This window comes from Molossus molossus, unplaced genomic scaffold (genome assembly GCF_014108415.1).
Source record: "Molossus molossus isolate mMolMol1 unplaced genomic scaffold, mMolMol1.p scaffold_m16_p_20, whole genome shotgun sequence".
NCBI lineage: Eukaryota > Metazoa > Chordata > Mammalia > Chiroptera > Molossidae > Molossus > Molossus molossus.
Window position 1 is genome coordinate 38,622,896 of NW_023425356.1, and position 71,729 is coordinate 38,694,624.

General features: G+C 45.0%; 1 protein-coding gene across 2 annotated transcripts; it reads left to right on the plus strand.

The window, feature by feature from the left end:
- Positions 1 to 6,122: 6,122 nt before the first annotated feature.
- On the plus strand, positions 6,123 to 56,257 carry PROX1 (prospero homeobox 1). 2 transcript variants are annotated; one of them, XM_036273388.1, is made up of 5 exons: positions 6,123 to 6,163; positions 14,307 to 16,098; positions 22,871 to 22,978; positions 28,965 to 29,159; positions 52,212 to 56,257. In XM_036273388.1, exons 2-5 carry the CDS (start codon positions 14,374 to 14,376, stop codon positions 52,395 to 52,397), a joined length of 2,214 nt encoding a protein of 737 aa, XP_036129281.1. In that variant the 5' UTR covers positions 6,123 to 6,163; positions 14,307 to 14,373; the 3' UTR covers positions 52,398 to 56,257. The 2 variants fall into 2 exon arrangements, with proteins under 2 accessions (XP_036129281.1, XP_036129282.1); XM_036273389.1 differs by lacking the exon at positions 6,123 to 6,163 and adding an exon at positions 6,208 to 6,406 and having other exon boundaries at positions 52,212 to 52,978.
- Positions 56,258 to 71,729: the final 15,472 nt, after the last annotated feature.

Here is a 71,729-nt window from a genome sequence, read left to right on the forward strand (position 1 = left end):
AGCCTTCTCCTCGTTGGATAACATATTTAAATAGCAATTTCGAAAAACTATGCAGCATATGGATTTTCCTTTTGATCTCAAAATGATGACAAACAGACACTTAAATACTTCATAAAAGAAATATTACCAGAAAAATTATAGAAATCTGGCTTTCAACTTAGTCTTGCTCTAATTTAAACAAAATGCAACTTTTCAGAGTCACTCTACCCCTGCCCGAATAAATCCAAACGGGGAGCTTCCTTGTCTTTTCCCTCTGTGCCCGGCCTAGGCCTATTTATTTCTAACCTGCTGGCCACTGAATAAAAGACTCGAAATATGGACAGTGGGGATAACTTAAGTCCTATCCCCAAAGGCCCTGAAAATAACGAGAGCATCTCCTGCGAATTCACACCCTTGACTTGAAAGACCAAAGAAAGGGAAGCTGGGAATAACGGCCAAATATTCTTAGACTAATTAACAAAGAAAAGGGATGGGCAGGGGGGAGATGTCCAACCCTTAAAAGGTCCCCTCCCCTCTTTAGGTCCCCAGAGAGCCCCCACTCTCAGGTTGAATGGGTCAACCGGCTGTGGGCGCCACCGCCCCGCAGCAACAGGCGGCGGCGGGGGAGGGGAGGCCGCGGGGCAGCGCGGGCCGGGCCGCAGTGGATGTTCCCCAGCTCCGCGCCGCGCCGGGAGCAGGTGGCTGCCCCCTGCGCCGGGTGTGTGCGGAGCCCAGGACAGCCGAGCAGGGCTGCAGCGCCTGCAGTGGCCCGGGAGGAGGAAGGGGACCGGCGAACGGGACCTCCAGGAGAGGGGGGGCACGGGCAGGAGGGGCGTGCCCTCCACCTCGAGCGCGGCGCCACCGCCGCAGCCCCGCGCGCTCGCCCCCTCTCCGTCCAGAGGCCGCGACACCTAGCGCGGGGCCGCGGCGTGGAAAGAGGGCTGGGAGGGAGGAGGAGACCGGGAGGAAGCCGATGGCAAGGCAGCCCCGCTCCACCAAGGGCCGGGAGAGGAGGCTCCCAGCTTTCCCTCCTACCCCGAAACTTTTCCAACGCACGCAGGCGTATTCCTCACGGGTTTCAGCGGCTCCGAGTCGCCATCAGAGAGGAGGCTCGGCCGACAAACACGTCCCCCAGCACACACGCGGAGGTACACAGGCACACCGGGAGGGACTGGGCCTCCGGGGAGGTGGCTGAGGGCGCGATGGCAGCGGGCGGCCTCACAGCCGAAAGGGACGCCCCGCGCGCGAGAACCAGTGCTTAAAACCTGCGAACGCTCGAAGTGTAGCGGTGCCCCAGGCTGTGCGTAACTTTGCCCACTGCGCCCCCGCGTGCAAAGGCGTCTCCGCACACTCACACCCTCACCCACCCAACCCTCGGCTTCGGCCCGAGCCTGCCATTGTATTTCGGTGACAGTGAAAGATATGCTAATTTAAGCCAAAGAGGGAGGGGTGTAAATCGCGGAAATTCTACTACCTGGCACCCCGTTACTGAGGGAGAAGGTCCCGTTCTCCCCGAAAGCGTCCCCTTCTCTTCCCTCGGCCCTTTGGTCTCCAGCTTCTTCACTACCGTGAACTGAAGAATAAAGCACAACCAGATCGATGTGCATTTTTTTTTCCCCTGAGATCAGGACCTTTCTAAATTCTAGCCCTCAAAGAGGCCAGTGGGGTTAGAGAAAGGCAAGTTATTTCGGGGGCAACAGCACCCCTCGCAAGGCGCGCGCGCGGCCTGGCGGGCGCCTAGCCGGGCTCGGCGCGGCGGGGCAGAGTGGCTGGATTATGTAAGTAACAGCCCTCCATGTGCTCACCACCATCTGTTAATATCTTGATATTGGAAAGTTCGGTGCCTGAGGCAAAGCCAGGGCTGGCGGCGCAGCGCTCTCGGCCCTCTCTTTTCTACTACAGGGCAGGGAACGTGCCTCCCTTTGATGGTTTTTGCCCACTTCCATAAAATCAAGGAGTAGTTTGCCCCTTCACTCTGACAACCAACCCCTCTCCCCGCGGGCAGTGTTTGTCGGAAAAGAGTGATCTGCTTCGAGGTCACTTGATAGTAATGAATCCTTTCAATGAATTAATATTTTTATGACAATTTTGGCTTCTTTTAAGCTTGTTGTGGTGGAGTATTATTGGGGGGGGGGGCTGTATTATTTTTTAAAATTGCTTTTTCTGCCAGCACCCTGACCCAAAATTCTTGTAAGGATTATATTTCAACTTCTTTAGAGTGATCCGCCTCTGTTTACTTTGAAAACTGTTGGTTAAACAAACATCACTCGGGAGGCTTCTAAGCAGTGGGGTTCCCAGGAGAGAAACGCAGCAGCTGCTATTGCTACTGATCTTGTGGCATTTCACTTTCCCCCATTCAGACATTCAGAACAAATTCAGGTTGGGCTTGGCGTCACACTGGGCACAGGGAGAGAGAGAGAGAGAGAGAGAGAGAGAGAGAGAGAGAGAGAATATGAGAATATGGAGGTCAGTCTGCCTCTAGACAGCCTGAGCAGGCCCGCCTGCACCCTGGAGTTGGGTTTTTTCTTTCTTTCTCTTCCCCTCTTCAGGGTTGTGGTGCAGGTGTATGACCTATGGTGTTGTGTGTGTGTCTGGGCAGGATCCCCAGCATCCTTAGCCTGAAATCCACGCCCACGTTCATCTCTCACCTGGATCTGGTTGAAATTGCCAGAATTGGTTTGTTTGGGATCTGGTGACAGTTGTTTGCAAGGTTTTAAATTACTTATATGCGGTCTTCCCTCGGATCCCCACTGAAGAACAGGAGGGGGTAAAAACACCGAGGAAATATCAAGGAGAAGTGTGTTTAACCCAGAGCCAGACGCACAAGTCATTACTGCAAGTTTGACTAAGAATACACAGATCACCCTTCAGATACATAAGCAAACGCAGCCTGTACGGATGGGGTTTGTTGGAAGACCAGTCAGAATTCGGGTTAACTTTTAAGTTATTGGGGTTGTGTTGGAAGTGGGGCGCGGAGGAAGGAATTGACCCCTAGGTTTGGCCGCTGGTTTCTTCGGAGATGGAGCCAATATCTAGGCGACTTGTCGTCTCCGGGCTGACTGATCGCTTCTTCACTATCGGAAAACAAACCGGGAGTCGCTGGAGATAGGGGGCTCCGGCCTCACGCCTTGCTCCAGGGCCGCGCGAGATCCCGGAGAGCGCCGCAGCTCTGGCAGGAGAGGTTGGCCAAGAGCCTGGCTTATACGTCGCCCCGACAGTAGGGGACAGGACAGGGCCCCGCGTACGCAGCTCACGGAGCTGGGCTTCGGACCGAGCTCGCTCGCCCAGCGTCGCGCGCGCTCCTATTTCAACCATCAGCTCCTGCGCCCTAAAGCGGGTGCGAACTGCCGCCGCGGAGCGGAGCGAGCCGCGAGCCTCGGCCGCCTAGGCTGGGGTTGGGGGCGCTTCCTTGTTTGCCAAGCGAGTTACCCCAACTTCGACTCCAGGAGTAATAAAGGACTTACTGGGGCTCGAAGGGAACTTTTCCCCGCCGCCAGTTCACGAGCATAGTGTGTGCAAAAGGTGCATCCGAGCGCTAGGTGCAATCGACATAAACTTGTGGGCCACAGTTCAAGCTATTCCTTCCCGAGTCTGAATCTTTTCTTTCCGCTCCCTTTCGTCCCTCTTCTACCCCTCCTCCTTCCCTGCCCTCCTCCCTTTTAAATGTCAAACTGAGCAGATGGTTTTAAGGTGTGGAGGGCATATATCCGTTACTCCTACCAGTTTATGTATGGGCTGGCTCTAACATATGTACGCCCTGGGATACTTTAAGAAAATAATAGGACGAAAAGAAGAAAGACGCTATCCTTGATCCAAAATTTCCTGCTCAGGACACCCGCTTACCTCGAAAGGACCCAACCAATAGAAACATTATTACATACTGCATCTAATGGGCACGTTGATAGATTACTTCTGTTCCCAGCCTAAATTGTCACATCTCGATTAGAACACTTGCTAGAATAGCCCATCACTGCAAGTGTGAGTGGTGTGTTTGCGCACGTCTGTGTCCTTTCAGTAACGGGGTGCAGGGAATGTCTAGGGGCTGCGAAAGAAAAGAAATGAAGGCTGAGGATGCTCAAGCAAGTCTCTTTTCTTATCCTGGACACCTAACCTAGCCAGCCTGATTTTTTTTTTTTCTTCTTTTCAATGTTTAAATCCCGTGCCAAAAGTTTCCTACAAGGTATAGAGTTGGACATAATATCATTGCTGTTGTATTCAAAGAGAATATTTCCTCAGTTTGATGAATTTGAAGCTGAAATGATAAATGGCCTATGAAAGGGGTGTGTGTGTGTGTGTGTGTGTGTGTGTGCGCGCGTGCATTTGCAGAAGCTGGTGGTAGTGTTCGGCTGTGGCCGAGTGCTTGTAACACACCTCATAAACACCCTGTTGTCAGGATGCAACATGATTCAACCTTTGATCTGATTAAATTTGAGAGACACACACAGAATACTTGCCCTTATCCTACCTAAGAAAATGAGTGTCTAATCGACCAGGTATGAATGTTTCTGTTTTGCAGCCCTTGCAACTTCTAGCTTTTATAGGACCTTTAAGTCATAAACTCAGTCGCTTTATTAAAAGCCATTTACTGTGCGGGGAGAAAGACGTTGTAGTTGCAGGTCTGGAGGCTCCTTCCTTAGCGTTTGTAACTTGCAAACCCCAAGGAGCTCTTTGAGAGCCACGTTATCTAAAGAAAGCTTGCTGGTTATTTTTCATCCAGGATATGTCAAACCAAAGTGAATTTTCTATGACTTTACATTGAAGCCCGATATTTAAGCGTTTGAAATTTCTTACCTAATAAATGTTAAAGTTTGTTACCCAGGCGTCAAAACTGTGTAATCCTGTTTGAAACCTCTCTCTCTCATTATTCTGGGGTGAGTGAGTGAGAGGTAACTGCGAGATAATGTTTGTTAACATTTTCATGAAGGCTCCTGTACCTACCATCCAAATTATGTTGTTAGAGGCAACCAAGGGCAAGGATTCATCTTCTTAATAATTTTGACCAGAGGTTGACTGGGATTCAACCAATGCTGGTCTTCTAATACCAGATGCAGTGGAGCTGGTGTGGAAAACCTCTGGCATCTATTATTTAATCCCAAACCTACCTGTATTTTAGTGTCCACCTCCCCTTCAAAATTCTGCAAAAGTAACATGTATTCTTGATACTACCTATAATCATTTTAAAAGTGGAATGATTTCAGGATCCCACTCCTTCCTGCTATACCATCCCACACCTTAAAAAAAAAAAAAAAGACTTTTTCTCCAGGATACTTTTCCGTGCCTTCCTTCACCCAAGTCCGAGAGACACTCACTCGCTTGGCCACTGGGCGAACTCGATCAGCTGTATCTGGGAAACGAAGGGGGGAGAAAAAGAGGACCTGCGTCCTGGAAGAGCGAGTGCGAGCGGAGCGCCGCCCGAGCTGTCGCCCGTTTTGCACGGTGCCCGCAGATGGCTCGCTCAGGCCCCGGCGCGGTGATCCAGTGGCCCCGAAGCAGTGGCGGGGGGGTGGGGGGTAGGGGCCAGGGATGGAGGCGGGGGAGGAGGAGCGCGGGGCCCCGCTCCCCTCCTCTTTTCCCAGCCCCTTACCCCCACCCCTTTCATATATTTTTTTCCTCCCAAGTTCTCCTGCCTCGCTATCCCCCCTTGAATCCGAAGGCGCCTCGCGATTGGGTGTTGGGGCCGGGTACGTCAGTCAGACTGTGACGTGCAGTCTTCCTGTTTCCTTCAGCTGTGTCTTAAAGTAAATCTTGTTGTGGAGCGCAGCCCTCAGCTGAGGGAGCGCTCTGAAATAATACACCATTGCAGCCGGGGACGCGGAGCGGCGCACAGGAGCTCCGCCGGCCCGCCTGCTCCCGCTCCGCTCGGGTCCGCGCTCCTCCGCGCCGCACGCGCCCCGCTTTTGCTCCCTCCTCGCTTCTCTTCTCTCTTCTTTTCCCTTCTCTCCTCTTTTCCTCTGCTCTCCCTTTCTCTTCTCTCCTCCCCTCTCCCCTCCCCACCTCTTCTCTCTCCCCCTTCTCCCACTCGCCCCGATCGCCGGCTCGCTGTCGTACAGACTCACCGTCCCTTGTCCAATTATTATATTCATCACCCGCAAGCCATCACCGGGTGTGAGAGCGCGCGTGTTTTCCTCTCTGCCGGCAGGGGAAAAAAAAAAAAAAGGCTCGGTCCCCCTGCTCGCTGCACCACGTAAGTATCTTCTGTCCCCTCGCCAGTCCCCTCGCCAGTCCCCTCCCCTTTTCCAGAATCACTTGTACTGGCTTGTTCTTGAATGGGAAGAAAAGAGACTCCCACGACTTCTATCCGTGTAAACATTTTCCCCCCGGGAGAAAGTGGTGTTATTTAAATGAATCATAATAAAATAGCCTCTCAACAGTGTCTGAGCAGGAGTCTCCGTGGAACTCTGCGCTCCGCTCCTCCCAGTTCCTAAGAGTAAGTGATCCGCTTGGCTTTTATTTCTTTCTCTTTCCTGCTGGTGGCTGGGGGTGGTGGTGGCGCTCGGGGGAGGCTGATATTGCTGGACTTGTCGCTGATCTTGTCACCTTTTGTGTACTGTGTCTGGAGTGTGCGGGGGCGTTCGCGTCCCTTCCTTTCTCCCCTGCCCGCTCTTCTCAGGAGAGAGGACCGCGAGGGGGACAGGGTCGCTTTTTGTTCGTCTGGATCCCCGCTTTCCGCCAAGCCTCATCCTTCCCTTCTCCCCCGGTGAAAACTCCGGGGCCAGTCCCCGCGTCCCTTCTCTTTGTCTAGTTTATTATAGCTGCCTTTCTTCCCGGCTCTTCCAATTTGCTTGTCATTTGCATACCTTTCACTTCCCTTTTAACCCCAGCGGAGGGCCGGGGGGAGGGAGCGGGAGAGAGGGGGGCGCTCTGCTACTTTCCTCCGTAAACGCGGTCGTGGCCGAAATGTTGGAATCGGGGTTGGAGCGGTGGAGGGATGGTCCCGGGAAACAAGCGCGGCGCCCCTCTCCTGAGCCCCAGGGAACCCGGGGTAGGTCGAGTGGAGTGGGTGAGGCGGCACCGGGAGCTTCGGAGGGTCGTGGGGCGGAGGGGTTGGTGCCCCGGCGCCGCGGGGGAGCGGACAGATCACAGTCCGGGTGGGGGATGTTCTTGGGCAGCGGACCTGCCAGGCCGAGAGTCTCGCAGGCATCGCTGGCAGTCGGTGGCGTTGGACTGCTTCGACCTCGTCTTGGCTGGGTGGTACCTACAGTTTTGCCCCAGTTTGGAGGCCTGGGGAGGGAGGAAAGGAGAGGTGAGAGTAATTGGTAGTGGGGAGAACAGTGAGGAGGGCGGGGAGGGCTGCTATCTTGCCTGAGCAGACGAGGAGGGGAGCGCGGGGGCAAGGGCGGGGGGGCGGCGGGGTTGGAGGGGAGACATCACCCAAAGTCCAGTTTAGAGAGTTGTTGGTTCCTCTGGTGTGCCAGCCAGTTACTCCTCCTGCTAAAACTGCACGATGCTGGAGAGTGTGGATTTGGTATGGGGGTAGCAGGGAGATAAAGGGAGAGTAGATTTCTAGAGACTGTAGGTCTCCCGCCCCCTTTCAGCTCTTTCGAAGTTGAGTCCTTCAGGCCCGCAGAGAAAAAAACCAGAAGGAGGGGTTGGGCCATAGTCTCCTATAGCCCAAGGAGGCAGGTAGGAGTGTGACTGCTGCTGTTCTTGGCAACCCAGAACCCTACTCCGCCTGGGGGAAGGCTGAGAACTCACCTGCTTGTTTGAATTTTTCCAAGAAGGTCTGTGTTGTCTCCTTGAGCTTATAAAAACAGAGCAAGTACAGGATGGCCTTCTCTCAAAGTCAAGGCTAGAAGTTTCTTCTCTTGTGCGCTGGCTCTCTCTCTCTCTCTCTCTCTCTCTCTCACTCACTCTCTCTCTCTCCCCTCCCACCTATACCCTCTCTTACAAAGAAAAAAAAAAAGCATTTCCTTTCCTAAACTAGGTAGGCAGAGGTCTATTAACAGAATGCGCATGAGCAGGGCCTGACAGGTGTGTTGTGTCAAGAAAGACAGGTGCAAATTTCCTCTGTGTCTGTGTGTGTCTGTACAGTTCCAGACCACAATGCATGCCCTGGGGTTGTAGAGATTTATGAATTTATGGTTGCCCTGGTTAATAGGATTGTCCAGGCTAATGGGAATGGGCTGCTGTTATGTTTTGAGCCCTGCCATGTGAGTTCTTTAGTTGGGGGTAGGAGACAAGTTGGTGTGTGTTTGTTTATTTTTCTTAAGGATGTTGGCAGGCTGCTGCTGAGGCTGTATCTCAGGCTCCTGTCTGCCAGGCGGCTGAAAGTACCCCCACTTCAGGCAGCAGGTGGAGGGAGATTGACTTTCCCTTTGCTTCCGTCCAGTTTATGTCTATCTCCCAGGTCTGGGGGAGGGGGGGGCTGTCTTTTGTGTGTGTGGGTTTTGGACAGCCGTGGGCGGTGTGTGTAACTGCCAAGAATACCAAAGTCAGTTTGAAAGTGTTACTGTTGTTAAAGCTTATCTTTCCAGCGTGCTTTCTCTCTGCCCAGAAAGAATAGGTATGTGCATAAACTCTTTCAAGTCATATGTTAAATATTCTCATAAAGTAGAATGAGCCTGTCATTGTACCAGACATGTGCCAGATGCCCTAGTTATTACTTTGATGGGGAAGGGAAATCTCAAGTACGTGAGAGGTAACTGCTTTTCTGTTTGATGCAAAATGCGGGCAGTCAGTTCTATGAAGAGTTTCTTGCAAGAATTTCTGAGTATTTTCAAAATGAAATGGGCTGTGTGTAGTGAGGAAGCAAAAGAGGACTATTCGGGTTAACCTGTCCATGCAACATAACATGGCTATGTTTATATAATGGTAAAATAGAGGAAGGCTTAATGCATGAGAGAAGATGTTGAGAATTCAATATAAGCACTCTATCTGGATTCTTAATACTTGATCTGTACCTTTTTTTTTCTTTACACACACAGGTTATTTCTTGAGTTGCGTAGAATTAGGTTGGACGGTGAATGGTTTTTGTTGGTTGGTTTTGTTGCTTGGGTGATGATCATTGTTTCATGAAAATGAGATAATATGTGTCATTTATTCTTGAGACATAAACATCAGAGTTTCCCTCCAATACTTTCCTTGGATGCTTTTGAACTTCTTTCATAATTAAAATGTCATCGATGGATATGTTCTTTGGCTTATTTTTAATAGGGGTTTTCTGTGCTTGGCATGTATTGATATTTTTATGTGTCCATTATGCAGAATTCTATTTAGTTTAATCACCACCTTGTGGGAAAAAAAGTCATGCATATATAACATGCATCTTTGTTCCCACTTTATTCATTTCCTAGCATTGGCCCTCTACAAGTGGCACTTGCGATCTTAAAACATAAGCTAGCTGCCAGGTTTGCTGTTTATTTGTTCAAAGTGCAAAATAGGCCTCCTCCCACCCCCAATTTCTTATATCATATCAGGAATCATCTTGCATTTGCAACTGCTAATATAAGAAATGTTTTAGGTTCAGGATTAACCAAAGAAACTATAAAATGTTACTGATTTAATAATATGAAGATGGATTGTGCATGGTATGTTATTATAAGATTCTAATAAGTATCTGTATATAGTGGAAAGGACATATACATACGGAATTTCTCAAACCTTATTGCCTAGTGTATTCTAAAGCTTCAGAGGATATTTAGAATACTTCAAATTTCAACAAAAAGAAAAAAATGTTCGTGTTTTTTCTTGAGATTATTTCTCACTCTGATTTACTAATTTGGTGAATCATTACTCCTTAAATAAGTGGAAATGAATATTTTAGGCATGCCTCAGACAATGTTCTGTGTTCATTTCGCAGGTGAAAAATGTATGAAATTTTCGATAGGACAGAGGAATTTTAAATGCAATGGTTATGATTTGAGAATTCTATTATGATAGGAAATTTTAAAATCTGATTTAAGATTTTGACAATACAATCTTAGTTCATTGAAATATTAACTTAACGTCAAGTGAGTTCTTCAAAATAAACATCACAGGTTTATTTAACCTAATATTAGGCAGAAACACCTCTGAAGGAAAAGTTGCTAATTAGCAAAAATGAACTCTTGAATACAGTGAAGGAAACAGCTTAGTGATTTGGGAGACGGAGGTAGTTACCTAAATCAAATCATCAGATTTTTCCCCCTTGAATTACTGATTTCCAGATTGACTTATTAAGGATATTCCATTTGAAATTTTATAACCAGGTTGATCCAAATAGATGAAAGGCCCATTCAAAGGTTGTTTTCTAAAAGAAGTTATGTGTAAGCTTGAGCAATTTCTTCAAATAATTTTATCAATGAAGACAGATAATCTGAATAATCCAAACAGGAAACCATGCCAACCTTACAATTCCCCTGTCTCATAAAAGATTTGTCTGAACTATCTGGATAATTACTGTAATGAAACACTTCTTTGTCCAGAATCTGGATTCCAGATAGATGCATAAAAGTTGCATCACCCTCCCCCAAATAAGTTATTTATTAAAGCAAGAGTGCTTACCTACTTTCAACTTCACACTGGGGTGTTCAAAATTCTTCACTGAAAAGTCTTCTCTACTAACATTAAGTCATCAGTTTCCTTAGGATTATATCAAATAGAATGTCAGATAATTCCTATTTTAATTAAGAATCTTTTGGAGTAATTAAAATCTGACTTGATTATACCTGCATGTTAGTTCTCATATTTTTCTGGGAGGAATCTGCTATGCTAGGCTATCCATTGCATAGGAATTATTAGAGCATTTGTGTAGTTAGATTTCAAGTGGTGCAACACAAACATTTAATAGTGAAAATATTCTCAATAGATTTTCACCTTAATTAAAAAGGACTTTACAGGAATAGAATATGTGTATCTAATCAATAATACATTTGGGTTCAAATTCAACATCAGTATTTTTCTGCATACTTGCTGATACTGATGTTCTCCCCTGTTGATCAAGAGCTTTCCTATTGCCTGGTTAGACTTAAAATTAATGTGAAAATTAAAATACAAGATAACAGTAATTCTGGGGAAAATAGTAGGTAGCAGGAAAAGAGGAAGACCAAATATGAGATGGATTGACTCCATAAAGGAAGCCCTAGGTGGGAGTCTGCAGGAGCTGAGCAGGGCTGGTGAGGGCTGGGCATTTTGGACATCACTCATTCATAGGGTCGCCAGGAGTCAGAGCTGACTCAGTGGCACACGACACACACACGAGTCAATAATAATTGTAGCTGAAACATTCTGGCTTGATACATATGTTGAGAAATAAAGAACTTTTACACATCTTAATGGACAGGACAACATCAATGATAAAGTCATTCTATAGCATTCTCCAAATTCTGAATTGGGAAATCATCCAGTGCTTTGAAAGTGTTTTCAAGAAATTTTATTTACATTATAGTCACTTAACGGTGTGTTTTCTTATGTGGTGAATGTATTTACAGGTATATCTTGTGTATGAAACATAACGTTGGTAAAATACTGTATCAACCAGATAAATGATTTTATCTTGCCTATGGCCTCTGTGGGTTATAAGCCCAATGTGCACTAGTACTTTTATTTCTAAGTTTAGGTCTAAGCTATATGGGAAGAGATATTTCTTCTATTAATATAATGCTTTGTCTTGCTCGATTACATCCTTTTTCCCATTTGTTTCATCCTATTTATTATGTCTCAGCTGGACATCATACAACAAGACCTAAAAGTAATTAAATTCTCTTAGCCCACAACAGAAACGGATCATTATTTAATCTAAAAATGCTGACTGGTTGAAAGACAATGGCAAAAACAAAAAAAACACAAAAAAAACAAAAAAAAAACAGAGTAGTTTGGTGAATTTGGAGGAAGTTACAGTATATTATGTTCTTAAAAGACCCAACAAGCATGTTTAACACTATTTCCCAGTGAAGATGCGAGTGTCATTTCTTTCCACCTTAGGAAGAGCACAGCCCTCCTCTTGGCTCCCGCATGAGGCAGGGATGTAGCTGTTGATACCTAGACTAGAGGAGAGGAAATGCAATTGACTCAGAGGTAAAAGGCAGTTGGGAAAGGAAGGATGTCTGGGGATGACCTTCTGCTCATCTCTTACACAGCTTGTCATTTCTGCGCCTCTGATGCAGAGGTGCTATTCCCATAGCAGGGATGGGTAGGAGCAAAATCCCTTTTGGGTGTGAAGGTGAACAGGAGGAGAACACTGCAGAAAGTTTGCTCAGTGTTTTGATTGGAGCTCCATGTGCTTTTTAGGTGATACTAAGGAGAAAGGGATTTGTACACAAAAAGAAAAGTGGAAAATTTTTCAAATGAACTCTACTTTTGGAAAAAGTGATATGCATGCGAAGAAAAACCTTTCCCTCAATATGCAAGTCTTTCTGAGCTTTGAAATAATTCCTCTTTTTTCTTGTTTGTCTCACTTTCTTTTTTTTTTTTTCCTCTCACCTGACAGCTACACCTGATTTATCAGATCTAATGTGTTAGTGAAAGATTTGTCATTGCATGTTTCTATTCCTAATATCAATTTTATTACTAATGTATGAGAGGTCGCAATTATTTCGAATTTGATTTTCAACCAAATGTTGAGGTTATTAAGGTCTGTTTCCATTCTAAATTCAGGAAATTTTATCCTGAGGCATGAAAAAAGTATTTTTTCTGGAGTGTGTGTGTGTGTGTTATAAATATATATATAATATATTATATAAAGGTTATATATTATATATATATAATACACACACACATATACAAACTGCTTTCATGATACTCTAAATAGGCTCTTTTAAAATGTTGTATCTTCATATAGAAACTAGGAGCAAGGACTGCATGCATGATGAAATCTTTCTCGCTTAAAAGAAAAAAAATACACACAGCCATCTAAGCATTGAGCGTTTTCTTGATTTTCACAGGTTATTTCATACTGAAATTATGCCTATTTGCATGGATAGTCATTCTTTAAAACTAGCCACAGATGCAGTCCTAGGGAGCACGTAGATGTTTTCACAGGTGAACCGAGAGAGATGGGAGCGGTTCCAACCCTCTGCACGTTGCCTTTGGCCATGGACCCTGTTATTGTGAAGATGTGCTCTGTTAGGCACACGTGAAGTTTAATATTAGATAAACCCTGGGTGAGGAAAAAAAATCTCATTGTCTTCATAAAATGTTAGTTGTAAGCAAAAAAAGATGTGACATTATATTTATGCCAAGTTTGGGGTTAGTATCACTAGTTAATAAGTCATAAAATATGTCAAATGCCTTTTCTAAAATGCAAGGAAAGATATTCTCTTTTTACATTGTGTTCCCAAGAAACAATGGAAGTTCATGTGCTGAGAAGGTGTTTCCCTTTCTCACGTATATTGGAGTAATGTTATTTTTTTTTCCTTTATATATCTTTTTTGTGTGTGTTTTTTCCCCTTAAATCTAGCATATGAAATAAAATTCACAAGTGGTATATATTAATAGTTTTTTAAAATATATGAAGTAGTATTTTGGCAAATTTTAACAGAATAAAACTAGTCCTGAAGATATATGTATTCTTGCCTACCTCAATTTATTGATTTCTAAAATGAAACATCGTTCTTTGGCAGTAAGTTCAACTTTATTTAAGTAATCAGAAGGACATCATGAAATTTATAAATATGCTCATACTTACATTATAAAAGAAACAGATACCATCTTCAAACGTGATTTTACTGGTAAAAATAAATATCTATGCTGAATAGGCAGTCTTGTAATATGAGTGATTTTGCATTTATTTCAATGTTAAATTGATCATTTCTGTTGGAAAGATGCTGATGGAGGTGTTCTCATTTTATTTCATCTATGACAAAAATATTTTTTAAATTCAGTAATAAAGGGTGTGTTTTAAATATTTGCATTTATTGTAGAATTCTTTCCCTAGCCTTAAAATCCCAATAATTTTAATGCAGAAATGGGATTTTGCATCCAAATTTCACACAGCTTAAAAATTTAACCCTATGTCTTAAGGGTAGCCCACTTTCATCTTCTTTTGTAATATGAATCTCAATGCCCAAAATTTAATCAATTGGTTGTCAGAGGCTGTGTACTTATAATCTACTATTTCTTCTGAAGATAAACAGTATCATTTTAGGCATTTGTGAAAGAGAATCATATTACTGGTGCTTAAGCAGTTTTTGCCTTTTTTTTTTTTTTTAATCTTAATCCATCTTAAACCATTGGAGCAGAAATATTTAAAAATGTTTCATTTCAAGCAGAGTGCATAATAAATTGCAATAATTGTAATGTGCCATAAATCCCAGAGCCTATGCATTTTGCATTTGATTCAGGATTGAGGTCAGGAAATTTGGAGAAATTTAAAGAAAATGATTCATCAGTCCTTTTGTTCTGTTGGCCAGGGTCCCGGGATTCTTGAGCTGTGCCCAGCTGACGAGCTTTTGAAGATGGCACAATAACTGTCCAGTGATGCCTGACCATGACAGCACAGCCCTCTTAAGCCGGCAAACCAAGAGGAGAAGAGTTGACATTGGAGTGAAAAGGACGGTAGGGACAGCATCTGCATTTTTTGCTAAGGCAAGAGCAACGTTTTTTAGTGCCATGAATCCCCAAGGTTCCGAGCAGGATGTTGAGTATTCAGTAGTGCAGCATGCAGATGGGGAAAAGTCAAATGTACTCCGCAAGCTGCTGAAGAGGGCGAACTCGTATGAAGATGCCATGATGCCTTTTCCAGGAGCAACCATAATTTCCCAGCTGTTGAAAAATAACATGAACAAAAATGGTGGCACGGAGCCCAGTTTCCAAGCCAGCGGTCTCTCTAGCACAGGCTCCGAAGTACATCAGGAAGATATATGCAGCAACTCTTCAAGAGACAGCCCCCCAGAGTGTCTTTCCCCTTTTGGCAGGCCTACTATGAGCCAGTTTGATATGGATCGCTTATGTGATGAGCACCTGAGAGCAAAGCGCGCCCGGGTTGAGAATATAATTCGGGGTATGAGCCATTCCCCCAGTGTGGCATTAAGGGGCAATGAAAACGAAAGAGAGATGGCCCCGCAGTCTGTGAGCCCCCGAGAAAGTTACAGAGAAAACAAACGCAAGCAAAAGCTGCCGCAGCAGCAGCAACAGAGTTTCCAGCAGCTGGTTTCAGCCCGAAAAGAACAGAAGCGAGAGGAGCGCCGACAGCTGAAACAGCAGCTGGAGGACATGCAGAAACAGCTGCGCCAGCTGCAGGAAAAGTTCTACCAAATCTATGACAGCACTGATTCCGAAAATGATGAAGATGGCAACCTGTCTGAAGACAGCATGCGCTCGGAGATCCTGGATGCCAGGGCCCAGGACTCCGTCGGGAGGTCAGATAATGAGATGTGCGAGCTGGACCCAGGACAGTTCATTGACCGAGCCCGGGCCCTGATCAGGGAGCAGGAAATGGCTGAGAACAAGCCGAAGCGAGAAGGCAACAACAAAGAGAGGGACCACGGGCCAAACTCCTTACAACCAGAAGGCAAACATTTGGCCGAGACCTTGAAACAGGAACTGAACTCTGCCATGTCGCAAGTTGTGGACACTGTGGTCAAAGTCTTTTCGGCCAAACCTTCCCGCCAGGTTCCTCAGGTCTTCCCCCCTCTCCAGATCCCCCAGGCCAGATTTGCAGTCAATGGGGAAAACCACAATTTCCACACCGCCAACCAGCGCCTGCAGTGCTTTGGCGACGTCATCATTCCGAACCCCCTGGACAGCTTTGGCAGCGTACAGATGCCCAGTTCCACAGACCAGACGGAAGCACTGCCCCTGGTGGTCCGCAAAAACTCATCTGACCAGTCTGCCTCCGGCCCCCCCACTGGTGGCCACCACCAGCCCCTGCACCAGTCCCCTCTCTCCGCCACGGCGGGCTTCACCACGTCCACTTTCCGCCATCCCTTCCCCCTTCCCCTGATGGCCTATCCATTTCAGAGTCCGCTAGGTGCTCCCTCCGGCTCCTTCTCGGGAAAAGACCGAGCATCTCCCGAGTCCTTAGACTTAACTAGGGAGACCACAAGTCTGAGGACCAAGATGTCATCCCACCACCTGAGCCACCACCCTTGTTCACCAGCACACCCACCCAGCTCGGCGGAAGGCCTCTCCCTGTCACTCATCAAGTCCGAGTGTGGCGATCTTCAAGACATGTCCGAAATCTCACCTTACTCGGGAAGTGCAATATCCTTTGACTTTTTTCCTCAGAGCAAAACCACACAAAACGGGCTTCCCAGAGGGTCAGGTGTACACCCCATGTAGAAGACTGTAGATTAGTGTCTCCTTGAGAATTCAGTCTCTCCTGTGACTCCAAGTAGTACGTTTTCATCAGCGCCCCTGTGGCATTTCCTATGGCACAAAACCCTCCCGCTAAATCAACCATCTTGGCATCTTGCACAAGCGGTGAATGGCCCCCAGGAGCTGGGACTTAGTTTGTGCTTTTTCAGTTGTGCTGTTTCCTGCTCTTCCTCCTGTATTATCTTATCTTTCTCTCTTTTTTTAAAAAGTAGAATCAGAGATGGAAAAACATCTCATTGTGATATTGAATTCTATCAGATATATTTTTAAGAGCGTGTAAGTTTTAGAATGGAGAGGAAAGTCCGTTTCAGATCCCTAAGATGCCATAAGAATTCTCCCTTTAAGTCGTGTATGGGTCCCCGGGCGGTTTAAAGAAGACCTGGCTCAACCTGCTGAAGAGCACTGTGTTGGTGGGAGGAAGATGGATGTGAGAGGGGAGTTGGAGTCTCTCTTTAGTCTTGAAGTGAGACGTGGTTTTTTTAAAGTAAATACACAGGTACTGATTTATTCAGAAGGCATCGGTCTCTCTCCCTCATTCACCCAAGGTCTGTTCTTTGGGGCTGGTGCAGCTGCCTTCCATGCATGATTAACCTCTGTTCAGCCATACACAGAAATCTTTTGTCCTAACATACACAAAGCAAATTATTTTGGAAAGCAAGAGAGCACAATTAAATATCAAACTCAGCTGTATTCGACTTAAAAAATGGCTCTTTTTATGACTCTTTTATATTTTGAACCTGACTTTGATGTAGAGATGCCAGTTATATTTTTTATTAGACCTGTCCTGAACTCTGGCTATTTTTAATTGATGATTTTTTTTTTTCTCTCTCTCTCTCTGTAAATTGGTTCTTGCAGTAAATTCTTAAAAATCTTGTGGTCATTGGTGTTCTGGGCTAGTAGACTAGTAGCATTTGGGGGCAGGTAGAAACATGTTTCTCTTATAATAAATTGCCAGATGGATATAAAATTTAGCAATTAAGTTGGCTGTTGCTAATTTGAGGATTTTGAGCAATCGTCTTGATGACTAGAAATTGACATTTTAGTATCTAAGCCCACTCCAGAGGCCGCCACGTAAGTGCAGAGCCCCGGCTCTGGCGGAAATGTACATTCTCCGGTAGCAAAAGTCATACTTCCAGCCAAATCTTAGGATACTGGCGAAGATTTCCGATCAGGCAAATGGGAGCAACTAGTATGAGACCCATTTGGGCAGTTTAACACAGAATCTCTTTGCCTGATGAGGAAGGAGAGAATCGTGTCCTGAGAGAAAGATGTTGAGGGCCTAGCTACAGAAACAGAAACTGAGTCTTGAATTGGTTGCCGATTTAACGTCGACCTTTCAAAGACCTAAAATGTAACCCCCCAGTCATGAATCCCATCTGTGCTAAGCACCACGCCTTACCTGTTGTGAGCGGGCAGTAAACAGGTGAAAATGATTGCTCTGTAGCTGTTGGTGATGAGAAAGGCAAAGAAGACACAATGACTTGAATGTTTTTTTTTTTTACCCTTTCCAAGAAGAGCATCTTCTGAGGTTCATATCAGGCTAGACCCCGTCTCTCCTCAGAGATCTTTAGTTCATTTTGAAGCCAATAGTAGTGATGGTGGGTTCTCTCTCTCTCTCTCTCTCTCTCTCTCTCCATGCGTGTGTGTGCGAGCGCGCGCGCACACACACACACCCTGGAAAGGGACATGCCTATTTGGGTGACTATTTGAAGCAAGATTTCATAGTCCTGTAAGTCCATACCAAACTCCTTAACTCAAGATGCCAGTTTATGTTGCCATTTTTTAATTAGACTTTTCATTATAACCAGATAATTGCTTGCTTGTTTTCTTTCTTTCTTTCTTTTTTTTTTTTAAGTAAGCTGGGTCTTCTAGGGAAAAAATCTTTTTGATTGCTTCAAGTGTTGGCCATGCTCATTGTCTCACCCTCTAAATCCCTTGAGGAATTTTAAGGATTTGAATGGAAAGAAGTTCCTTTTATTTCTACACGTATCCAGGACTTTAAAGAGAATATAGTTGCGTTTTCTTCAGACGAATAACTTCTCCTCTCTCTGACCAATATAATATTTGATTACACAGTGATGGTTGAGAAACACCTGTGTTCCCATGAAATGTTAGTTGCTTATACCTGGAGGTGTCTCATGTAGCTAAATAATTTGGACTTCTTGTTGCAATGAACAATTACATGTTCCACCTTCGAACCTTCTGTCTCTTTCCCCTCTACCACATCCCATTTTAACCATGTAGCTCATGGATATGTTATTTCTTAGGCAGAAGGTAGGCTAGCGGTTCTGCAGCCAGGGAGGATCTGAGTGTTTGTGGGGAAACTAGACCCACTTTTCCGCTCTCTCCATCTTTGTGTGGCACTGGGTTCTTCCCTTGATTTAACTGATGATGTGTGGGCAATATTCTCAAGTGTTCAGTTTAAAGAAATCTCTGGGAACGACAGTGAGTGGTATCTTACTTCAGTTTTAAGTATATAAGCCCATATGTGTCCAGTTACTGCTAGAAGAGATCAGAGACACGAGATGAAATGATACGACCATAATCATCGTTATTTTGTTTTCATTTTTTAGTTCATGGCTTTCCAAGGTGTAATGAATAATTTAATCCTTAAGGAACAAGCCTTTCCCACTCCAAAGGGCATCATCTGTTTCCCCGAACAAAGTCGCCAAGACAAGAACTACTGAGAATACCAGCTTATCAGATAAATCCACTTAAGTTCGGCACATGAAACATATATGTGTTCTATAGCACAGAACACACTACCTGGTTATCCCTTCTAATAGAAAGCAAAGAGCGAGTGTGTGCATGATAAAGCTGGATGTCAGTGCATGTTCTGGATATAAAAATATATATATATATGTTCAGTATCTTTGCAAATGCATCTATTTAATCAAATATTAAGTTGTATTCAAATTCCAAAAGAAACAGCCAGCCAATTGTTTTTCTCCGTGATGTTCCTTGTCGTCCATCCTCTTTGCATCTCAAGAAAAATAGCCTTGTGCAGGCCTCAGACATTTGCATGCACCCAATTAAAACACAAGAGGAGGGCTTTAAGCCTTTAAGACAGGCAGGTGAAGACACCGAGGCTTTTCTCTGGGAAGCCAGCTTTTTCTACCGGACTTTTAGGGAGAATGTCAACAGTACTTGAAGAAGTTTAGAAAGGAACCGTGTTTAATAGTTTGACACGCAAACTGAACTGGAAAACATGGCTTAAAAAAAATGAATTTCTGGAATGTGAAATAATCCACAGAAGTTGATCTTTTACATTTTAAAAAGCCTTGTGGGGCCATAGTCGTTATATTAGCTGTAGGGAAACGTATATTCAAGACGGAAGGATTCTAGGTTTCACCATTATGGAGTAAATTACCAAAAAAAATTGCATCCCCCGGTTATTTGGAACTTCTTAGAGGAGCAACAACTTAATTGCTCTATTACTTTCACGAAATGAGATAGTTTAAGCTCTTCTCTCCCCATTTAAGATTTCCCGGGGACCAGCGTCTTAGAAACAGAGCAAATTGGAGCCGAAGGGGGAAAGCTGGAATTCTTTGGGTTTCAAAGCGGTTTAGAAAATGTAAGGAAACAGCCCCAATCTGCTCGGTTAGACACGCAGCTTGAGAGATCTCCAGCCACAATTCAGAGTTCCCCTGGAAAAAGAGAATATTCCTCCTCCTGCCTCCACAACCTATTCTCCCATTCGCCTTTTGCTGCCTCTGCTGCTCCTCCCGCTGCTGTGTGTAGGTAGGTTACATTGTGCTTGGTACACAGACAACACTCCGATTCTCAGGTTGTTTGAACACCGCTTGAGATTCAGCTGTAGCACTCTACTTCTCTGATCTTTTATATTCCTGAGCAGATGTCTTTCATTAATTTATGGATTTATCATCTTTTCTTTTTTCCCCCAGTTTCTTTTTCTTTTTTCTTTCTTTTTTTTTTTTTACACCTGGCAGCTGTCTCAAGTTTCAGCAGTTATTGTCTATTTTGCATTACACATAGAATTGAATGTCATCTGTCTTCACAAAGCTATGGCTAAGAGAATTGAGGCAAAGCCACATGAGCTGCCTGGACAGATCTTGTTTGCGTTCTGCCCCCCCCCCTCACCCCACCCCCCTCTACCTCCTTAATATTTATTTGTGCTCATTTTCTTTCCTGGCCTTGAATGGAGCTTAGCTCGTGTTCAGTACAGCTGTATGTTTACTGAATCTATTCCATCATGAGTCATTGTGCGTGTGTAAGTATCCTGGAAACAGCTAGTGCTTTCTTGGAAGAACAGTTGCTTTTCAGCACAAGCACTTAAAAGGGAAATTAACCAATTGGTCAGTTCAGATTTATTTTGAGGAGGCAAAAAAAGGATTATCTAACTGTTGGCTTTTAAAGATTTCATTAGCTATTTTTAATAGTTTATTAGAAACATATATTTTATGGGAATTTTATCTCAATTACACGATGAGCGAGAGAGAAAGATTTATTCTGTGTTCCATTTCAACTGATCGATTCCAAGTATTACCAACAGGAAGCGTTTCAAAGCAAAACAGACTTGAGAAATCAAATCAGAATAATATTTTCATGAAATGAAAAGCCTCTACATCCCCATCAAAAGAAGATGGATGTTCGCTTGTCTTTTCAATAAAAGGGACAAAACCATTTCAGTCACATTTAAATGTATGGGAGGCTTCAGGAAGTTTCCGCGGCTCTGTGACCATCTGAAAACCACAGCAAAACGATGTGTTTTGTACGAGACCACATTTTAAAAGAGGTGGGACATTGTCCCCCTTAATAGTTAAACGTCCGAGGTCGTTTTAATAGAGCCGTCTGAAAAAAAAAAAAAAAGATTAGAACCCAGATCTGAGAATGTTTGTCAAAGTTTGGACTTGCCTAAAACTCTTATCATGAGGCAATAGGAGACAGCTTGCAACTATTATTTCACTTATCCATTTGGACAGATGGTCCTGAAGTGTGCTGTGTTCCTTTAGTCTTCTGTATCTGTCTAATGGAGGTTACTGGAGGGCCTTTCAGCTCTTTCCTTGGCACAAAAAGTATGTCAGTCATAAATTATCGTCTTTGTAATCATTAAGGATCTCAAACAAAAACACAAGTTCAGTTAAGCTGCTTTGGCTTACAGATAGAAAATCAAAATTTCTTGCTTCAGTGTTTATTTTCAGTGGTGGAAAAACAGTCCAATATTTAACTCTTCTGTTTACAAACCAAGGTGATCTTTCACAAATTTGCATGATATTAGAGGGGATGCTAATCACCTTCTCAGCAGAATATTTGGCCAAACCCCCTGTTGTAAGGAGTCAAGAGCTTATCAATATTAATTTGACGATGCTTCTGCAGTAACTTTCTGGTTTCCCTCTGTTCGCGAAGATTGTTCGCGCTGTGCTTAATGGAGGTCATTTGGAAACCTCTCCTTTTTTCTAAATATCTGTGTTTATTTGACCTTTTTGTATAAGGTGTGAAATTTAGGGGAGAGAGGGCAGTAGAGTACACACACACACACACACACACACACGCACATTTTCTTTTCTTTTTTTTTTTTTTTTTTCCTAATTTTTCCCAGACTCTCTTTTAAGAGAAAATCCTTAGAGAAGCTTCCAGGAAGGACCCTTAATTGACCTTGTGGGGGACCACATTGATTTTCTCCACGTGCATCTTCATTTCTGATAAATTATAAAGCCATTAATTTGCTGAGGAAATGGCAGGGCCAGGCTGCGGCACAGATGTGACCAGGGCCGCCCCAGCTCCGAGGCTGGCGAGGGGTGCCAAGAATCTGAGCGAGAATCAGGAAGCCGGGATTGTTATGGTTAGCCTCACATTCTCTCGGGAACTGTTTTAGTTGCTGCTGTTTACAGATCTAAAAGGTAATGATGTTTCCAGATAAATAGGCCTTCTTATTTGGGGTAAGTGGCCATTTATTGATCTGCTAACCCACCGTTATTGATTTCTTAGCCCCAACCACTGCACTACTCTCCAAGGAGTTAACTATAAATCTGGGAGAGGCAAATTGTATTTGGTTTTGGATCGTTGCTTTAACAAAAGCGACACCCCCTCCCCATTCTCTTTGTGCCAGAACTACCCCTCCCCAAATTTAGCTGTTATTTAAAAGGAAACAATTACAAGGATTTAATCATACGGCAAGAAGAAAGTGAGTCAAGACGCCCCGATACATTAGCACTAAAAGGTGACATGCGAAGCTTGCCTAGCAGTGTTCAAAATAATGCCTTTTGTGTTTTCACACACATTAGTATAATAATTTGATGTAAAATGCAGAGTGTGACGAGAAGAATAAACAGAACTGTAATTGTGAAGAAGAAGAAGAAAAACTCTCATGATAAGAGTTGTGTAGCACGTGATGGGTGCATTTGTCTCCTTAGCAACAAGTGAACCTATAGATAGAGGGGCCCTGTTTTGCCATCCTCGCTACAAAGTAGCCAAGATGCTGCAAGTAAATTGTATGTCCTTACATGGCATCTGGCGATTTCTGACAGGCAGTGGGCACTCCCAGCAAGCAGCAGCAAGTCAGGGATGGGTTCCATGGCTGGGCCACTGACCTTCCAGAACTCCCACGGCTGCTTGGTGGGCCTCCAGACTCCCGGTGAGGGGGAGGTGGTTGGTCCCGTGTTTAAAGAAATGTTTTCCTTAACCGATTGCGTCCTACATGCAGGAAGGATTGTCACCCAATCACTTGAAAAAAGCAAAGCTCATGTTCTTTTATACCCGTTATCCCAGCTCCAATATGCTGAAGACCTACTTCTCCGATGTAAAGGTAGGGACATTTTGTGTTATTTATTATTGCTATTTTTTTCAATTTCTGTGCATGTTGCGATTTGAACTCTTGGGAGCTAATGGAGATGAGTGTGGACTCCGTTCATGGATACACATGGGTTGTATTGATTTAATGCACTTGTCATTCTGTCTAGAGCTGGGCCAGGCAAAGCTGCCCCCTGCCGTACGAAGACCACAGGACTGGTATTAATAAGTCACGTGGTTTCCATGGTAGTCGGGGAAACTTAGCCTCTGTCTTTGTACGTCTTCGTAACTTCTTGGAAGAAATTTCAGCTGGTACTGAACAGATGTGCTTCAGGAGATGTTTTTCCCTCCCCTCAGCAACAGTCAACGGTTTCTGTTTTTATTTCTGTTCCTTTCCCCATATCTGTGCTTATGAAAGCAAACTCCAGCACCTCCTTACCCCCCTGCCGAAAAGGAGCGTGCATTGAAATTCTCTACGCAGTAGCTGCTTCAAAACAAAAGTGATGATTGTCTCTTATTTACAACTTAATTTGTTGTTGATGTAGAGTACACTGAGCATAAGGAGAATGAATAAAGTGACAGATTCAGGACACATTATTCAAATGAGGATATGAAAGCTGTCGGCCCTACAGCTGCAGCCTCCTTCGTTCTGCAGAATATGGGGACCTCCTGGTTCTGTGTGTGTGTATGTGGGGGGGGGGGGGTTAAGTAATTGTTTGCATCGACTTGATGTTGTGTTAATCATCTGTAACTTTTTAAAACATAGATTGGGTTTTGATGACGATAATGACACGCGTGGTATCATTATCCAAGGATCTTGCTAAACATTACATTAGCTGAGATTAGTTTAGTGGGGTTGGTGCGTTCTCCCCCACCCTCCCCTCCCACTCCCCATATGCACAAGTTCTTATTTCTGCCATTGAGAGAATTCACCAGCAGCCACAATATGCTCGTGCCCCCACCGCCCCTCCCCGCAGTGTTCTGTGCCCGGTGCCCACGTTGCGTCTCTGGCCCCCGTTTGCAGGCCAACTCATTTCAGCTTCCTTCACTGATGTTTTATTTGGCCTTCTAAGAAAAGTTCTGTTTTCCCTCCTGTTTGCTTTGAATTGTGTATCAACTTCAGCCTTTTATCTCTCTTCTTCCCTGGCGGAGCTCCTTAAGTGGAAGGCATGTTTTGCCCACACTCAGTGCCAGCACCCTGGGCAGGATGGGGAAGGCAGACCCAGGCAGTCACTTGCATGGCTGGTGCGGAATCCTTCAGCACGGACCAGGCTGAGGGACACAGGAGGCCAGGAAAAGGGTTTGGACTTTGTGGGTGACCATTGAGAGTAGACCAATTAAAGGGAAATGTGTCAACCGGCTGAGGACCAGCCAGCTTCTAGAGCCTAGTGGAACCTGGCAAAGTCCTTCCAGAGAATCCTTTCAACACTTTGGTTCCAGGAGGGCAGGGACAAAAATGTTATTGTGCACACGTGTGTGTGTGTGTGTGTGTGTGTGTGTGTGGCCATGGCACCTCCTTCACTCCTCTTAGCACAATGGTTTGCAGTGTTGTGATATAATAATGACAATACGTTATATTATTTATATAGCACCTTTCATCCAGAAGGAGGCCAAAGAACTATACAAACTGCATGCATAGGGATCACTCACCCACCACTGAAATGCAGCCACCTGGAGGGTGGAAAGCAGCAGCCAGTCTGAGCCAGCAACACTACCCAACAGTAGATGTAAATATTAGAACTATTCATGTTTTCGCGCGTGTGTGCATGTGGTGGGGAAAGGGCAGGGGTGGGGGAGGTGGTCGATCTGTAGCTTTCTAAGTCCTACGCAGTGTAAAGCCACTGACATTGGTTTTCATGCCTTTAGAATGCATCCAGTAATTCAGCTTTTCAGGTAACCACTTGCTCTGTATAAATACCAACTGACTGTTGGGTTATAGATTCCTGTCCATGTTCTCTCCATCCTGGGAGAGAAGGCTCCTAAGGTATACGTGAGCCTGGTGAACTTACAGTTGTCCATGCCGGCAGAGGGAAGTAGGGCATAGCATGCACCGCAGAAAATCACCAGAGGTCATTTCTACTTTTTTGGCATGAATCATACACTTTTAACTTCACTAATGATGTTTTTCCTTTGGCTAGCAATACATGAATTTGTATTCCCTGAGTTTACACTAATGGTAACAGATAGTCATGTATAGAAAGGAAAAATTCAGACAAGGTGTTCCAGAAACTTTCTAGAAAACAATGACAGAGCATTCTTTTTTGTTGGTAATTCTCACCTCACCTGAGGATTTCCTTTGATTTTTAGATAGAGTGGAAGGGAGGGAGGGGGGGGGGAGAGAGAGAGAGAGAGAGAGAGAGAGAGAGAGAGAGAGAGAGAGAAAGAGAAACATCAATGTGAGAGAGACACAGCTATTGGTCACCTCCCACCCGACCCTGACCGGGGCCAGGGATCAGACCTGCCAACCCAGTTACGTGCCCTTGACTGGAATCGAACCCGAGACCCTTCCCTCCTCAGTCTGATGCTCTAACCCTCTAACTGCTGAGCCAAACTGGCCAGGGCTGGCAGAGCATTCTTGAGTTTCTTTACTATTAAAGAAAATACAGAATTTGAATATGGACAATGTGGATACTTATTTGCAAGGCTGAAATAACTAGATGTTTTTCTATATATGAATATAAAATCAAAATCGTGTATCTGTCTGGATTTAAGAAACCACTACAGAATTGAGAGATCTCTAGAAATTGGGGAAAGGCCCGTAGGTTTTATCAGAAATAAAACCCTTCATCATACATTTTGAAAAGGACACATTCATGTGTCTATGGACCAAGTAATACTTGTCACAAAGACACAAGCTTGTACTACCTTGATTGCTAGCCACATTCATCTAAAATTCCTAATTCTAGCGAAATGTACCTTTTCAAATCATAAAGTCATTTTTATCTCAAATAGTAATCAGAAGTTAGTTTTGCGAGTAAAATCCAGGAGAAACAACACTTGAGGGGAATATTTTGTTTCATGAATAAGGTGTAGCCCAGGAATCATCAGAAGACACAGTTGGAAGACGGCGTGAGGCCGAGTTAATCCCCAGACCAGCTCCAGGCCCAGCCAGGGGGATGCACCCTCCTTTGTTATTTCCTTCGGAATGGATATAGTGAGTCGCTCTCCACAAGTGACTTCCATCCGGGAAAGAGGTGAAGGCTTATAAATTACCTTGGAAAGGAAGAGGAAGGGGCAACCCGTCCATGTCCGAGAGGTTGGCTTGGTGAAAGATCTTCCACGGGGAAGATGTGGATGAAGGATGAAACCAGGGCTCCCTTAGTTGAACGCCTGGAGCAAGAATCTAAACAGAGCCCCGTGTTCTCACAGAGAGTCCAACTACATTCCCTCGCCATGACACTTCAGCCAGACAAAAAGCTCAGCTCCTGGGGGCTTCAGGTCCTTTGAGAAGGGCAACGGGGCGAATGGAAGGGAGATGCCAAGGACTGATGGGTGCTGATTTTAATGTATAAACTAATAACTCTTAGACCACTAAGTACAACAGAGTCGGTGTCATTTTAGCTTTGAAGAACAGACGAGCACAGCTTTTCAAGTCGGCAGTGTTAAATGATGTATCTCATTCCCTCCACCCCTTGAGTCAACTGCTGCCTCACCAGATTAAGGTGTCAGATTGATTTGTTTTATACATCTTTTGACCATGCTCATTGAATATTTAGGAAGTTTCTTCAGCCCATATTGAGGCTGAGATGTCCCGTGGGAAGCATTAATCAAAGTCACAGGGACTCGTACACTGAAAACACAGCCTCTTTATTGTAGCGATTAGTTTTTGCAGTAATACATTAACACACTACAGAGCTTTCCTTTAGAGAACAATTGATCCTTTGCTTGTCAGCCACTACCGAACGGGGGAAAATGAATTCTTTAAAGTTTAACACTTTTTCTTCCCCCAAAGTGAGTGTCTGGAGAAGAAGGAGCCTGACTTTGCGTTCAGCCAGCCCCCGAAAGCGAACACAGTTTGCTCTGGAGGAGGGGGACCCTGTTCTCCAAGCCGCTGTGCCAGTCCCTTCACTTGTCTCCTGTTTGGGGAGGCTGTTGTTTTTGCCCATTCTCTCTCTGTGTTATTTCCATTCTGTAACAATAAGCTTTAAATCTCCCTTTATGTCCCATTCCTAAACAATGGCAAGTGCACTTACTTTTTTGTCCTCCCCATTAGGTCATTCATGACCATTCTAGAAAAAAAAAAAAAAAAATACCCTTCTATTTTTTTCCTCTACAGTACTCTTGTCCATATGAGACAATGTCTTGTAACAATGCAGAAGCCTAATCTCCATGTCAAAGCAATTTTCATTCCCCAGTGCACAGCCTGCTATCATTTTGTAATGTTTTGTTTCTTATTCTAAAAGAATTAAAAAGGAACAGTAAGCTGTCACGGGGGCCTGTAGCCTTATCTCAGTGTCTGGAAATTTGGACAGTGTATTTTACTGCTGAGATAAAATGGAAAGAACTCCAAGTTCAGCAAATCGTAATGGGTTTAAGTTCTATTGAAATCGGCAACCAGAAGATCAGATAACGGGGGTCCTTCAGTTGTCTTTTTAATCGGGTTCCCCACAAGGCTGAATAGAGACAGAGCAGACACACAGAGTAAAAATATAATTCTTGGATAGGTTAAGTACATGTTTGAACTCTTGCAAGCAGAAGCGATTTGCTGATGACTTAATCATTTTCTGGTCAATTATCAGTAAGGGCCCTTGCAACTCCATGGCAATTATGATGCAAGTTGGCCTTTTGGGAGAAACAGCAGTCTCCCTGCTTCTGTTTCCTTGTTACTTTCATTCTCTGCCATAAATTTTCATTCATTTATTATCTTTGCTAGGGTAGGAACAACTTTCTGTGTAGTAATTACAGCCCCAATACACACTTTAGCTGTCATCTTCCTGGAGTCTGGATGTTCTCATGGCCAGTGTTTGATAAGTGGTCTTTGTTGATTTTTGATGAATGTGTATCTTTTTCTGGGGGCCCTGGGAAGGGAATGCCTGGGAGGACAAAAGGCAGGGGCTGTCTGTCAGCCCGCCTGATATAAAGCTATGGATTTATTGGCTTTGACTTGGCAAGTTGAGAGGCATCTTTCCTTTACGGGGACAGGGGACTGTCAATAAGAAGGGTGTCATTTGTAGCAAAGCCAGGGCGACATCTTCATTTAAAAGGTCATCAAGAAGCCTTGGTAAACAAAGTTTTAAAGCTGAATCATGTTATGGAAACTTGGCATTTAAAACAAAAACAAAAACGTGAGACAGATTCTGTCGGTGCCGCCTGTGAGCGTGGCCTCCGAGGGACGGTCTCCGATGCTGACCACGGGATGTGTAAGAGCAGGTGAGGTGGTCTGACCCGCCGGCACCAGACACGAGTACCATGTGCCAACATGAAGTGCAGTCCCAGGAGGATGGCCATGGGGATCACCCATTACCAAAAAAAGAAGCCAATGGCAGCTTCCTCCCCCTTTCTGTGAAAGCCATTTTCCAGCATCGAACGAGGCTGTCCTGGGGTGACACGATCTCTCATTTTTTTAAAAAAAAAAAATCAAGCTAATGGTGAAGTCATTGGCTCATCATCTCTGGTACTTGAAAGTAATAACTCTTCCCAGGGTTTCATTTCTTGAATGAATTTCCATAAAAAGTGTACAAATGCAAGTTGTTTTACTGAAAGGTGAACCATGTTGCAAGGAAGACACTGGGCCGGAGGAAAATCAGATTTAGGACGTGAGTTTTCTAATCTGGAATGTGGAGGGTTGTGATGAGATTTCCGTTGTTCGTAGGTTTTATAATATCCTGTAAGTATATCGTTGTGCACGCCTCCCTTTGCCATCGTTCTGGTGGAATTAAAAACATTCCCTTCCAAGTGAGGAGGGTGGGGGGGAGGGGAACTTTAAAAATGCTTTGAATGCTTAAAGAATAAATGAAGAAAATGGCAGAGTTCTTATCCCTTTCAATATTTAAATTTAACAGTTCAACAGATGCATTACCTCTCAGCTCATCAAGTGGTTTAGCAATTTCCGTGAGTTTTACTACATTCAGATGGAGAAGTACGCGCGGCAGGCCATCAACGACGGAGTCACCAGCACGGAAGAGCTGTCTATAACCAGAGACTGTGAGCTGTACAGGGCTCTGAACATGCACTACAATAAAGCCAATGACTTTGAGGTAGGAACTCATCTTTACCTTTTTGCTCATCTCCCGTTTCTTCTTTTTAAATATTATTTTCCTTGGAAATGTCCTTCCATCTGTGTATTGGTATTTGACAAGTCACCCCCCAGCAGGTAAAAGGCAGAGCAACAGCGAGGGTCCGCCCCCCAACCTGTGGTTCCCATCAGAGCCCGGGGGACCCGACCCACTTCTACTTCCTCCTCACTGCCCGGGCTCTGCTGCTTCCCATTGGGCCACAGGAGCAGGGAACTGGAGAATCCAGAGAAAATGGCAGTGGGGACCACACACAGGGTGTTCCCTTTCCAGAGAAGAGGTCCCTGCCCCAACGGGCCCTTTTCACGGTCAGGTTCCGCCACGTCGATTGAGCTGAACATACGCGACGTGCGATGGTGGCGGTGAACGTCGATTGTCTGAGGAAGTCTAGAAAGGTGGGTGGGGGAGCGATTCCACGTTCTTAACTTGAATCAGCCCTTCTATCCTCTACGGAATAAACGGTATGGCATTTACTAAGTACATATTCTAGGAGATCCATCGACACGGTTTGTGGTTTTGTTTCTCGGTCGCTTGTTTGGGGAGGAGGAATGAGTATGTTCATTTTGCATATGGCTGGTTTCCCAAGCACGTGGCTCTGGGTTCATACACTCTTATACACGCTTAGGCATCTACCACGTACATATTGTGGCTACACACAAAGCAGGGTGGACAATTCCCAGAAAGCAAAATCCAGGCAGTAACAGATGCGTGGCCACAAGGAAGACGCTCCTTGACTGGCCAGTGTGGCGCCTCGGCAGACGTGTTCGTTGCAACATGATGGCTCTGTGGGAGAGCAGGAACGAACCCCCAGTCCTCACAAGGGCCTGTCCCTGAGCCCTGTGGGGTGCCGCGACCACCCCTGGAGGAAATGCATGAGGCGAGAGTTCCGCAGGCCGAGCCCGGTGATGAGCCTAGCGGGGCCGTGGCTTGACCAAGTTGCTCCTTTTCTGCAATTATCTCAAGGGCAGGAATGTCCTCTCCCCCACCTGCTCATGCGGGGACCTTATGCTAACAGTCTTGCTCTCCTCACATAGCCGGGTACCCAGAAATGCCCAGGAAGTTTGCAACTTCAAAGGCGAGAGGGGCACCTCGGGCTGGCCTTGCCCGTAAGGGAACCTGACCGCCACCGCCCACACTGCTTGCCACTCCGTTCCGGGCCTTTCCCCGGCTGTTCTCACAGGGCGGGTCAATCCTGGTGGCCTTGGAAGAGCCGACTCTGGAAGCTTAGCAGAGGGAAAGTCATGGTTTTGCCTTGAAAGTTTGCATGGTTATGCTACAAGCTACCGATTCCTCTTTGCCTTCCAAGACCAATGGCGGTGGCTTGCCACCTGTGCTATCAACAACCTGGTTTCTTGGGCTGAGCCCGTTAAAAGCGGGCATCCTTGTACTGCTTCAGAATTTTAAAGTCTGTTGTAACAGAGCACTGGTTTATGTATTGACAAAGAGATTTCTCCTGAAGCTAAACATTTTTTTTTAAATCCCCAGAACTTCATCCTGCCCGCCCCTGCTTCTGGTGAGTCTGTTGCTCTGTGCTTTAAGCCAAGAGAACTTGACTGCGTGCTAGTGGACTCTTTACAGTTTATTAGGACAAATGTCCGTTTGGGAGCATGCATCAAGCTTCTTGAGGGAATCGCCCAAAATGCACGGGAGGGTGCTGCATCTTTGCTGTGTAACTCGCTCGAGAGAACAAATCTTCACAACGCACATCAGGATTTTCAGTGTTGTTTAAACCTTACCTGGAAGGTTGGAAAGCAAGCCCCTCCTCGTAGCGTAAAGGGCCAGAACGACAAACAGGGCCGGGCAGCATCAAGGGATACCCAACAGGCTGCTCCATTTAGCATCATCTAAATCCTCCTTTAATATGATTAACATCTGATATTTCTCTCTTTCTGAATCATACCCACTTCCAGCCAGGCCACCTCTCCTTTATCTGCAGTGTCTATTTTAAGACCGCTTCAGTGCAAGGAGTATGGGGCCCGGGGAGTCGTTTTGTCACTTCTCATGTGACTTTGGACAAGTTATTGGTCTATTTTGGGTCTTCTTCTTTCTTCCGGAAAACCAGGCTCTTTCTGGAAATGTGGTGACAAGTAGGAGCCTGGATTCTACACCCACCCCCACCCCCCCAGCTCACACGTGCACACCCAGGCTCACGCCCAGCGCCACACAGGCGCCTACTCTCCCTCAGTGGTTTTTCACTTAGTCTCTCAGTGGGCACATGTACTCACACAAATAAAAAAGTCATTTAAGAAAAGTTTCAGATAAGACCATCCTTTTTGTCAGTGCCCATGTGCATGGAGGCATGGAGGTCAGCGCTTAAGTGAGATGCTTAAGAAGCCAGTGGCCTTCTTACTGTGGCTCTACTGGCGTGGGGGCTGGCTGCAGCCAGAGGCGGGCCTGAAACGTTGAGCCAGATCCCTCCCCCGACAGGGCGAGCACTGCGTGGCCCGGCACCGACGTTTCTCCTGTCAGGGCGAGTGAAATGAATCTGCGGTCTAATGGGAGCCGGAGAAGAGAACAGCAAAGTAGAGAACTGGACATCTTGTTCCTTCCTTAATTTTTTAAAAGATGTTTTCATTGATTTTTTTTTTTTTTGAGAGAGGAAGGGAGAGAGAGACAGAAACATCGATGTGAGAGAGAGACACCCGTCGGCTGCCTCCCACACGCCCCCTACTGGGGATCGAGTCTGAAATCCAGGCATGTGCCCTGAATGGAAATTGAACCGGGACCTTTCAGTCCATGGGATGATGCTCAGTCCACTGAGCCACACTGGGTGGGCTTCTTTCTTAATTTTTAAGCATGGTAGAGGGACTCTGAAGTTATATCCGCGTGATGCCCAAAGATCCTGTCAATTCAAAGGAATACATGAACCCAACTGAGTATTAGCTGGTCCAATAATAAAACATCTGACTGACTGCATTTTAAATTCCCCAATCAGTTGGTAGCACTAATAGCTGACATTTATCGATCGTCTGCTATGCCCTGGGCACTCTTCTAAGTGTTTTACTGATATTAACTAACTTAATGTGAACAGTGATAATAGTGTGGATATTCTGACAAGAAAAACTTCAGTTTGCCCAAAGAGGGATGCTGTTTTGAAGTAATTCTACGTGGGAAGGGACAGGTCTAGGCAGGGGTGGAGAGGGGTCTGAGATGAGAGAAAATGAGGCTCCTGTTTTCCCTCCTTCGCTAGACTTTCTCCCTCCTCCTTCTGTTCTCCTTCTCTTGTCTTTTTTCCAGCTTCCTGCTCCCTCTCTGCCTCCGTCACTACTTACGCCACCCCCTCCGGCCCCAGGGCCCCGGCTCTCTGAGCAGACGGGACGTTTATCACTAGCGAAGAGGGAGTGACTTGAATCTCTCTCCCCTTCTCGACCCTGCATTTCCTGGCCTTTATGAGTCAGGACCTTCTGAGTGACAGGAGAGCGGCTCTGCCTTTTGTATCAATTTGCACAATGGCCAAGATTCTTGGCACAGCACCCAGACGTAGGGTGGTGAGAGCTTGAGAAGACTCAGGGGTGTGGAAGAAGACACCGGGGGAGGGGAACAAGAACTCCACTTTTGGTTTGTGCGAAAGGCCAGTAAGCTGGCTGCATGGCGTGGAGTCGGACATCTCGCTGGGAACGTGGGTTCCCGGAGGGGTGCGGGAGGGGCGTTGGGTTACAGGCTGCACCCTTTGCTCCTGCTTCTCACAGTTAACGAGATTGGCAGCAATACATGTGTCTCTCCAGGTGTTATGATATATATTGCCATGCTCCGTGTTCACTTCGCTTTGAAGGGCTTCCAGTTTGGGGGGATTTTTGTTTGTTTGTTTGTTTTTTTAATGGGAAGGGAAAGGGGGTTTGGGATTCTGTTCCAGTTTTTAAATCATACTGACACTTTTGACTTTAGGGGCACACGAGTTGGATTTGATTGCTTTTTTTGTTGCCCTCACCACCACGGCGGGAAAGAAGGCCCTGATCACGATCAATTTCTGAGGCTGGTTTACAGGTTTTGGCAAAGAACCCAACTGAGCCACCGACCTGTGTAAGTCACCGAGGTGAACTGCACTAACCTAAGAGGCCAAGAGACCTACCTCCCACCCCAGTTTGACTCCGTTACCTAGACTGGCCGCATGGTGTGGGGCACCTGAGCAAGGCAGAATGATGCAGAGATGGGGAGGCTGGGGGTGGTCTTGTGTCTAAGTTGACAGACATCTTTGTCCAGACGGATACTTCTGATTTCAGGGGCGTGCGAGTTGGGTGTTTTTACTTCTTTGTTTCCCTCACAACTGTGGCAGGAAAGAAGGTAGTGGTCACTGTTAGTTTCCAAGGCTGCGTGGAGCACTCTTTCTCATTCCCCAGGACCATGAGGTAGCTCTGCCCCCACCGTGGTCAACCAGGCATCCCTCCCAGGACCCTCAGCAGCTAGCCCTTATCTGCAGGCAGGGTCAGACTCCCAGTAGGAGTGAGTCAGCTCCCTTGCCTTCGCTGAACACCCAGGGTTTGGGATGGAAGGTTTAGAAATAAATAGAATGGGGAATTTGACTCATTGATTAGCGGGCTTATAAATGCCATTTTCTGAGATACTAACATCTCACTGGGTGGATGATCCGTCATTGAGCCTGTGGTTTGGCATTTTCGAGGTGTCATAGGACAGGCGAGAAGAAGACCTCTGCAGACCCCTTTCTGTGTTTCCCGATGTGACTCTTAGAGAAAAGAAAGCAGCACCCCCAGCCCACCCCCGCACACCCAGCGCAGGCACGCTTACATGCACACGCCGCATAAATTTTCTCCACCGTGCCTGCCCCATCCCAACCCACTCCGCTCTCCACGCAACGCACGTGTGAGGAGATTGAGTACATTTGGAAGCCTTTCATTCACAGCACCATCTCTTTAAAGAAAAATGAGGACAGGTGGATTAGGAAGCACTTCCCTCTGCTCCAAATAGATACTTAAATATGAGGATCGTTTGGAGCGCTGGTGCACCAGCGAGAACCTCTTACTGCTCTTGCAGTCTTTTGGCCTCAAAGCCGCTGAGCTGTTTAAATGATCGCGCAACACACTCTTGGTGGGTGGCAGGGAGGCAAAGAAACCCTTACCACCTCTTCCTTTGCCAGCCCCGCCACTGACAAGCCAAATTGATCTCTTCAGAGACGAAATGAATGTTCTGCAAATATATGTACACACATGGCTGTCTGGGAACACGCTCCTTGTACAGAATGATCGCCTGGAATGGGGAGGAGAGAGCAGTGGAGAGACATCAGGGGAAGTGGGGTGCAGGGTGGGGGTGGGGCAGAGGCGGGGTCGTGTGCGCCCCGGGCTCCGTTTCTGCCCCCGCCGTCCCTCTGGAATTCAAGGTGTTGATCAGTATAATGAAGCGGGCCCGTTGATTCTTCATCTATTTGGGAATGTCATTGCATTTTTAGCTCCCCGTGTCTTTTTTTGTCATTGGGTTACATCCGAGCACAGTAAGATCAACTTTCAAGCCTCCTTACTCAACAGCTTTATTAGTTATAGCATTCCGTGACCTTTCTCAACATTCTTCAAGAAAAAGAGACAGTGGAATGTCGCTTTACTTTGCGTATTGTCCTTTGTTGTGGCGAACAAAGCATCTTCTACAGTGGTTATAGCACATAATTATACAGCTTTCAATGGCAGTGTCTTGGCACCTATCAAAGTTCAGAAGAGCCTTTAGAAAAAAAAAAAAAAAAAGATGTTTTGTGGCAGCCTAGGGAGGGTCTCATCTTTCCTTCAGAAAATAGTTCAAGGCTCTTCTGTCAGGCTTCCCTACTTAGAGCTTTTTCTCCTCCTGCTTCATAAAGTTTAAAGCGGATTCAGTGGAGTTCTGTGATCTGTTTCCTTTGAAAGATGGCTCCTCAGCACAGAGCAGGCCTTTGACTTCAAGAGTTCACAGATTCATGTCTTTAGGTATCATATGTCTGACCTTATCAGTTACTCCATTTAATGTCGGAGAAAAAGTCTCAACTCTTTGTGTTTGTCTGTTTTGCCTCTGTGAAATGATTTGGTGAAAAGACCATCCTTTTTAACACACCACTGAGAGGCCGTTTCGGCTGCAACCTGCCCTGTGGCTTTTCTCTCTTTTAAAAAAAAAAAAAAAATGTCCTTGTGTTTTGTGTATGGATGAGTTCACAGTGAGAATAGAATTATACAAGGGCAGGCGCACACACAAAAAAAAAATCTTTTGCTCTCCTCCCTTCCCTCCCCCCTCCCATGATCTATTGGCTCTCTTGGTGGCTGTACCCCAACAGGCGGAGCCATTTAGCAAACACAGAGGCCGGCAGCGAGGCGCTGGGGTAGCCGTGGGTTTTCCCTGGCTTCGACCTACCCCTAAGGTCTTCGTAATTAATTGTCCTTCAGAGATGAGGGAAGTTCAGAGACAGTGTGTGGAGTGATGCCTATTGTCTGACATTCAGATCTCCTTGCCTGGGCGCTTTCTCGTGGTCCCACAAAGGGGGATCCGTGGGAGAAAAGGGGCAAGTCCTCTGCCGAGAGCCGCTGCTGTGGTTGGAGCGTTCAGTGGGGTGTTATGACCGTGCACAGCCCATCCCGGACTGAATGTCTGAAGAAGCCCCAACAACCTTGGGAAAACAGGCCTGTGATATTTCGTCTCAAGGAAGCAAACTCATTTAGCAGCCCCAAGCTTGTTCCAAAGTTGGCGATGCGTGTTCACACCGCTGATAACATTTACATCAAATTTCCTCATCTCCCCCCCCCCCCCAGTTGATTTCACTTTAACTGCGTGGTTCCCTTCCAGCCACGGGGCAGACATTTTCACCATCATTCACTCACTTCTGTTAACTACCTCTGTATAAATGTGCAGGGATAAGTATTTTTGCAGACGTTCTGTTTGGTGATGCAGAGGACTTCGGTTCTTGAAAGTAGATTGTTCCAGTTTAAAAATATCATTTCACCTCCAGGGATTGCCTTAAGCCAATCTTCAGTGCTGTTTGGTAACACGACATAAAACAAATGCAAGCTGGTCCCCTCCCCCGTGTTGGCTGAGACGCAGAATGAAGACGCAGTGTGGAGACAGCTATTTGAGAAGTGAAGGAAAAGGAGAACCATTAATGATTATTATACTCCTGTTCCTGGTAAATAGAGTGAAGCCAAGAAAAACAAATATAATCATTTTTCCAAGGAGCAGCTGAACTAGCACGCGAGAAAGGATTAAGATCACTTCGCTGTGGCGTCCACAGTGACATCCAGGGAACCCCCTTTGGAGGAAATCTCTGTGTCCCCCTGAGCAGTCTGTCCTGGAGGAGGGGACCCACGGGACGGCCAGAACCTGTCCCCGGGGCTCTTTGAAAACACTTTCACGGCAGACCTTTTGGTATTTAAAGAGAACCCATCTATGGACCTTGACACACGCATATAGTCATACCAAAAAGGGGGGGGGTCATAAAAAATTAAAGTTATTCTTATGAATCTTTCATTAGAAGCAATGAAAAGGGCGCTACTATGGTCTCTGTCCATTGTGCTCCGAGCGAGCCCTTCTTCCGGGCTCTGGGCTATTGTTCTTCCAGCTCCTCAAACAGACTTTCACTTTCAAAATGACCAAAGTCACTTAAAAGCTAGACAGCTGTACCAACACGCCCACCTCGGGCACCGGGAGCCAGGGCAGGTGGCGAGGCCTCCCGAGACTCCCTGTCTGAAGCGGCCTGTGCTTTCTGTGCTCACCTGGACAGGACCATGTCTTGCTCGTTTGTGTCCTCGATCACCCCGCACCCCCAAGGTTCCCCAAGATATCTCTGGCATTTTCTTTATAGCCTGAAACGTGGACGTCCCGATCATATTTATACCTCGAGGTGCATGGCCTGTGTCCGGTTCGTGAAAGTTTGAGCCCAGGGCTTAGCGAAGGACAGAGGGGGTTTGACTCAAAACTCCCTCCTTGGATTTCTCCCTGGCTTCTCTCTCGTCGGCCTTTTCTGGCCATCCCTCTTAAGCTTTTCATATTTCTGCTGCCTCATCAGGAGAAGCTGGGATGGCGTGAAAAACACGCAGCCTCACCTGAGGATTTAAGAGGCGGTTAGAGACAGGCAGGTCACCCTGCCTGCACCCCAGGCCTCAGGGCCGCCGCCGCCACGGACCATGGAGAGTCCTCCCCGTGTGTGTATCACAGGCCTTCCCTCCCCCGTCACCTTGTGTACAGTCTGGTCTGTGACACTGATGGTGATTATGTCATTATTTTGCTCTGGGGGCCCTGGCACATCTGCAGAGCCCGAGCACATCTTCTTTGTTCCGCTGGCAGACGGCCCACACCACAAATGCTTCATTAGCCCTGCTGCTGGCCTCCTTGCCAGACACGAGTGCCCAAACGCAGGCTTCTCTTTGCTCCGTTCTTTTGTGTGGCTGATGATCATGTATTCATCTTCCTGGTTCTTCCCCATTTTCCTCGACTTCTGAACCCCAGCTGTCCCCGCTTTCTTGCCCAAATCACTCCAGAGTCTACAGGAGAATCAAGGTGACTCCTTCCTGCCCCCCCCCCGCTTTTCCATTCACCAGGTGAGTAGTGACTTTGAAGAGCTCCCCAAGGTGAGGCCTGATGCACCTTGCAATTGGAAAAGATACCAAGTGAGTGCCCCCGTATGAGGACTTACTAGATACTGCTCAGTCCGCCTGTGCCCTTCCTCCTCCGCCCTTTCTCTCTTCCCCATTCCTTCACCGGGTTTTCCCGATTTCCAGAAAGCGTCTAACCTGGGAATACAGGGAAGGTTCTTTACGCCTCACCGTGCATGTTATCATGCACTGAAGGTTCCCCTCCTCCGAATGGGATCTCCGTCTTCCCTCTGCCCCCCAGCAAAGTCCCTTCCCTCTCCTGCTGTCATCAGCTCCTCAGCCCCCAACAATGACCTATTATTAGATATCGAAAGCGACTATCACTTGGCTGTTTTGGGAACGCGCTGAGACGCTTCTCTGGAGTTTGATCCTGTGTCTCTCACAGCCGAGGCCCGGGGTAGGTGTGCTGGTTTCGGCACGGACTGCAGCGAGTTCTGGAGCCGAACCTCTCAGGCCGTGGTGGGCACTCCGTAATTGGTATGTTTAATTTCCCCTTAAAATGGAATTAATTGATCTGTGTTAGCACATTACGAGCAGCTTTCCCCACAGAGAGTTGAAGCAGTTTTCATCCCCCGACCACGCCAGCATGTGATGTTTCAATGTTTCTCTGTCTTTGAGTCACACAGAGGTTTTAGTGCTAAGATATACCCACAGGAGTCGGTTCGTGTTTTTATGTCAATCCTGGTCAGACCATTGTCCTGAGTTCTACTTCGAAATCCTAGGACAAAGACGCTGGTTAATATGAAAAAACATTCTTCCAAGGAATGAGCTGCCATATTGTACAGGTTCCTGGGTTTCCCTGTCACTGAATATTGGGGACAGCCCGGGCCGGTTTGGCTCAGCAGTTAGAGTGTTGGTCCGCGGACCAGAGAGTCCCGGGTTCGGGTCCCACTAAGGGCACGTACCTCGGTTGCAGTTTGTCCCCGGCCCCAGTTGAGGTCGTGTGGGTGGCAACCAGTCGATGTGTCTCTCTCACATCAATGTTTCTCTCTCTCTCTCTCTCTTCCTCCCCATCTCCCTCCTGCTCTGTCTGAAGATAAATGCAAAAATGTCCTCGGGTGAGGATAAAAAAAAAAGAAGATTGGGAACAGTTCAGCTGACAAAGAGGAAAGAGGTGGCCAGGCCACCAGCTCTGGGCAGGGAGCATGTCGGGAGAGGCTGGTACCTGCCATTGGCTGAATCATTTTCAAAAGACTCAGGATGTCCCCAGAACATTCCCAACTTCCCATTATTAGATCATTATGGTTTTATTACCCATGGGTTTATTCAAACCTTTTCAAACCTAGCCCCATTCTCTGAACATAGCACTCCTCAAGATAATAATTCTCTAAATTTATTACCTGCTGTGAAAATAGTATCTTCTTTTTATGGCTCTTAAGTGATTTCCCTGGAACTCCAAAGGGATATCCCTCGTTATCATATCCTGGGATTTGTGAACAGGGCCGTGGCCATATTCTCCTATCCTTTCTGATTTTATAGACTTGGATCATTACTGCCTCTTAATCTCCATCTCTGCAGATTAAGGATCTCTAATCCTTTTTAAAAGTCTAATCTCGTACAGTTAGGGAGCTGCCCCTGGTCATCATAGCTACCCTTCTGTAATGTATTTCCGGCATGACTGTGTTTTTAGGGACAGTTACAGTTCGGAGACAGGGAGCAGAATTCCAGGCATGGGATTGTAGTTCATGAGTCTTCCCAGTGAGACTTTTTTGATTGCCCCCAAAATTTATCCGCAGAAGTTGGATTTCTTGAGTAGCTTCTCGGTTGCACTTATTGGTGAAAAGAGCCGATAGACCAATTTATGGGGCTCTTGGCAAGTGTCCTGGCAAATCGGATCGTCTGTAGGACAGATTCAGCCTGATGGAAGGTGGGCAGGTCCCCCATGCTGTCCAGGTGTGTGCAGTGTTTGTGTAGATAAAGTGTAGGAGCATTTGGTATCATGAACACACAGCCTCATTCTTCAGCTCAAGTCTATAAAAATGACAACCTAAGGAAAAAGAAAGCTCTGGTCTCTAACTCCTATGCTCAGGAAGGAAACCAAATGTTTACTTACAAGTAGATGTTGTTTTATATAAAACATCACCTTGAAATATTAAAAAGGAAATCCTTTGGAGAGTCGAAGGTCAGTGGTCCTGGGCCAATGATAGTGTGGAACGTAAAAGCGCATGGATTCTGGAAGCGGTTTTCTGGTTCCAGTCCCAGCCCTGCCACTTTCCAGCAGTGAGCCCTTGGCAAGTGTCTTACCCTCTCTGTGCCTCGGTCTCCTCATCTTTAAAACGGGCAAACGGTAGTGCCTACCTCACCGAGCGGTCCTAGAATTAAATGACTACGCATGATTGTATTCGTGCAGAGGAAGTGCTGTGTGGGCACTTGCTTTTATTAGAGACACATGCAAGTTCCCTTGTCCAATTATTGCATCATTTCCTGCTGCCCGAAACAGGAAAACAAACGAATGAGCAAACTGAGAGTTCGCATCGGAATTGGGGCAAAGAGTCAATGCAAAGCTGGTTTTAAAAAGAGAAAGGGATCCCCCCCTGTCTCACGTGTGGCCGTGAAGGGGACGCCAGCCTGGAACGTCTCTGGGGTCATAGGTCCCAGATGAGAAGGACAGCAATTTGAAGACAGGGTACGGTGAAAGGAGCACCAGGGTGGAGGGTCTGCCTTGGGCAACACCTGCCTCAGGAGGCTCTACTTGGCTCATCTGCAAAGTAATAAGGTTGAACACAGAGCTTTGTGCTAGGTCTGAAATTCTGAGATGCGAGAAGAGAAGACATTCCGCATTCTCTACATACATCCTGGGCGTGATGCGATGCTTTAAGCGGTGATTGTGGATCCCCTGGGAACCCAGACGCATCCTCCCAGGCCAGTTCCACCCTGTGGCTCTCCTGCAGCTCAATTATCTCGGGGGAAGTCTCCAGGGTGCCCGTTTTGGTGTTCCCCCAAGGCCCGCTTTGCAGATCTCTCAACAGTACCTTTGGAGACGTGGCAACTCTCTTGCTGGGATTATAGAGGCTAATTTTTCAAATTCATAAGCAGTTTATTGACTGAATTAGCACTGATCTTGATACTTGCTGCTCACTTTATGTGTCATGTTGGCTAGAGCAGCCGAACAGTAAGGAGCTCACCTGTGAAGCCCTCCTGCCTGCGGGTTTTCCAGAAGATGGCACAGACCCGAACAATAGGGATTGTGTACACCCGCCCCCACAGCCTGCCCGGGCCCCTCCCCAGCTCAGTCCATCAGCATTCACTGTATGTCATTAACTTCTGTATAATATACAACATCTCTCCTCTTTCCAGACACGACTGGTTGTTCTAGGTGGTATAACTACCTTCACTACTAGGCTTGGTTAGTAACTTTTACAAAAGCAAAACCATTCCTTCCTCTAAGTAGTCCCCAAATGATAGTAACCTAGATCACAAAAGCTTCCCCACTGGGCTTTTGTGGGTGTGTGTGAGGACGGGAGCAAACCCTCCCGAGTCATTTAGATACATACTTTTCACTTTTCTTGTGGTTATTGCACCCGACTTCCATTTTAAAAAGACTGCCGTAGCATTTTAAATTCAGAGTTGGCACGGAGAGCGACCTCGAGGGGAAGGTGAGCAGGCACTGAGCGAGTGTGGGGTGAGGGGGACGGCAGGGCAATGGCGGGAGCAGAAACAGGCCACATCCAGGCCACCCCACTTGCTTTCAGACAGCGATTCTTGCAGATTTCTCGTTTTGCGTGACCATCGTAGGTGTGCCGAGCACAGCACCTCCAGGCCTGCTGGTGTCAGTCAGGGACATGCAAAGGCTCCTGGGGCGCTTCTGCCGTCTGTTTCTCTGCCTCCCCAAACTGTTTACCTTTCTTGAAAAAAAGCAATTTCAAAGCCCTTCATGAGCTCTTAGGTTGCTTTTGAAATACAGCTCATCCTTCTTTTTTTTTGTCAAGGGTCATCGTGGAGGGGGACCCAACAGAATTCTCTAGAAACACAAAATGGAATTTCTCTGACAGCACAAAGACCTTTCAGTCAAAATCAAACGATAGGACTGAGGCCTTTACTCCCGGGCCTTCCCCAAGGCAGCCCGGATATTGTGTGGGATGCACGAGCTGTTGTCAGCGAGTGGCCGCACGTCCCAGACCTCTGAGGCTGTTCACCGTCAGCTGTACCTCCGGGTACCTCCTGTGCTGCTCACTCTGAGCAACGCCGTTCTCACGGTCCTGCCTGAACCCCACTTCCTAACTGTTCCCCCCAGGCTCCTCCCTCACATGGCCCCCTCCACGTGCACACAGGGCACGCAGACGAGTTTTAATGTTAGCCTAGGCAGAGCCCAGCGAGGGAGGTACATCTCCTGCAGAAAACAGTCACGTAATGCGTTCTCCAACGAAACGGGAGCGACCGGATTACCTGTGCCCGGCTTCCCTTCGCGCGGTGTTGCAGAGTTCACGCCCAGTCGTCTTTGGATAACCTCCCCTCCAGGAACGGCACCAAGCTTGGCCCTATGTATCTGAACACCTCCCCCAGGAATTGTAGCAAAAGGGAGACGCCAAGCACTGTGGGCCTGTCTCGATCCCAGACACCAGTGGCACGTCGTTCGTGGGGCTGGCTGGGAGAGAAGTCAGCTCTCTCTGCGGAGTGGCTGGCATACTGCGTGTTTTTCCACCTGAGCTGACTCGTTAGCTGTGCTGTGGAGAAGGAACAGGTTCCTCCGTTTAGTCCATTTAAATATTTACTGGCAGGAAAGCTGGTGAAAATCTCCTAATCAATGCAGGGCGAGACTGAAGTCTTCCTGGTTCTTGACCATCCCTCTGTGCAGTCCGTTAACTCTGCCCCGCAGACATGGGCAGCCTTAGATGCAGCGGAAGGATGGGGTGACCTTGCAGGCTGAATCCGGGGGAGGCGATCCCAGCTCTCCTGCAAGAACCATCGGCGTGCTGAGCCAGCGAGCAGGCAGGCCCAGTGAAGATCGAAAGAACATCAGGCCTCAGAGGAGCTGTGAGCCCCCAAGTTTGGCTAAGAGCAGGTGTTGGCAAACCACAACCTGTAGGCCAGGTCGGGTCCTCAGTCTGGTGTTTATGACCTCAGGTTAAGAATGGTTTTTATATTTCTAAAGGGTTGTAAAGAAGAAGAATATGGAACAGAGACTGAATGTGACCACAAAGCCCATGCATGGGCTATTTAGCCTTTTGTGAAAAAGTCTGCTGACCCCTGGCTCAGGTTGTTTCTCTCTTTAGAATCCTTCTAGTTCTGAAGTCCCAGAACCACGATTCTCTGACAGCAGAGCCTTGGTCCAGCTCTAACCTCAACAGCCTCCCAGATAGTAACCCCAGCAGGGAGCGTCCAATTTTCAAGATCTGAAAGTACCTTTGTAGTGTCTCAGGGGTGGAAGGATGGGAGGGAAGGATTAGCTTTTAGTTGTGGATGCTTTTTCTCTGATTTTGTTTTTGTTTCATTTTGTTGAAACGTGGAGTCACTCTTTCAAATGTGCAGAGTTTGATAATATTGGAAAATCGACTCTATTGCAACAAGTAACATGACAATTGTTGAGTTTCCTTACGTGTGTAACACCAAGGCTTCCGAGCACGAGCAAATAAACTGGCCACTTTAAGCACATTCAGTGAACCACACAGTAATTCTGACAGTCTCAGAGAGTTTATTATGAAGATTGTCATTCTGTTCCCTGAATGCTAGTTCCTTCTTTTCTGGGGCTCTGGGGAGATGGTTTTATTTCTATTGGTGTCTATATGCAGAGCTGCCAATGGGGTATTTACAGAGTTTAAAATGTATGTACACAGATTCTTAACAGGTAGAGGAGAAGATGTTAAGATATTTTTTTCATGACCTGAAAGTCACCATTCAAAGTGCTCAGTTCTTAGCACCTTGTGGATAATCTGTGGTGTTTTTATTGAGAGATGTATGTTATCAACATTTTAAAGGTGTAGATATTTTTTGTGTGGATTCTGTGTTTTCTAAATAGCCACTCCTAATAGATAAAAATGCAAATTCAGGCAAGGAAACAAAGAAAATACTCAGGGCCCAGTGGCGAGGGCCAGGCACGGCCCCACTGCCCACACTGGAGACCAAAGTCCACTTCCCGGGATCCTTTCTCATGGAGTCTGCTGTCCATTCAAGTAGATCCTTACCCTCCCTCTTCGCAGTGTTCATGTGACTGTTCATTCTTTTTGTTACGTTTCCTCCAGTGGGCCGTTTATAAGGGCTCCTGTGGCACTGAGGGTGTCAGGCGGGCTAACCTGGAAGTGGACTGTCCTAAGCTCCATGTAGGTCCCTGCCGTGGCGACAGACGGAGGGACCTGCTTTCCTGTTGCCTCTTTTTCTAATTATCCCTGCAGCTCTTTCGGTCTGGTTGAGAGAAATGTGGGGCTGTTGTGTGGGTCTCACTCACCGTCCTTCCCGGCCTTTCCTGGGTCGGCTTCCCCGCCCCCACCCCCTCGCACATTAACATGACATTGCTTGGTGAGCACAGACCCCAGCAGCTTCCACCAGCTGAAACCTCTGATCCCAAACCCACGAGAGAGTTTGGCTTTTGGATTTTGGCAAGAAGGCCTGTTGCCCATCAGGTCAGCATGAATAAAGATTTCTTTCTTCCTTTCTTTTTTAAAGTCAGGCATCAACTGACTGCCCCCAGAGCTCCCTTTCTTAAGACAGTTTTAACCCCTTCCTTCTCCCAAGTACGTGTTCTGTTCCGAATGCACGGTTTTTGTTTTATTCTTTTCCTGTGAGACAACCAAGAAATCTATCTGTAAAAATTGAAAGGCGAATCAATTCTGAGCCATCTTATCATTTTTAAAGTATGTTTATCCAGCTTTGTAGTAGGAACAAGCAGACTGTTTGAAGGCCACATACTTCTCGAACCTTGGTTGCAACACGTTTGCGCCGTTTTGAAACTGTCTTTATCTAGCTGAGAAAACGAAAATCTATTTGATAAAGTGGCACTCTGGCCAGTTTATCTTGCAATATGGCTTTAGCTCACTGAGTCTATTGATTTCCTTAAATTAATGTTTACAGAATGCTACTGAATTTTGCTCAACAGAACATTGTTCTTTTGAAGGTTTATAAAAAAAAAATGATACAGACTGTTATTGCCATGTGTTCTTTTGCTTAGACGGAAGAAACATGGGTTTTTGGATGGTTCTTTTTTGTTGTTTTTTTAAGGACAGCCTTGAACTGGAGCTACTTCCTAAAAGCATTGCTCTTCACATATTTAAGTAGCAACCATGTAACCAGGAAGCCAGCCCACTATAGGCCTAATGTAATGCAGGGGCATTACATTAATCTGATCCTGTAAAGTCCCCGAAAGCTGAATGTCGCTTGAAGCATCAGAATGAAAGAGAACTTAGTCCGAAGCTCAGTTGCTGGTGTAACCCAGCCGGCAGGCATCTGCGGGCAGATTCGCAGCCAGTGCTCCTGGACCATGACACCAGTCCTTCCAGACATACCTGCCAGCATCCTGATAAAACAGAAGTGCTGTGTAGCCATTGGGTGGGCACCCTAAATATAACACCTGCTCTTTGCCTGTGGTGCTCAGCATTGATTTGAAAACTGGTCTTCCCAGGGAAGCTCCCACGCCCATTCCGGTCTTAGGGATTCAAGTCACAATCCTGAAATGACCGAAATAAAACTTGGGAAACACAAAGTAACTTTCCTCTACTTGTTGACTGAGCCAATAATATCAACAAAGTGAAACGTCCTCAAAGCACCTTTCAGAACCCTGCTCTGCTCACATTTATGAACCACAGTGACCCCCTTCCCAGGCACCAGACTCATCCATAAAGGCTCCAGCCGCCACCCTACGTTCAGATGGTACTCTCTGCTTTCTAAAGCACGTTCCTCTTGCTTTCCCGTGGAGCCTTCCGTAATGAGAGGGCGTGGGGACACCATCCTCCCGATTCGCCCTGATAGCATCCTGCCCCATCCCTCCCCTTCTGAAGGGCCAGTTGGTCCCCAGTGGTACACGCGGAGTAAATGCCCGCATGGCTGCAGGGGGAGGCCCTGAGGAACAGCCCCGCGGAACCATGCTTCATGGCTCCATGATTTCTCTCTTCTGCCTCCGGCCGGCGAATTCGGTGAGAGTGAGAGAGGAAAGAGGAGCCGCAATGACATATCTGTTCTCTCCTGTCCACCTGGTGGTCTCTAGGAGGACTTACTACAGCATGGCAGTTTATCCACTTACGTCCACTGTCTGCAGTGCAGGTCCCCAGCTTGTGCCATCGGGAGAGATGTCTCTCCCCGATCAATATTTACTTAACAAACAGCAGGGATGGGAGCGTTTGTTTAGCGGAATCAGGTGCCCACCAGGGTGAACGCATGCGCGGGGAAGCACTTCGACGCGGCTCCTCTGGAAGGATCCCCTGTGCGCGTGCGCACAGCTCCCCGCGCACATGCCCGGCTCCTCTTAGCTTCTCCAAGACGCTCCGCGGTCACCTAGGACAACGCCGCCTTGGGCGGGATTGCGGCATTGCTTGTGCTGTAAGAGAAGTCATGGTGGAGACTCGGGTTTGAAACACCCAGCCCCGAGTTTGATTTCCCCTCTGTGCTCCTGTGCAGGTTAGACCTTTGGAAGGACTTGGAACTCCAGGCTCAAGCATCTGCCTCTGACCCTCGCAGAGGAGAGACGGGGAAGCAAATGCACGTGGCAACAATACAGGCAGCCTGGCAAGGCAGCTCGAACTATATATTTCTGATGGCATTACATTATTATCCCCCCCGCCCCCGAAAGCCCAGGGAGAAAAGGAGCTCTCCAGACTGTCAAAGCTGCCTCCCCAGTTTTCCGAGTTAGTCGTGTTGAACTCTCAGAATAAATGTGAATAGCGGGATGTTGAGTGTAGAGAGCCCTGCCCTTTCGACTTCCCTGAAACAATCGCTTGAAGGCTCAAGCCAGTGCCTTCAGTGCAGTGGACTGGGAGGCATCTGGGTCTAGTTGGAGGGGTTTTGTTTCCGTGTGTGGGTCGGGCCGGGAGGGGGGCTGTGGGAGTTATTTATTTATTTGATTTTGTGAATCGGAGTTGTAAAGCCATCTGAAATATTCATGCAGAATTGTCTGAGAAGCCCGTTTCTGTTTTATTTACTGCACAGTAGAACAGCCACAGCGGATTAGTTCTACAATACCCGTAACAAAAGCCCAACAGCTGATGCATGTGATGTTAGGAGGTGACAAAACAGTTAAAGTATGCTGCTGGCTACAGGCAAGCAGTCAGCAGATGCAGACAAAAGGGTTTGTGACAAGAATAACTCTCTCTCCAAGGCGAGCAGTGAAGAGTATCCAAAATACCAGTACCCTTTTCTCCTTGACATTGTCTTCTTACAGTCAGCATTTTATTGCCCTTTTATAGTATTAAAAAAAAAAAAGGAGGAGGAAGAAGAAAGCAAATCCACACACGAACTAATTCACCCCAATACGAGGCAGCAGCTTACTTTTCCATCAGTTAGCCGCTCCTGCCCACACGGAGGCTTCCTTTGCCATTTCCCTAGTCAAGTAAGTTTGAAAAAACAAAACAATAGTTGAAAAGATGAACTGAAAAGATGATCTTTGTTGATAAAGGCGGTAACGTATTGATAAGCTTATCAAGCCCTTTGGTGATTGGGTAGGGGCTGAGGAGAGAGCTCTATGCCTGGTTTGTTTTTTGTCCGTTTCAGCCAAGACCGTTTCACTGATGAAATTAGGCCAGTGGACCATTTCTTAAGGGGATCAAGGAGGGAAAGATGTGCATGGGGAAGGCTTAGGTCTCCTCTGAGAGGTCGATGGATGAGCTTGTGGAGGTTTCCAAGGTATGAAAAATCAGCTTCTCTGTCCAGAAAAATAGGAGAAGCTGTCTTCTTTTTAACCTTTCTAATTCCCCTTCTATTCTCTGTGACATTCATTCAGCTGCCAAGAGCGTCTGGCAAGGTTTGGGCCAGCGAGCACACTTTCAGTGACCGCTAACCTTGGTATGTCCTGACACTTATGATGAGTGTCTGCAGGACACAGAAGGCAGGCAGCCTGCTATGTCAGGCTTTTATTATGTACTGCAGAGGCTAGGGACAGTCAGTTTAATAAAACAAATCATCCTTGAAGGTAAAGCAACTGGGAAGAGGAGGAAGACAGGGGGAAAATGTGTCTTTGCCACTCATTCTGATTTAAAAAAAAAAAAAAAGAAAGAAAATCAGGAAGAAGAGCAAAACAAGCGCCCACCCAACACACTGTGTACGTGTGCGTGTGCGCGCTTCTGCACATAACCAAGCCACCGGCTGAGCAGACTTGAAAACATCCACCTATTCCCCTTTTTCATCAAAGACCACAGGGCTCACTTGGGCTGTGAGGAGACTCAAGTACAAATGATTGTGATGAAATTGGTAGATGCTGCTAGCCAGCCCCTTCAAATTTTTGAGTGTCTTCAAGTACCTCATGGCAATATTATTCTCCTCCGAATATCAAGGCAAGGAGAGGCAAGACCATGTAGGGTGAGGCTCCTATATTGGGATGCCTTTTATCAGAGCAGAGTTTCCACTCTCCTCTCCTGAAGAACACTCAGCACAGCAGCTCCCACAATAGCCTCCGAGTCCCAGCCAGAGACTTTGGAAGCCTTTTGTTTTTCCCCTGTGGCATGTCCAAAGGCATGGCCCTCCCTCCCCCTCCCGGCAGCCTGCATTGTCTTGCATTCCAGGGGCTTGATTGACTGTTGCCACCTGATGCTGAGGAGATGCTCTAGGGTTCATTCTGCACATTGTTGGGTTCTATTAAAAGAAACCTAGATAAGGGATTACTTGTCACTAAGGGATTTTCTGCAGATGTTTATTAGTGATTGGAAATCCATTAGGTGTGAAGAGGTACAGAAAAATATGGGCAGTATCATTCTCTGAATTCTAAGACACCCCCCAAAACATCAGAAAATACCCTCCCCCAACTTACTGTGTTAAATGGAGTTGGGGGAATTGGCTAGCAGAGGTAAGGATCTCTTTTAACATGGGTGATATTTCTACCTGAGGATGGAATTCCTTGGCAGTCTCTCAGAAGATCAGTTGCTACCCATCCATTTACTTCTCTAGAGCCACCAAAAAAGATTAATTGCTCTAGTATTAATGGATCTCATTATAACTTTATTTTATCTAGCCCAATTTGTTGCATGAGTATTGCCTCAAAGTAAGCACTAAATCAGCAAACCATTTCATTTGTTTGCAAAGAATCCATCCCTTCCCAAACATAAGCCCCAAACGAAAGTCTCCCCCTGGGATCCTTTGTACTATCCCCATTAATTTTGAAGTTACTAACTCTTTTGTGGCTTTTCTCAGTCACAGATCCACAGCTTGTCCAGGTTTTGATGCCTCAGATAACTAGGAATAACACAAATGCGTTAAAAAGGAGCCAGCATGATTTCATGGAAAGGCACCTGCACGACACTTTTTTTGCACAAACTTTTCAATCTCATAATTTCTTCATCTCGTAGAATCTCATAGTTTCTTCATCTGTGAAATGAGGATTTCTGAGATCGGGTCCAACTCTTGAAATTCCACCTGATTTTAAAATCCCTTTGTGCTCAGTGTTGAGGGAGAAGATGTGCTGCTGAAGGAATGTGGAGTCAAGCAGAAAGCAAGATCTCATTATGAACTATCGATCAAAGGCTATTTAGCAGAACACTGTTAAGCATTGTGGAGGGTGTGCAGAATAGAAACCATGGCTCTTTATCTAAAGACATCTCATGATCAATTCATTACAACTAGATATAAGTAGGTGAAAAGTTAAGTAACATCAAGACAGACACAGGCCTGGCCAGTGTAGCTCCGTTGGTTGGGCATCATCGCATGCATGGAAAGGTCGCTGGTTCATTTCCAGGTCAGGGCACATGCCCAGGTTATGGGCTCCATCCCCAGTATGGGGCATGCAGGAGGCAACCTATCGATGTTTCGCTCTCACATCAATGTTTCCCTCTCTCCCTCTCCCTTCCTCTCTCTCTAAAAATCAATTTAAAAATTAAAAAAAGAGAAAGAGAGATACAAAAGGTGTTAAAGGACAGCCCAAGAGTACTACCAAAAGAAATGAATGTTTAACACAGGATAAAACCCACTGAAAACCATCAACAAGCATAGCAAGTGATAAGAATGGTAAGGTGGAGACGGCACAACCCCCTAGAGAAGTTACTTTGATTTGTTCTCAGGCAAACCCTAGAACTATTCCTTTCTCCCCCTCTAGCGCTGAGGCTGTTGTAGATGTAGAATTGCTCCTGTTGCTCCACCCCTGGCTCCCAGACCTCCTGTGGGGTCCTGGGAGTGGGCGGGGCTCCCAGCCCTCTGGCTTGCTCTGGAGCGCTGGCTGACCTTCTGGCTCGCAGCTCTCTCTGTGCCCTGCCTGTTGCAGAGCATTCAAGAAACAGAGATGCTCCTCGTGGCTCTGTTGCCAATGGCCAGTAAAACCACACTTCTTAAAATGTTTATTTTAGTAAATGCCTATGATTATGTTTCTGTAGCATTTGGCTAACAGCTCCCAAACCAAGTAGTTAGAGTGGGTAGCTGTGCTGCCTAACTGTTCTCCAGCCAGATTTCCTCTCAATAATGCCCATCTGATCAAACGGGAAGGATTATCTATGGGGGAAGAGGGGAAGAGTACTGGGCAAAACTGCTTAACGACTTTTTATTGAGTAGAAGGTGAGTGGGAGTGCTAAGCTCTCCTCCAGGCCCCTCCCATCCCACAAGTAGTCACGGATATGAAGAAAATTTAGGGGAAATCACCAAAATTCTGTAGAAAATCCAGAGGACTTCTCAGCAGGGAACGGCCATTGGGGTAGACGGGCTTGTACATTGATGGGGACAAGGCTGGGTTTTGATGGTTTTCCAGGCAGCATTGGGAACACACTGAGGAACTGGCCAGTGTGTATGTCTTTGGGAGGGGCTACTCAGATTTCTCGCTTTTTCTAGAATCTGATCAGCCTTATCTGGGACCCTTTTTTTTTTTCTTTCTGGGGAGTTTTTAGACTTCTTTCAAAGGACAAGTGACTTGCCATGGGAAGCACTGAATTTCTTTATCTGCCTTGAAATGTTTAAAACAGTCTGTGTAAAAATGGCGATCGTTCTAGCTTTCTGTAATGGTTACTATCATTCTAGAAAGGTCCACTGCACAAATTGAGAAAAGGTGGGGGAAAAGGATCTAATATGTTCAACAGGACAGTACCTCCCTTTAGTTGGATAAGTGGCATCTCTGAACTGAGATGAAAATCTTCCACCTCTTACATGCGTAGACAGATCTGTCTATATGTACGACCATAGGGCATTGACTTCTTCATACATCTTCTCTTACTGTGAAAATAAACCATTATGAATGCAGAAGTGCCCCCACTAGAAGAGATCTACTGAGTGTCAATGGGTACTTGGAAAATTATGAGTTCATGGAATGTTCTGTGACTCCATTATCTTGGTGTAGGGAGAGATAGGCCATGCTTGAGAATACTAAATAGGTACATCAATAGCTACTCCTTTCCCTCGACAAGAGAGCAGGCTATTATGTAAACAATTAAGCTCACAAACAACACACACACACACACAAACTACACATCTATACTAATTGCTGTGGAAGAAAGGATTAAAAATTAGAGATTCAAAAGAATACTTGGAGAATGTTTACCTTGGAATAGAATGACTTTGAACAATTCCCTTGATCTTTGTGAGTCTCAGTTTTCTCACCATCAAGTGGGGACAATAGCACCACATAAAGATGTTGGGGAATCGAATGACATAACTCGCATTCAGTTTGTAACACGGTGGGCCTGACACATAACCAGCACTCCCCAAAAATGCTAGTTTTTATTATGGTTATCAGCTGCATAGAATTGTCTCTTACGGAGTGATTCTAATCTCAAGGCAACGTGTTTTGTGATATAGGATTTCAGGATTCAGTACAAACTTTATATTTAGGGACTCAGCAAATGTTACTATCTACTCCTTTCTGTGTTTAGAGGACTTGACAGGACAGATCACTTTAATAGAGAATTTATCGCTTGAGTCCATCCTCTGACATAGGCAACAGAGATTTCGATTTTCTTGGGCTCGGTTTCTATCAAAGGCCAATTATTTATCATCCTACTGTTGAGAAGACAGTTTGTTTTCATAACGGAAATCAGAAGGAAAACACGATTCACATTCTGAAAGATTGGTTGGAGACACGTTTCTGGAACACGGAGGTTTAATGAAGTGAGGAATGCCAACAGTGTGTCCCCTCCCTCTACCCTAACCTTCACGACGGAATCTTGGCTTTTCAACAGGTCTGCCCGCATCCCTGGCACGGTGTCTTTCTGAAACTCTCCAAAGCTGTCCGCCCCCCATTACAGTGCTACTAAATATAACGACTTCGCATGAGAGGAGAGAGGCCGGCCATTTTTAGAAAATGCAGGTGCCATGTAAGCCCCTTTCTGAAAGGAAGAACGTAGCTCCGTTGCCTTTGAAGAACTGAAGACCTGCAACTGAAAACTTTATTAATGCCATTGTCTCCTTGTATCAGCAGGTTCCAGAGAGATTCCTGGAAGTTGCGCAGATCACATTACGGGAGTTTTTCAATGCCATCATCGCAGGCAAAGATGTTGATCCTTCTTGGAAGAAGGCCATATACAAGGTCATCTGCAAGCTGGACAGCGAAGTCCCTGAGATTTTCAAATCCCCGAACTGCCTACAAGAGCTGCTTCATGAGTAGAAATTTTAACAACTCTTTTCGAATGTATGAATAGTAGCAGCCCCCTTTGGATGTCCAAGTTATACGTGTCTAGATTTTGATTTCATATGTATGTGTATGGGAGGCATGGATATGTTATGAAATCAGCCGGTAATTCCTCCTCATCACCTCTCTCTCCTTTTCTTTTGTTTTCCATTGCAAGGGGATGGTTAATTTCCTCCTGCCTTCCGTTTACTTTTGCCCAAGGCCCTTAACGTTTGGAGACTTAAAATAGGGTTAGTTTTCAGGGAACAGAGAGGAGTGTTGACGCGTGTGAAGAATATGTTCGCGAGGAAGGGCATTGGTTAAAGATGTTTCTGCTCCGCTGCTGCTTTGTGGCCATTGGCGGGAGGCAGGAGGGGACCTGGGACGCAGTTCTACTGAAAGTGATGTCTCTTGTTTTTTTCTGCTAAGAAGGTCAGAAAACTCAGTGACACCACTTCGTGAACTCACATAGATTGTTTGGTTTGAACTCAGTCAATCGCTTTTTATTACATGTTTGAAAACCATGCCAATGGCAGACGAGCAGCTCCCTTTCCAAAAGTAGTGCGAAAGGCCGAATTTAAAAAAGAAAAATAATCACTAACTGTCAAGCCTTTCCTGAGAGAAACAGCAAGTCCCCCAAACCAGTAGCGGTTTCCTATGGAGGCGGGACAGCTTTGCGCCAGACTGACTCCTTTAAGACGAGACTGGGAATTCACCCACGATCCTCTGCTCACCTCTCTAAATGTTACAGTGGGTTCTTCTTCATAATAAGTGAGTCTATATCCTTCTTCATAGAGAAAAAGCCCTAGAACATGTTATCACTTCCTATTTATTTTGCTTCAGATATTAAAAGGCACATAAGTTTCAAACTTACTTTGTTCAACTTTGTTTATATGCTTAAAATATTATTATTTGTTTGATATTTAACACCTTTTTTTTTTTTTGGTCAAAAAACCCTATTTTCTGAATACCTTTCTATAGTAAGGAATGAAGGGCATCACGTGACCATAAAATTCCTGCCTACACTAGAAGTTGGCTGACAGCCGCTAGCTTGATCCTCACTCCTAAGAGGAGCCCGGACGAGAATTACCTATTTCACGTACAATTCCGCACTTCCCTGATGGATAGTCAAAGTGGTGACAGTCTAATTAAGTGTGTCTTCATTTTAGGTATAGCATTGTCAAGCAACTGATAAAGTCTCTTCTAATTCAGAAGCTAGTATTGACCAAAACGTGAGGAGAGTGGATACATAGTAAAGTTTGGGGGTTGACCAGAAAGACACAATTTCAGCACACCTAAGAAAGCTAGCTGCTATTTTATGCTTTCTTCAATGGTTCTCTTTTTCCTTTGGTCTCGATTTCTCCGTTCTTCAAAGGCATACAACGTCCCATACTCGCTCTGAAAAAGTCGTGTGGCATTCACACTTGTTTTGTTAGGTGGGTTTTGTGTACAGATGCAGTAAGAATTCTTGTTCATTCAATAGGTTTCTTCAGATCTTCCCCTCCCCTTAGGTAATTTGATATACACCTCCTAAAATGACACGGTAACAAACGTGGTATTTAGATCATATGGAACATAAATACCATTTTTTCTTAATTTTTATAAAAATACATTTGACCTCAGAGAAGGCAGGTGCAACCCACGTGACTAGCTAACCTAATCGGTGCAGTTTGCCACCATTTATCAATTCTGCTGATGGCCAGGAATGGTGGAGGCAATGACTCAGCACAAAGCCTTAAAACCTGCTGACTTTAAAGGAAAAGGTCCCGTCTTGTGATGGCCTGCACCACTGAGTGGACTAACGGGCTGTCACGGGGGTGGACAGAGTGCAGCGATGGGCCGGACACCCACAGCCAACACATCGCCCGGCTGGGGGAAATACATTCGGATAATCATTACCTTGGAATAAAATGCAAACCCGCCCAAATCCAATGAGCACAAAGTAGGGAAGCAATGTCCACCCTCGGTCGCACTCTTTTCCCTTGCTTCATGTAAAAGAGAGTGACATTTACTGTCACGCCAGATACCACGGGGTCTTGACCAGTCCACGGAATTCATATCAACTGGGTTGCCATTTGCAAGGTAAAAGGCAAAGCCGTAGTGTATGCACCTATGCAGTCAGATTCTAGAATCTTCTGGAGGTGGGGCAAGTTCAGTATTGACTCCAGACTTACTTGGATTTTTAGTATCAGTCTCCCCTGCCTTTCTAATTTAAGTAGCCAAATTAAGCAAAAGTGTATGTTCACAGGCAAACGTTGGTGCGCTTATCAACGATAAAACCCTCTCAATGTTCACTGAGGCATCGAGATTACTTCAGAGTAGCAATTGAAACATGAGGATAAACTCTCTTCATTATTCTGAAAATAGAACTTGATCACTTTGCTTTTAGGTGGTTTCCCCCCCTTTTTACAATGGTAGAATCTTGTGCCTCCAAGTGCATGGGAAAATAGCAAAAGCCCGTCTCTCAAAACTCCTATTTAACAGTTGTGTGTGTTTTTTTAAATCACTATCTTTCAACTCTTAGCTTAACTCTCACCAAGTAGAAATGGGTTACGTGGGAGAAAGTTAACATCCTATGGTGGGAGGGTGAGCCATGAGGGACAGTTTGCATAGGGGGAAAAAGTCTAAAGTCCATGTTGAAATACCACACTCTCACTTATTTTCTGCTAAATTATTTTCGCATATACACTTGAGGTTATAGTCTGTGCCTAGACCTAAAATGCACCAGCGGGGGGATTTTTAAAAATCCTTCAAAATACCAGTTTTTTCCCACAAGTACAATTGTTCTTGTGCCTTCTGTGGCTTCCGACTTCATCCTTTTGACTTTATTTCCAATTACTACAGCTGCAATAAACACTAGATTTTTTTTTTCCTGGCTGTTTGACATAACATTGATAGCTATGCATATTTTGTGTCTTTTTAAAACAAAGCGGGAGAATACGTTTTTGAAGAAGAGAATTTTTAGAACAGTTTGATACCGCAAATTATTTTTTTCCTCAATTGTTTGAGCAGCATTCGAGTTTTGAAAATTCTTGTAGAAGCCAATTTTTTGTAACTGTGGTGCAAATCTTGTGTTTTCTTAGCCTAATAAAAAGTAGTATAGAAGCAATATTTCATATCATGTGCTATATATGTGTGTGCAGATGTGTGAACATGAAAACACATACACACATATACACACATGTAAAAATATACATATAGGTGTGTGTGAAGTGGAAAGCTTATCTTTTCCTATCTAGATTTAAGGACCTATTTTAGACATTTGTTATGTTTTGTGAAAAAAATGTTCTATTTGCAACAACAAAACATTTAATTCTTACTGTATCTCTGGCTGTTTGATGAGGATGTCTCACATGAAGTGGTAAAACAATGTGGAGATGGTAGAATGTAGTCATTATTTAAGGAAATCTTCACCCACATCTTCCTGAAGTTCGCTTTGTGCCTCTGAGTATTATTTAATTAAAGTGTTTTATGTTTTCAGAATCTTTGTTGCTGTGCTAGGGATGTGGGTGAACATCATTTTTAAGAATTTTAAAAACAACAACAACAAAAAAGCAAAACAAAAACACTAAAGCAAGAGGGGAACTTTTATAAAGCAATGTAAATATTTAACCTCATGGCTGTGGTTTCGTCAGACGTGAGATTTTCATAAATAACTACATTCTCACAACATCTGCTGAACCTATTACGAACACTACAGTGACTGTACAGACAGTTGAAAGCATCCTTGAAAAGCCTGCTCTCTACTTTTAAAAGGTGACAGCCTCTTTCATCAGATGTCAAGGGCAAGGGTAATGCGGTTTCTGTAAATTTATGAAATTTATTTTCTATGTACATGAGGACATATAGTAAGTAACCCCCCCCCCCCATACACACACATACACACACACGCACACGCACATGTACACACAGGTTAATTAAGTCATAAAGCTGAACATTTGGGGGCTTTAACTATAGCACAACTCCCCGAAACAATGAAGTTCATCAAAGAAAACGAGGTTTCCAGGCTCTCCTGAAAGTGTCCATGTGAGGACAGGGCAAATCCCTTTGCCGTGTATATTATAGAATATTCATTGGTGTGAATAGTACAAATGTTTCCTTCTGGTACAAACTCTGTGTTTGCAAATGACAAGAAGCATTGTTTTCAAAAAGCTCCCCTTAAAAGAATGTAACTGGTTTCTATGAGTGAGCGGTTACTGTATTGCACTTAAATGTTATGTTGAAGGAAATGCAGCTTTGTTTTCTGTAGGACTGTTGGTTGTAAACCATCTCTAAAACTAAAGCGAAAATGCTCGTATTCGGAGCTGGGATCAAAACTGGTATTTAACCTTTGCATCTTCTTATAAGTATCCTTCTAAGAATATAGCAGAGTCTGGAGCATCTGGGCTTTGAGTCTCTTCAGCTGAGCCGTCTTTCAAATCTGACACCCCCCCAAAATGCACACACCTGGGCAGAAAAGGGAAACAGACTGGCCTTCTGTTGTGAAAATGTATTCATCTTGTATTTTTAAAATATTGTAATCCTCCACGCCAGGGGTGGGGGGAAGTATTTTAAAATTGCTTATTATCACTTCAAAATGAGAATTCGAGAAACACGGGTGTTTGGGGTTGGTCTCAGCGCTGAAAGAATCAAAGGTCGTGCTTTCCCGATATTGTCCCAGCCATTTCTCATATGTATATAGTATAAACCGTGACAAAACACTGCCTTTATATTATTTAGCAATATGTTGTAAATAGCATTATTAAGCTCTTTTTTTTGTAATAAAGATCCTTTGATTTAAATATAGTACAATAACTGAACTGATAAAGTCAATTTTTTTTTTTTTTTTTTAGCTATAGGCAATTTCAATTGTGGATTTTTGTTGTTGTCTATTGTTCTGAAGACTTTGCATAATTTATTGGTTTAATTTATCCTAATTTATTTGATGAAGGTGTACAATTTTTGTATTACCAAGGATGTACTGTAATATTAATTGATATGATTTTAAAAAAATGAGACTCCCTGTCCACATTAAAAAGAAAATAAAAAGGTGCAGTAGACAATTGATTTTAAAGTAAAAGTAAAAAAAAAAAAATTTTAGTTTGGCAGCTACTAAATTTTAAAACAGGAAATACAATATTGTTGGGGGGAGGGGGGAAGGGGGATTTACTTTGTGTGTTTTAAGCTTTTGTATACTCTCCAAACTTTTACCTTTTTCTTTGTACCACTTAAAGGATACAGTAGTCCGATTGCCTTGTGTGCCTTCCATCTTCTCTTAAACTGAATGTATGTGCAGTATATATGCAAGCTTGTGCAAAATAAAATATACATGACAAGCTCCGTGCCTTTTGATTTTTTTGTTAAAACACGTGACATTAAATGTTTGGACCTGTGTTGGATGGTGAGATCCATTACAGACTCCGCTCTCTCCTTGCGGGTCTTAATTATGCAAACTGAACATCAGGCATGCAGCTCCTAGAAATGACCTTTCCTTTCCTCCAGACCCTTGTAGTCATGGGCTCTAGATGTCTCTCTGAAACCTCTTCTCACAGACTTGACTTGAACCCTCAAACCTTGAGAAGAACACAAGCGTTGGCTCAAAACAGTGTGAGCTAAATTCAGTTCAATTGCTGCAGTCCGATGAGTCAAAGAACAAGGAAAGAGGTTCTTCAAAGTCAGAGGATGGCAAATATGCTACTTGAAATATGGGGCATGAGGGTTTGTATTGTTTCTGCTCTGGCTGAACTGAGAACGAAGTGCTAATGTGAAATCACAAAACTTTTGTAAAATGTTCCTTTAGACATGATTGGCAGCATGTTTTATCTGAAGAACATTGGTTGCATGGTTTTAAAAAATTTCTTTTATTACCCTGGCTGGATGGCTCAGTTGGTTGGTCCTGTACATGGAAAGGTTGTAACCGGGCATTTGTGAGAGGCAACAGATCAATGTTTTTCTCTCACATCAATGTCTGTCTGTCTGTCTCTCTCTCTCTCTCTCTAAAAATCAATTAAAAAATATATATCCTTGCCCTGGCCGGTTTGCTCAGCGGTTAGAGCGTTGGCCCGTGGACCAGAGAGTCCCGGGTTTGGTTCCTGCTAAGGGCATGTACCTCAGTAGCAGTTTGTCCCTGCCCCAGTTGGGGTCATGCGGGTGGTGGCCAGTTGATGTGTCTCTCTCACATCGATGTTTCTCTCTCTCTCTTCCTCCTGCTCTGTCTGAGGATAAATGCAAAAATGTCCTCGGGTGAGGATAAAAAAAAAAATTTAAAAAAAAAACAAAAAACACATCCTCGGGTGAGGATTAAAAAAAATTTCCTTTATCCCTTTTGTTGTGGTTTAAAATCACATCAAATCAGAAACACGAAGAATTAGCAAAAATCACTGTGCACTTGAGATTTGTTAATACGCCAATCACAGCCGCACCTCCCAGTCTGTCTTCCATGTTATTCCAGACCGGCCGGCTCTTAATCTCTCAGATCTCTCCTTTTGTTTTTACCGAAATGGCGAAAACTTTACTTTTTGACCCTGTTAACACAAGGGTGCTTAGAATCAATGCAATATCAAAACCGTTCACTGATAGTATTTTTCCACCTTCAGCTCTTTTCCATCAATGGTCCACGTTTAAACTCCAGTCTTCTGAACTAAATTATTCAAAAGAGCGTGTCTCTCGGCCTCTCTGTGCCAAAATGTTCCCTCCCTGATAGGAGGAGAGAAGGAACCCCTCCCGCTCTTGAGAAGGAGAAGGCCTGTGCGGCAGTGTAATGACCGGCCTTCCTGTGCTGAGTTGATACTGATCTGCTGTAAAACAACCTGCAGAATCCAGGTAGCCACGAAAGCACTAAAAAGTCACAGCAGGTGGTGATGTTTTCTGTTAGGAGGTTTCTTCAAAATACAGCTTCACATCACTACTTTTGTGACTCAATTATCTGACGGCACTGGTCTGAAATAGTGTGCCACTAACCTCAGCAGTGACCTGGTCACACCTCGTGTTCCACACACATCTGCCCCCCTGTCTGCCAGGTATGTGTTATTCTTGACAGTGTAAGCGTCACCAGCTAATAGTAAAGAAAAGGCTGGTTTTGTTTACTCGTCATTTTTCATCATACATGATTTACAATTTTTTTCTTAAAGACTAACAGTGGAAATGATTGCATTTTTCCAAGTAATGCAGTAATACACACGGAAGTGTCAGATAGAGGCCCCTGAATAAAAATCAGAGGGAAACATCAACTATTTGCATGGTATCAGCAGGTTTGGAGGGGTTAACATTCCTATATTTTAAGGAGCATAAAATACAGGAAGCATATGTAAAGGAAAACGGCTGATGTTAGGAATTTTAGAAAACGGCCCATACGATGCCTAAGCAACACTCTGAAAGATTCTTGAAGAAAGAAAAGGTGCTCCACCCCCTTCACCAACAATCTAACTCTCTGGGGGGAGATTCAAGACTCGGAGGTGAACACCTGACAGGGGAAGCTATAAACTAAATTTAAAATGTTCAGGACAAAGACCGCCTCCTATCGATTCATTTCTCAAATCTTTACAGGCGCACCCAGGGAAACCAAGGTAAGTCACGTAACCCTTGAGTGTCCGGGGCAATCGAAAGACTTATGAAAGGCTAAAGGATTTTTAGACTCATTGCAGCCACCACGTGGACTTTGGAGGACTTCTGTGTGAAAAAACAAAGACAAGTTTTCGGATTGTCTTGTCTCTGGGCTCCACCTCCCTTCAGCAAGCTCTCTGCCCCTTGCCGAGCCCTTCGTGCCCCTGGGAAGCCCCAGCCCTCCCTCTGTGTGCTGGGGTGAGCCACCTGGTGAAGATAACGTTAAGACATCACCGTCTTGGTGTTTCTCTTACAGTGGCAAAGACATAAAGAGATACGTGGTGCACAGGAATGCATCTTACGTGTTCATCTAGGGTCCAAGGACACCGAATGTCGAGTGACAAGGGGCTGGAGGCAAACGTAAGGCCAGGTCTTCCCAGTATCACTCACGGCTACACCTCGCCTGAATGTAGCACCGTCTGCCCAGGTGTTTCCGCCTCTCGGACTTCCTTGCCCTCCCTCTCAGGAACTTGTGTCCAGCCCATGGTCAGAGAGTCCCTCCAAATGTCCCCAAAATCATTCATAAGAACTCACAGGAGGGGGGACTCTTCTCCACTGGAGACTGGTTCATTTTCCTGCTTACAGAGGAAAATGTGGACATTAAAGACGTTTGAGAGGTCATCTAACTCAGGTTTCTATTTCCTAGATCTCTCGGGTGATGTGCTACTATCTCAGGGAACACCAGACTGGGACCTCTTTAACCAAAGGTGCTTCCTCTTTATATTGGGGTGCAACAACATGATCATTGAAGAAGAGTAGTTACTTGCTGAAAACAACAATGATCTCACCGAGGATGGTCAAACAGATGGATGGGTATGAATGTGGGTGATACATAACAAGTAAGGGCCGCCAGGCCTTCATTTAAAGACAGAGACCTCTGCTGAGCAACACAACACTCGTCTGGGAGAGCCAGAGATCTTTAAGGGTGAATGTAAAAATGAAAACAAATAATAGCTTATGTGAGTTCTATCAGACCTTCAGAAAAGAGATTATTTTTACACAGTGGGAACAGCACAGAGCCTGGCACGTGGGATTTGGGTAAATCCTGTTCATTCCCTTTCTCCTCCTTCAGTGGGTGGCTCTGTCATCTCGCCAAGCTTTTTAAAGTTGTGATTGAAGAATGGTACCCAGACCCATCCCAGCTTCCCAGGACATTCAAATGTGAATAACACAGAAATTCTCCAGGAAATGAAAGCGTGGGTCCCACGTCTACCACTTTCCCAGGCCCTAGCCCTCAGCCTCAGACAGAGCTGCTGTGGCCACGCCTCTGCCGGCCACGCTTGGGCAGGCCCCAGAATAGGAGGGAGCAGCTTAGAAAGATTAAGGTGCCCTAACAGACTGAAACAGAATCACTCGGGCTGCCTCTACCCTGGCAAAGGGGAGGGTATTATTTGCAAAGCCCCCTACTGAGTGGCCCAGGTGCTAGCTAGACAGGCTCAGGAGATGGTTTGGCAGCCACCCTGGAAAAAATGCCTGTGTCTCTGCAAATAAATCTGCTGGTGGAGAAAGCACTGGGTTTTCCCCAGTGTTTGTGCAAATAGTACTCGGTGCTTTGCCGGTATTGGAAATTCCTTGGTGTGAGTAGCTCTAGACCATGAAAACCGGAGCTATGGATTTCTTGTCATTGTTGTTACCCTTGACCTGTTGGGAAATCATTCCAAAAGGCAGTGGTCTTATTTTCAATTATTTACAACTGGAAAATCTTTGGTAACCAGAGAAATGTTTTCCCTAAATTCCTGTTCACAGTTCGGCCACTGATGTAGGGTTGAGCGAGAAGGTCTTGAAGTCTGACACAGAGGAGGGCAAAGGATCCTGCACTCAAGCGTGGTTTGGACATCTGAGTGCAGGTACCTGCGTTCTACAAAAACTCATAAATAATTATCATTACCAACTGAGTATCATTCATATCTCTTCCTCATCTGATATCCAGGAATTTGTAAAATCACAGATAGGTGAGAAATCTCAGCAAAATGGCTGCATTTCTAAGCAAAAAAGGAAAGATAACAAAATTTTTTCCAGAAGTAAAACAATTTTAAGGAAACAAGGCCTTAAATAATATTGAAAACACTGTCCCAAAACACAAATTAAAAAAAAAAACACACAAAACAACTCATCTCCTCCTCAAAGGTACCTTGCCTCTATAGTTTTATGGGTGAATTCTATCAAATACTCAAAAATAGGCCATCTTGGATAAACAGATCAGATTATTTTGTATAAACAAACATGTATTTATATAAAATCACCCAATTTGTTTAATGAAGCCCACATTTATTCATTCAATGCAAAAGTCCTAAATAAAAATGTAATCAAATCCAGTTCATTAGTATAGTTTTAAAACGATGATACTACAAGCCAGCAGGACTCATGGCTCTTAACAAAGTGGGATGAAGGACGATCTAGATTTCTGGGTGAGAAACAGGAAACATTTTCTTGATACGTCAATTTGTTTTTTTCTGGCTCCTAATGAAAACGGAAAGAAATATTTCTCAGTGGGACTGTCAGCTAACTCAACCATCTGTGCTACTGACTCCTAATTCCTTTTTTTTCTACGGCTATTAGAGTTTACCAGGTTACCCAATGCAGAGGCGATGTCTCATTTTAATACGTCTTTTAGGAGTTCTGAGTCTCTGAAAAAGCCAGTTTCATCAAGTAGGACTTAAAGATTCCCCTCAGTCATTTTCTAAAAAGAAAATAAATCCATGCCCAGCTGGGGTGGCTCAGTGGATTGAGCATTGTCCCATGAACTGAGAGGTCCCAGCTCGATTCCCGGTCAAGGCACATGCCTGGGTTGCGGGTTCAGTCCCCAGTAGGGGGTGTGCAGGAGGTAGCCAATTGATGTTTCTCTTTCACATCGATGTTTCTTTCTCTCTCTCCCTTCCTCTCTTTGTAGAAAATCAATAAAAACATATTTTTTAAAGAAAAGGAAGAAAGAAGAGAAATCCAGAAAAGTAATGCACACTAAAGATAGGCTCTTCATTCTACAGCAAAGGAAGCATGCAAATTTCATTTTCTGGACTTAAAATAAAAACCTACTTGTTTATGTCCTAAGAAGACAGGATCAGATATCAGGCTCTAAAGAAGCATTGACCTGGGCAGCACTGACCCCAGGCAATTTTGGTGACGCTTCTGAGAATTTCATTAGAAGCCACAGGACGCTGAAGGGAAACTTGGCAGCACCCACGACGTTGAAAAGTGCGCAAGCGCTCGCCTGACCAGACACATCTAGCAGTCAACCTTCTAGAAATAGTTGCGCTTACAAGCAGATAGTCACAAAGCCACATATGCACATCGGTTAACATGTGTGATTTTTCCCCCCTACAACTCAATCTCTACCTCAAGCTCCTTTTTCATCTGATGGTAGAAAAAAATCTAGTCACTTTCAGACCACATTCCCTCCCTTTCTGCTCCTCTCCTTAGGGTGCTATCGAAGTTTTTGGGTGTTAGAGAGGAGGCTTCTGGTTCTTATTTTTTGTTTTTAAATATGTTTTTATTGTTTTTTTTTTAGAGAGAGAGGAAGGGAGAGAGAGATAGAAACATCGATGTGAGAGAGAAACATCAATTGTCTGCTTCCTGCACACGCCCCCCACTGGGGATCGAGCCTGCACCCCGGGCACGTGCCCTGACCAGGAATCGAACCAGGACCTCTCAGTCCACGGGAGGATGCTCAATCCACTGAGCTGCACCAGCCGGGCTTGGCTCATGTTTAACAGTGCTTTCCCCTCTGGTCCTTGGGCAGGAGTCCTGAGCTATCTGATTTCAAGCTGTCACCGGGGCATCATGCTTTGTGTGCTCATGGAGCCATTTCTGCACTGGACGTCTGGGTCACACCACTTTCCGCTGAGGCATCCTCAGGCCGTCACCGGGTCCCTTTCCTTCCATTATACTTCACGGTCCGGACACAGGAATGTTTGACTCTGTCCTCAAACCACGCGCAGTCTGAGGCCCTGTGTTCCTGGTGCTGGTAAAATCTGCACCCTTCTGTAGCCAGCTGGCCCAGGGTGTGTCTGCATCACCACTGGCTACCTAGGGAGCCAGGCAGAGCAGATCAGACTCCTTCTTCTAGACCCTGCACACACTTCTCCGTTCTGCCCCTCCACCAACTCCCAGGCTCAGCCCAGGACATAGGGAGCAGCCCCTTTGTAGGGACGGGGTTTGATTAGGTCTCTCTCCTCTTGGCCATTTGTCCCCTCATCTAAGAAAACTTCCAGCCGGTGAGGGTGAGCTAGGCTGACTCCTCACGTTACCTCTCTGTTCTTTGTTGTGGATGAGTCTTTATGCCTTGATTCCTTTGGGGCTTCACTTTTCAAACTAAAAAGTCTTTTCTATTAAAAATAAAAGCCAGCCCTGGCCGGTTTGGCTCAGCGGTTAGAGCGTCGGCCTGCAGTCCAGAGAGACCCGGGTTCGGTTCCCGCTAAGGGCACGTACCTCGGTTGCAGTTTGTCCCCGGCCCTGGTTGGTCGTGCGGGTGGCAGCCACTCGAGTGTCCCTTTCACGTCGATGTTTCTCTCTCTCTCTCTTCCTCTCTCTCCCTCCCGCTCTATCTGAACAAAAAAAATGGAAAAATGTCCTCGGGTAAGGATAAAAAAAATAAAATAAAATAAAAAATAAAAGCCAGACTCTGGCATATTGAGAGTCTTGACTCCCAAGACTCTTGTGTCAACACTGAGTTTTAAGACCCTACTTAAAAATTCAAGTCAAAACCTTGACTCTCTATTTTCTGCATTTGCCCCACGAGTCTCCTCCAGGAGCAGTGGCAGAGACACAGGCATGGTGTGGATGCTGGGAGCACCTCAGCTAACACGTCTGCAGTCCACGTGGCATGTTCAGGGGTAGGCATGGTGGGGTTACGTGCAATAATGGAAAGTTGTCAACAAACTCAATGTCCCTAACTAAGTGAATTGTTTTTAAAAATGATGTTACTTGCCCAGCCTGTATGGCTCATTGGTTGAGTGTCGACCCGTGCAGCAGAGGTCGCTGGTTCAATTCCCGGTCAGGGCACATGCCCGGGTTGGGGGCCCGATCCATTGTAGGGAGCATGCAGGAGGCAGTCGATCGATGTTTCTACCTCTCTCTCCCTCTCCCTTCTTCTCTCTCCAAAATCAATAAAGAAAAAGAAAGTTAAAAAGAAAATTGTTACTTTATATCTTTTTAAGGTAAATCTAACTCAAGTAGAACTGACCCCAAGAATAACCATTTCTCTGTAATGTTACCACAGTCACACACACACACACACACACACACACACACACGTACCTGTTGCACTTTTATGCTTTATATGTGCTTTTTGTTGTAAGATGTGTATCTAAGTCCATGGCCTATGGAAGGTTATGCATCCATTGGCAGTTTGAGGTTGAGCCTCAAAATGAAAGTTACCTATAATACGTTGTGAGTTTTAACATACAGGAATATATTTGTATAACATGACTCCACTTTGCTGTGTTTTTAAGAGCTGATATATCTTTATCAACACCTTCAATGTGCAGCTGTGTGCGTGCACACACACACACGCACACATACACACACAGAGAATTTGGAGAACATACACCACCATAGTAAACGTGACTTTTGAAGACTGGAAATAAGCAAGGAAGCATTTGGGGGTAATGTTCACATTTACTTTATACTTTTCTGAACCATGCGGAGGTTTGCAGCCGGTGAGCACACCTTTGTTTGAGAGCGTACGCAGGCGACGAGACCAGGCGCAGGGACGAGTGTGCCCTTGCCCAGCAGAGGAACGAGGGCCCGACCTGGGTCGATGCATCCGGTCGTGTCTGCGTTCGCCGGTGGGCTCTCTGCCCAGCTCGCCTCACTGTCAGGACTCGTGAAGGAGGCAGGAGGCACAGAGCCAGACAGACCTGTGTCCGGAGCCCCTCCATGGCTTGTTAGGCTTTTAGTCTTTTTGACTCATCACTTGTTCTTTCATAAAATAAGACCTACCTGTCAAACTGAGGAGGCGATGAGCCGTGCTGTGCGAAGTGTCTGGTGGAGAACGTGCTCCGTGAATGGCAGGAGGGAGAGGAAGCCAGGGAGGGAGAAAGAGGGTGAACCGTGGGGCGTGGGAACACGGTTGCCCCCACAGGGTGGTCATGGGCATTCTAAATGCCACCGCCAGTGCCTTATTTCTTGCTCTCTCCTTTCCCCAATTTGAAAGCCCAACTCAACCCTCACTGAGCCCCTGGTAGAGGAGCCACGCAGGATACACCAGCAGGAGAGAGCGCTACACCCCGCGTGGAAAGGAGCACGCTCCAGGTGGTGTGTATGGGTGTGTGTTTCAGACAAAAGAGGGGCAGCAGAGACACAGAAGGCAGCTGCTCTGTTTTGCTTGGGTCAGTGTGATGATGGGTTCTCGGGTGCCTACACAGGTAAGGAAGGAGCGGGGGGAAAGGCAGAGAAACCTTCTTTAGGAAGACAGGAGTTCAGGGTGAGTGATCAGAAAAGAAAGTCATCTGAGAAAACAGATGGCACAAAAATCACGCTGTAGGTCCGGGTAGAGGGGTAACACGGGGGACAGAGGATGGTGAAGAAGGCACCGCTGGATGCTGAAACCTGTCCTGGGCCGGTGAGATTACACGCTCACACTGCTGGGAGCTGGAGACCTGGGCAGAGGGTGTGTGGAGGCAGAGCTGGACGGCAGAGGGAACCTAAGCCACTCACACCCCCACCTGCCCTGACCTCTCACCCCGAAGCCTCAGGAAAGGGAAAATCAATGGGCTCCCTAAGTGCCCGGGGTCTGTGGCTGGAATTTGACCCATGCAGAGTGTTTACTGATCTAGAGACGATAGGTCCCAATGAGCTCATCTTTACCTTGAGAGAAAATTATGGAGCCCAAACCAAGACAAAGCCACATTTTATTCAATGAAAATTTACACACACCCCCCATAGCACACACAATATCCTATAAACATTCACCTGAGTAACCTACTCTCCTAAAGTCAATTTTGAAAGATCAACAAATAGGAAGTTTTAAGCTGACAGAAAACCAAAAGAGTTGTTCCAGAGTGTCTTACGTTCCCTCTCCTGCCGCTCTGTATCCTCTTTTTCTCCCCCCGTTTGCAAATATTGACTGAGTTCAAGGGCAGTGGCATAAGGTCTAACTTCAGAGTTAGCATGAGGTGAAATACTTAAGATGGTGCAATCCTGTCCTTATGAAGAGCATATTCGATCCCAAGGCTGGTTATGGGCAGTTCTTGTCCCTTGACTCAGTTGATATTTGTTTTGTCAAGTCAGGGACTATTTTTGTCATCATTGTTAATCTCCCTCTTGCCAGATCTGTGTTGGCCGAGGGCATGCACTTGAGGTATGCTAGAAGAATGGAGTGCACTATTGTGGGAAAGAATTACCACTAATTCTGTCTGCCTACAGCTTCCTCAGCCCTGTTCATCTGATCTTAACACACTAAGCGAAACTTCAGATGGAAAGTCCGTGACCTGGTTCCAAGGAGCGGATTTTGGAGCTGGAAAGAGCAAGGTAGCAACATTGTTATGATGACCCTAAGTCTTCATTCTATTGGAAAGAATTTTGGCTTACACATCAGGGGATAACTTGACAGAATATTTTGCCAGTAAAGAAACCCACTGCTAAGTGGATTGGTCCAACTCATTTAGATTCAGCTTTGACCTCGGTATTATGCAAGTCTTGTCTCAAGGATTTCTGCAGACCCGGCCGAAGATCTCTGGAAATCAGAATGTTCTGGCACTTCCCACCTACGGATTTTGGAGTTAAATAGACCCTGGTTCAAATCTGAATTTTTCTGAGCCTCAGTTTCTTCATGGGTGACAATAAACATAACACTGCTCTTACGAGATTGCCCAGAGGATTAAATGTGGTATTGGATCTAAACACATTCAACACAGTGCCTGTTGCTTAAAATGGGATTAATATGTTTTAGTCTCCTTCCTTCCTTCCGCTCCTCCAGCTGCTGGCATAACCCCTTTCTCTGCTGCATACATTTGACCTAGTGGAACCAGGCCAATGACACTGGGGACACCACCAGAGTAAGAGTCACCAGAGAAAAGAAAAGGTTAAGTCACGTTCGGAACATCAGTATTCACTTTTAAATGATCTGAGTATAAACTGAGTGAGCGCTACTGACATCAGGGGGAAAAATGCAAATATAGCAATACACCTACAGTTGGGTGATTGCTTCCTAGATCTGGACACAGCCAATAAAGGCCTCCATGTGGAGAATTTTGCGTGGGGAAATTTTTCATCCAAACACCACAGAGACCGTCAACTTCTTCCTTTGATATTATTGCTGGGTCTCAGTAGCCCAGTGAGCTGATAAGTCCCTGAGCAGCTTGTCCCAGGGAGAGGGGATAGTCTTTTAGATGCACAGGGCCTCAGCGGCAATGTTCTACCTAGAGGGCCACACACTACCTCATTTCAAAGTACAGGACCACAGAATTCTGGTAGATACGTAACCCTGAGCCACGTCCCCTCTCAGCATCATGGGGCAGGCTGGCACTCCTTCAACTCTGTTCTCTTGTGAGCATCCCAGGTTCCCCCCGGGCCTTCGACACTGTTTCCCAAGCTTTGGATGAAATGGCTATTTGCAAAGTAGACAGTCAAATGTCAATTCTGTATAAGCCTGTGTGGGAAGATTCAGATGGAAATAATTACTTCTACATGCAGTACAGTCGATTGTCTGGTGTATCCAACCTGGGCAGAGGGAAGGTTAATGTGAACAGCTGAGCCTTGAACACGTGTGTATGTTTGATTTTGGAGTGATAACACATCAACCTTGAGAGGAAGTCACAGAGTAACTTCTGAATTCAGCCTCTGTTTCTTCATTCTTGGTGCTTCCCAGTATCACCAGAACTGGACCGGAGGAAGGAATGGGAGAGACTGAGGGGAACACTCGATACGTATGTGGAGAATTAACTTATATATGCATTTATTTTTTTCTATATGTTAGCAATAAACAACTAGAACACACAATGGAAATAAAATAACAACCAAACCTATAAACTATTAGGAATAAAGCTATAAAACTGTATAGTAAAGACATAAAGATGTAAAGAAATTGAGAGTCAGACAATAAAGATAAGAATAGTCATGACAGTAATAGTAACTAACACTTAGGTTCTCGTAATGTGCCTGGAAAAATCTCAATGATTTCTTTAGTCTCAGATATCTTATGAGGTATTCATAAAATAGTCATCTTCGTTTCTGAAACAGGGAAACTGGGCATATAAAAGAAAGGCAACATTTTGGATGAGAAGATCCAAAATGATAAATGGTTTGATGTCTAATTTGCTCAATAAGTATACTCTGTAAATTAATGCAATCAATTTACTCTATAAATTAATTTAATCCAAATCAAATTTAGAAGACTGTTTTGGAAACATAACAATTTTAATGTTCACCTAGAAGAGAAAATGCTAAAAAATAAAAATCCAAGAAAGTATTAAAAAGAGAATCAAGTTTTAAAATAATTAAAAGTATAATAAAAGTCACTAAGATTGTTAGATACACTCAGAAACTTGCAACAGAGCCCAGCACATAGAGGACACAATGAACATTTAGAGACTTAATGTATGTTTCTATCTATTTTTTCTCTGACTTGCCTCAATAGATATAAATACACACTATAAAGTCACAGTAAATAAATACTATGTTATTAATACAAGGATTGAGAAAATTAGTTCAAGAAAGCAGATTAGAAATTCAGAGACAGATGCTGTAAACAGGAATTTAGTCTAAAATAAAAATTACTTTCAAATCAGGAGGAAAATAATTCTTTAACAAAGAGCATTGAGATAATTTGTAAACAATATGGAAAAATCAAAGTTGGATTCCCATCTCATAACATGCAAAAATAAATTACCAATAGATGAAAAGTTGAAAATATATATTTATATATGCACACCTGAACACACACATGTACACACCCATGAACATTCTGGAAAGCTAATCTTAACCATGTTCAACTTGGAGGACATTTTAAGCAATACAAAACCCAGAAGAAGTAAAAAACCCATAAATATGTAAAATAAAAGATATGACTACATAAATATTAAATATCAGCAGCAATAAAAGAAGCATGAAAAAAGGTAGAGAAATTAGGTCAGGAGAAAATATATATTAGATACATATAGACTATTAGACTTATTATATAAAAAGCACCTATGAATCAATAAAAATTTGTACCACTCAGTGGTAAAATGGTCATAGGACATGAATAGTCAAAATACCAGAGAAGAAATAAAAGTGACTAATGAATATCTGAAAATATGTTTAACTTCACTGGCAATCAGAAAAGTGTAAAACATAATATTATTTTTTCCCATTAAATTATAAAAATGGAAAATATTGATATTATTCATTTTTGACATGGGCATGGAGAAATGGGCATTCTCAGACATTATTTTAGAATTATAAATAGATATTTTTTAGAGTACAAATTGACAGTAACTATCAAAATTTAATATGATCTAGTAATTCTATATCAAAGAACTGGAAATATTCACAAAATTCCTAAAAATATATAAAAATCTTCATTAAAGTGTTTTCAAAGGAAAAGGTAAAATATATTATAGATGAATAATTAAATAAATTACTTTATATCCTTATTTGGAATGCTTTTTAAAATGAGATGCATCCTTACATATCAACGCAGAAAGATCTCAAAGGCAAATTACTAACTGAAAAGGACTAGGAACAGAATAATGTAGCACTATACTTTGTCGATTCTAAAAATATTTTTTTCACATATCCACACTTCTGAAATTGTGATGCATCGTGCAATCAAGAGTGTCTAATAGTTATAATAGGTAGCTTTTTTCCTCCTAAGTAAAGCAAAAAATGATGGCATGCTTTACAATCGACTCATCTTAGATTTGATGAATTACAGTAAATCATATAATCCCTTTTATACTTAAAATTATATTTATTTACACATCTAACAAAATGAATAATTGAGAATGTAATTGATGTCTCTTTTGTGCACCAGTCTTAAAGGGAAATGAAGAACAGGGCAGAGGAGGAGGAGGAGGAGAATTTCCTTCTTTTCCCTTTTAGGGCTGTCTGGTCTTCAGGATTTGGCTCACTCGTTCAAGGGAAGTTTACAAGCCTTTAACCATCCGATCTATGGGTTGATAGCACTGTCTCTGAGAAAGTAAGGACGGATGCTTTTGTGCCTCACAGGGAACAGAGGGATGTCGACCAATCCATGTGTTGGGGACTAGGGATGTCGACCAATCCCTGTGTTGGGGACTAGGAGAGGATGGGAATTTAGGGTTTGGGTTAGGCAGCCAGAGAGCTGCTTCCCTGAGTGGAAGGCTGGGTGGATTGCTACATTCAGCTTGCCACAGGGCTGCGGTGCCCCGGCAGAACCACCGGCCTTTACCAGCCTTTAGCATTACAAACAGGAAGCACTGGGAACGGAAGTTCAATTGACTAGAGACCCAAGGCCCATCCTCAATCTTCCTGGGTTCCATAAGCCCCGGGGCTCTTGAGCAACCTCAAGGGAGAGAGTCCCTCCAGATAACCAAGATTCAACGTCCAGCCAGTTCCGGTAAATGCGGGCAGGCACATGTTATAAAGGGAAATGTCCTATTGCTTTTAGTGCTATCCCAAATGTTCAGGACCAATTTATACCAGAGATAGACAGGTTAGATGGATAGACAGATAGATAGACAGATACATACATATATACATAGATATAGGTGATAGATGATAGATAACAGGTAATAGGTAGCTAGGTTGAGAGAGAGAGACTTGGAATTGGAGAGATGAAGGGTGTGTTAT

Excerpts from the sequence above, each read along its gene's own strand:
- PROX1 (XM_036273388.1), top strand. The coding sequence starts at position 14,374 with ATGCCTGACCATGACAGCACAGCCCTCTTAAGCCGGCAAACCAAGAGG. Across the intron at positions 22,979-28,964 it reads CCTACTTCTCCGATGTAAAG|TTCAACAGATGCATTACCTC; the intron begins GTAGGGACATTT and ends TAAATTTAACAG. Across the intron at positions 29,160-52,211 it reads ATAAAGCCAATGACTTTGAG|GTTCCAGAGAGATTCCTGGA; the intron begins GTAGGAACTCAT and ends TTGTATCAGCAG.